Genomic DNA, 72,089 nt, shown 5'->3' with positions numbered 1-72,089 from the left:
CAGTCACGCCTTATCACATAGACATGAATGGAGTTGGCGTTGTGTGACGTCACAAACATGGAAGCCAGTTATGTAGTAGCTGTCACTCCCCATCACATAGACATGAATGAAGGTGGTGTGATGTGACGTCCCGAACATGGAAGCCAGTTATGTAGTGGCCGTCACGCCCTATCACATAGACATGAATGGAGTTGGTGTGGTGTGACGTCATGAACATGGAAGCCAGTTATGTAGTAGCTGTCACGCTCCATCACATAGACATGAAGCCTAGGGATTCCATTTTCGTGACGTCACACCAAGCTATCTCCATTCATGTCCATGTGATGGGGCGTGACGACTACTAGATAACTGTCACGCCTTCACCCATAGACATGAATGGAGAGAACAGAGCGCAGTTCGTCCCGTGCACCAGTAGACTGCACCAGAGAATGTGGGGGTCCCAGCGGTGACCCCCCCTACAATCAGACATCTTATTCCTTATCCTTTGGATAGGGGATAAGATGTCTTGGGGCAGAGTACCCCTTTAATGTCAATTTTAAATCTCGGACGATATGTTTGATATAGATTTATTAGATTGTAGCTAAAAGTTTTGTCTCTAATTCAAATATCACATTTCTAATATTCTGTCATTATGTCCCATGGGAATGAATGGACCGATAAGAATAATATAGGCGGTGTGGGCATGCTGGAAGTTTTCCAACATCTGGAGGTCCACAGTTTGGAGGCCGTTCTCAAAGTCAATTAACGAGGTGAAATATTCAGATGTAAAGGTCCAGAATTTATACTGATCACCAGATTTGTGTCTCTCTCCATACACAGGATTATACCATAGTGAGGAAGACATCGGGGGAGTCCGGAGGATGGAGCAGGGGCCCAAACCCCATCACAGACCCTCCACCTCACTCCATGATACATGAGAGGAACAAGAAGAAGATCCTAGAACTCATCAACAAGATGATGGAGCTGCTGACTGGAGAGGTGACCCTGCTGGGACATTATACAGTAATGGAGGGGTCTGGTGATGATTAGAGAGGTGACACTGCTGGGACATTATACAGTAATGGAGGGGTCTGGTGATGACTGGAGAGGTGACACTGCTGGGACATTATACAGTAATGGAGGGGTCTGGTGATGACTGGCAAGGTGACACTGCTGGGACATTATACAGTAATGGAGGGGTCTGGTGATGACTGGAGAGGTGACACTGCTGGACATTATACAGTAATGGAGAGGTCTGGTGATGACTGGAGAGGTGACACTGCTGGGACATTATACAGTAGTCATCACCAGACCCCTCCATTACTGTATAATGTCCCAGCAGTGTCACCTCTCTAGTCATCACCAGACCCCTCCATTACTGTATAATGTCCAGCAGTGTCACCTCTCTAGTCATCACCAGATCCCTCCATTACTGTATAATGTCACAGCAGTGTTACCTCTCTAGTCATCGCAAGACCCCTCCATTAGAGAGGTGACAGTGCTGGGACATTATACAGTAATGGAGGGGTCTGGTGATGATTAGAGAGGTGACCCTGCTGGACATTATACAGTAATGGAGGGGTCTGGTGACGATTAGAGAGGTGACACTGCTGGGACATTATACAGTAATGGAGGGGTCTGGTGATGATTAGAGAGGTGACCCTGCTGGGACATTATACAGTAATGGAGGGGTCTGGAGATGACACATATAAAGGTTTCCATCATGTCTCCTCCTATAACATATATAAAGGTTCTTCCAGTATTCCAGATGTGCTCACTAGAGCTCTATACAGGGGGCACAATCTCCTCTTTTTAGTCAGGGAGGAATACTGCGGTCAGTCCCCTCATTGTCTCTCTCCATACACAGGATTACACGATGGTGAAGAAGACATCAGGGGAGTCTGGAAGATGGATCATGGGACCGAACCCCATCACAGAGCCTTCTCTTTACTCCATCATTCATGAGAAGAACAATAAGAAAATAATCCTAGAACTTGCCAACAAGACGATTGAGCTGCTGACTGGAGAGGTGACACTGCTGGGACATTATACAGTAATGGAGGGGTCTGGTGATCACTGGAGAGGTGACACTGCTGGGACATTATACAGTAATGGAGGGGTCTGGTGATGATTAGAGAGATGACACTGCTGGGACATTATACAGTAATGGAGGGGTCTGGTGATGACTGGAGAGGTGACACTGCTGGGACATTATACAGTAATGGAGGGGTCTGGTGATGACTGGAGAGGTGACACTGCTGGGACATTATACAGTAATGGAGGGGTCTGGTGATGACTGGAGAGGTGACACTGCTGGGACATTATACAGTAATGGAGGGGTCTGGTGATGACTGGAGAGGTGACCCTGCTGGGACATTATACAGTAATGGAGGGGTCTGGTAATGATTAGAGAGGTGACACTGCTGGGACATTATACAGTAATGGAGGGGTCTGGTGATGACTGGAGAGGTGACACTGCTGGGACATTATACAGTAATGGAGGGGTCTGGTGATGACTGGAGAGGTGACAGTGCTGGGACATTATACAGTAATGGAGGGGTCTGGTGATGATTAGAGAGGTGACCCTGCTGGACATTATACAGTAATGGAGGGGTCTGGTGATGATTAGAGAGGTGACACTGCTGGACATTGTACAGTAATGGAGGGGTCTGGTGATGACTGGAGAGGTGACACTGCTGGACATTATACAGTAATGGAGGGGTCTGGTGATGATTAGAGAGGTGACACTGCTGGGCATTATACAGTAATGGAGGAGTCTGGTGATGATTAGAGAGGTGACACTGCTGGGACATTATACAGTAATGGAGGGGTCTGGTGATGACTGGAGAGGTGACAGTGCTGGGACATTATACAGTAATGGAGGGGTCTGGTGATGATTAGAGAGGTGACCCTGCTGGACATTATACAGTAATGGAGGGGTCTGGTGATGATTAGAGAGGTGACACTGCTGGGACATTATACAGTAATGGAGGGGTCTGGTGATGACTGTATCATTGTGTGTCAGGTTCCTATAAGGTGTCAGGATGTGGCGGTCTATTTCCCCATGGAGGAGTGGGAGTATGTAGAAGGACACAAGGATCTGTACCAGGACATTATGGAGGATCACCGGCCTCTCACATCACAAGGTAAGAGGAGACCTCCACCTAACATGTCCCAACCCACAAGTCACCGCTCCTCAGCACAGATGGGCTACAACAGCTGCCAACCAGCTCCCTGCTCATTGTGTCTAAAGGGAACAGAAAGGAAAGAAATACGGTATCGGAGGAATGTCACCTGATCAGATGGATCCAGATCTCTGTGGCCCCGTGCTGATTGGGGGTGGGGGTATAATTTGGCTCTAGCAGCATGAATGGATGAGCCCCTCCTGTCAGGTGTGAACAGGTCTGTAGTGTAGGGGGTGTAATGGTTTGGGGGGCTCAGACATCTACATTAGATATAACTTTCTCTCTCAGTGATAAGAATTTGGGGCCAATGTTCCCTCCTCCTCCCTGTACAATGACCTCTGCACAGGTCACAGAGCATGCTCAGATAGGACCTCCTATGATCATGGGGGGGCACACATATTTCTAAATTCTGTTATAAGGAGAATAATCTGGGATGAACATTCCCTTGAGTCAGTGCCCGGAGTGACCCCCAAAAAGAGTGAAACTATAAAGGGGGGGATCATCTCCTCTCTTCTGGGGTCAGGTGACCATATAAACTATAAAGGGGGGGGGGATCATCTCCTCTCTTCTGGGGTCAGGTGACCATATAAACTATATAAAGGGGGGGGGCGTCATCTCCTCTCTTCTGGGGTCAGGTGACCATATAAACTATAAAGGGGGGGGGTCATCTCCTCTCCTCTGGGGTCAGGTGACCATATAAACTATAAAGGGGGCGTCATCTCCTCTCCTCTGGGGTCAGGTGACCATCTCCAGCCAATAACATTTGATACATTTCTCTACTTTGTGGTTTGCAACAAAAGTCTCATCATCCGTTTTATCCCAACAGGAAATCCCAGTAATGAGGGAAACGTCATGTTATATGTGAGTGATAAAGGAGAAGATGGAGAGATCATGGAGCGCTCCTCAGGAGAAGATGGAGAGATCATGGAGCGCTCCTCAGGAGAAGATGGAGAGATCATGGAGCGCTCCTCAGGAGAAGATGGAGGGATCATGGAGCGCTCCTCAGGAGAAGATGGAGAGATCATGGAGCGCTCCTCAGGAGAAGATGGAGAGATCATGGAGCGCTCCTCAGGAGAAGATGGAGAGATCATGGAGCGCTCCTCAGTAGAAGATGGTGGGATCATGGAGCGCTCCTCAGTAGAAGATGGTGGGATCATGGAGCGCTCCTTAGGAGAAGTTGGAGGGATCATGGAGCGCTCCACAGAGGATGGAGAGATCATGAAGCGCTCCTTAGGAGAAGATGTAGAGATCATTGAGCGCTCCTCAGTAGAAGATGGTGGGATCATGGAGCGCTCCTCAGTAGAAGATGGAGGGATCATGGAGCGCTCCTCAGGAGAAGATGGAGGTATCATGGAGCGCTCCTCAGGAGAAGATGGAGGGATCATTGAGCGCTCCTCAGGAGAAGATGGAGGGATCATTGAGCGCTCCTCAGGAGAAGATGGAGGGATCATGGAGCGCTCCTCAGGAGAAGACCTCCTTACCCCAAATGTCCATCCAGATCTATCACATAATAATCCCCCTGATCATGGGGAATTCTCTGAAAGAATTCACACAGGAGAGAAGCCATATTCTTGTTCAGAATGTGGAAAATGTTTTACAAAAAATTCAAATCTTGTTAAACATAAGAAAGGTCACAGAGTACAGAAGCTACATTCATGTTCAGAATGTGGGAAATGTTTTGCATATAAATCAGATTTTGTTAGACATGAGAGAATTCACACAGGAGAAAAGCCGTATTCATGTTCAGAATGTGAGAAATGTTTTGCATATAAATCACATCTTGTTAGACATGGGAAAAGTCACACAGGAGAGAAGCCACATTCATGTTCAGAAAATCCCAGTAAGAATTCTGAGGGAAACGTCATGTTATCTGTGAGTGATAAAGAAGATGGAGGGATCATGGAGCGCTCCTCAGGAGAAGATGGAGGGATCATGGAGCGCTCCTCAGGAGAATATGGAGGGATCATGGAGCGCTCCTCAGGAGAATATGGAGGGATCATGGAGCGCTCCTCAGGAGAATATGGAGAGATTATGGAGCGCTCCTCAGGAGAAGATGGAGGGATCATGGAGCGCTCCTCAAGAGAAGATGGTGGGATCATGGAGCGCTCCTCAGGAGAAGACCTCCTTACCTCCAGTGTCCATCCAGATCTATCATATAATAATCCTCCCGATCATGGGGAACCTTCTCCTGACCGACCACACATTGGCAGCACAAGGAAGGGTCAGAAAGGGGAGAAAAGGATTACATTTTATGAATGTGGGAAAGAATTAAAAAAAAAAACAGCTCTTCTTGCACACCAAAAAAGTCACACAAGAATGAAGCTGCATGAGTGTTCAGAATGTGGGAAACATTTTTCATATAAATCCGAACTCATTACACATGAGAGAATTCACACAAGAGTGAAGCTGCTTTCATGTTCAGAATGCGGCAAATGTTTTTCACGTAAAGCATATCTTGTTACACATGAGAGAAGTCACACAGGAGAGAAGCCGTATTCATGTTCAGAATGTGGGAAATTTTTTACAACTAAATCATATCTTGCCTTACACGAGAGAATTCACACAGGAGAGAAGCCAAATTCATGTTCAGAATGTGGGAAATGTTTTATAAATAAATCCTATCTTGTTATACATCAGAGAAGTCACACAGGAGTGAAGCCATACTCATGCTCAGAATGTGGAAAATGCTTTAAACAAAAATCAGAGCTTGTTATACATGAGGGAAGTCACACTGGAGTGAAGCCCTTTTCATGTTTAGAATGTGGGAAGTGTTTTAGAAGTAAACAAAATCTTGTTCTACATAAGAGAATTCACACAGGAGAAAGGCCCTACGCATGTTCAGAATGTGGGAAATGTTTTAGAAGTAAATTTTGTCTTGTTGGACATAAGAGAATTCACACCGGAGAGAAGCCATTTTCATGTTCAGGATGTGGGAAATGTTTTGCAAGTAAAACAGATCTCATTATACATGAGAGAATTCACACAGGAGAGAAGCCATTTTCATGTTCAGAATGTGGGAAATGCTTTACAACTAAATCATATCTTGTTATACATAAGAGACGTCACACATGTCGTCACATAGACGTCAAAATAACAAATAACAATATACACACATAAAGAAATATTAGAACTGGGGTAACGTAGCAAAACTTGATGTTTCTAAGTTCTATTTTGATGAGGAACCATACAAAAAAATGTCATAATGAAACAAACAGAAGGGTCATGTGACCATTATAGGTAATAAAAGTAATCAGTATGTCAGGGTTTCCCAAACAGGGTGCCTCTAGCTATGGCAAAACTACAATTCCCAGCATACCCGGACAGCCTTCTGCTGAGCGGGTATGCTGGGAGTTGTAGTTTTGCAACAGCTGGAGGCACCCTGGTTGGGAAACACTGTAATATGTAATGCTATTATGTATAATTTAGTAGGGACCTTACACTACAATATGATTGGTTGAGTTATATGTATTATCACAAGAATGATTGGTGGATACTATGTATGACCTCCTTGTAATTAACATTATGAATATTAGTGATTTTATGGCAGGACAGGAGACTTCCATTATGCTATTCTTCTTTACTGTCAAAACATAGCAGCAAAGTACAATAAATCTTTTTTTTGAAGAAAAAACAGGTAATATGCTAATAAGTATGTACTGACAACCAATCAGCAACCAGCACAGGTGATATAAGGTGCATACAGGTAATTAACTTCCTCTTCTTTGCTGCTCTGCATCAAGGATAAGTACCATTTTGTTCTCTGCTATTTTCACATACTGCTATATACCGTATTTATCGGCGTATAACACGCACTTTTTAGGCTAAAATTTTTAGCCTAAAGTCTATGTGCGTGTTATACGCCGATACACCCCCAGGAAAGGCAGGGGAGAGAGGCCGTCGCTGCCCGCTTCTCTCCCCCTGCCTTTCCTGGGGTCTAGAGCGCTGCTGCCGGCCCTTCTCTGCCCCTGGCTATCGGCGCCGCTGCCCGTTCTGTCCCCCTGACTATCGGTACCGGCGCCCCATTGCCGGGACCGATAGCCAGGGGGAGAGAAGCGGCGCCGACAGCCAGGGGGAGAGAAGGGGCAGCGGCCCAGTTGCCTCCCCCCATCCCCGGTGGCATAATGACCTGGGTCGGATCCGCGCTGCTGCAGGCCTCCGGCGTGCGTCCCCTGCGTCGTTGCTATGCACGGTGCGGCGCACTGACGTCATGCGCCGCGCCGTGCAGCGCATAGCAACGACGCCGGGGACGCACGCCGGAGGCCTGCAGCAGCGCGGATCCGAACCAGGTAATTATGCCACCGGGGATGGGGGGGGGAGGCAACGGGGCAGCGGCGCCGGCAATCGGTGCCGCTGCCCCTTCTCTCCCCCTGGCTATCGGCGCCAGCAATGGGGCGCCGGCACCAATAGTCAGGGGGACAGAACGGGCAGCGGCGCCGATAGCTAGGGGGAGAGAAGGGCCGGCAGCAGCGCTCTAGACCCTAGGTAAGGCAGGGGGAGAGAAGCGGGCAGCGACGGCCTCTCTCCCCCTGCCTTTCCTGGGGGTATATCGGGGTATACACACGCACCCTCATTTTACCATGGATATTTGGGTAAAAAACTTTTATTACCAAAATATCCTTGGTAAAATGAGGGTGCGTGTTATAGTCCGGTGCGTGGTATACCCCGATTAAATACGGTGTGTGTGTGTATATATATATATATATATATATATATATATATATATATATATATATATATATATATATATTTTGGTTCTATGTATACTGTTATACACACACACATATAAATATATATATATATATATAATCTCTATCTTCCACTTATTTTTCCAACCTAGTATGACTATTTAGTCTCTCTCATATATTCTTATTCCTTCCCCTTTTCAACCAGTACCCCCTTTCATTCACTTTTGCGCTATATATTTTGCATGTTTTCTTAGTTTCATGGTGCCACGGACCTCTATACTCACTGCGACATCACCGGCAGTTTTTTCTTTTCCCTCGCGCTCCTTCACCTGACCGCTGCTTGTTCTCGCGTTATCCCGCGCTTGGCTGGCAATCAGCCGTTCAGCGCACTTTTTCAATCTCCTCACAGTCACGGGATTCCTGTCAGGCAGTCCGGACGTCTCGCTGTGAACTGCGCGTTAGAGTCATATACTCGACTGTATTACGCGTTTCTAGGTGAAGTTTCATTTCTTATCCTAAAGCGCCATCTAGTGGTCTGTAGTAGTATTTATCTAACATGTTTTTTTAAAAAAAATCTTTTTACAGTGATTTTCCTTTCCTATTACTCTTACCCTATACCAGCACCTGAACACTAAAGTCTGTTCTATTATCCATTCTATTTTTTTAATAAATAAAACATTTCCTATATATATATATTTACAATAATTCATCTATTTACATATATATACTCTAGAACCGTCTCGGGGATTAACTCTCGGATCGTCCTGGTCACTTGCCACGGGACACGTTTCCTCGCAATAACTCAGCAGACCACAGTTCAGCATACTAGTCTGGCACCTCACCAACTTTATTTCCACAGGTTGCAGGTAAAACAAAACATAACTCAGGAACTAAACAAAGTCCTAGACCATCTGGTCACTGACTACACATGTAAGCATGCCCTGACTACTGGTGAGCTACACTCAGCCAGCATAACATGTGCCACCTGTAACCTGATTTAACCACAGTTCCCACTGTCACTTGGGCCACTCACAGCTCCGGCTGTGTGCTTCCAACAAGGCCCGCTGTCTCCCCATACAGCGGTGTGCTGTTTCAGAGGGAGAACCCAGATTAGACTGAGTCTCCATCTTATATACACACCTACCTTCCCTGCTGCCTCATTAATTAAGCAGCAGGTGGAGGTTTCTCCAGGGTGAGCTAAGGAAATACACCCTTTCCATGCCACCTTATCACATATCCCCCCCCCCCCCTTTGCTCAGACCGCATGGGTTTGAAAGGCAGAAACCATCTGCCTTTCCTTTCTCTTGGACAACTTTTGTCCCACAGTCTCTGAAGTCCTTGACTTCTTTCTTCCGAACTTTTACCAGCCACCAATTGCAAGTCTCTCAATCACACCTCTCCAGTACCAGGTTCTTCACCCTGGTGGGCGCAGGGTTCTAGAGATTAAGGGCCGAGAGGACAGATGCTTCAAACCTTTGTCTTCTGGCTTGCCGGACCTCTGCCTCTGCTTCAGAGAATCTTTCGGCCTCAGTGGCTTCATCAACCACCATCTTGTTCTCTGTAGCTTCAGAGGTTCAGACAGGGGTCCATCTCAGTCTTAACTTCATAGGATTTCCCACCTGGTTTCACCTCAGTCTTGACTTCAGAGGACTTTACACCTGGTTTCACCTCAGTCTTGACTTCACCTCAGGATTGGCCCCAGAGTCTTTGGCTCTTTCAGGCTCTTATGTAGAACCAGCTTCTACTTATGTTTTACTCTTCTCTGCAGCTTCTTCAGGCTTACTCTTCTCTTCACCTGCAGCTTCAGTTGTGCCATTTTCTTTACTCATAGCTTCTGAGGTTGACACTGGTTTAGCTTCTGCTTCAGTGGATCTCTCTGCCTCAGCATTACCTTCAGAATTTTTGGTCTGCTCAGGTTCAGAGGATTTCCCACCAAGTTTCAGCTCAGTCCTAGCTTCAGGGGACTTCTTACAGGGCTTCACCTTAACCTGAGCTTTAGAAGACTTTTTACCGGGCTTCACCTCAATCTTAGCTTCAGAGGACTTTTTTACATTCAGAGAAAGCATCCCTGTATCCTGTAACTTCTGCCCCAGAAGTCTTTCTTGAGTAAATTCCACCATAATTTGGTCTCTGCTCTCTTTTACGACTTTCTGGTCCTCTTCCATTTTTTCATATTTTCGCCACTTACACTGGAGCTTAACTGACTTCATACTCTCACTGTCAAGTAACTCTGCCAAGTCCCTGACAGTATCTTCCGAAGACACCAATTATTTCCTTAACTGTTCATTGTCCGCCCGCATAGCCTCCTGCTCGTAGAGTTGCGCTCCCAGCAAAACCAAGGCAGCTACGTGGGACCTTCTGCGCGTTTCGTTCTGCGCTTCCAGGCTCTGCACTTTGTGTGCTAACAGCACTCTTTCTTGCTCCAGATCCTCTATGGCAACCAGCCTAGCCTTGTAGCCACACCGTAGAGCATGATATGCACTATGCAGAAGACCCCCTTCTTCCGCCAGGAAGGTAACCTGCTTGGCCAGACTCTCCACTTTATTCTTTTGGCGGGTCACCAGATTCTGGGAGCGGGCCAATTCATCTTGGAGAGCTACCACATCACTTTTGTACTGCTCCGTGACTTTCTCCAGTTGACGCTTCTCTTTTTGCTCATTCTGGAAGTCCGCCAGCACTTTGTCCCTCTCTGTCAAGCGCTGTACCACTTCTTCTTTTTCCATCAAGATCACAGAAACCATCTGCAGGGTTTCTTCCAGATTCTGGATCTGCTCCAGTTTCTTCTCAAGGCCAGCTCATTGTTTCCGAGCCTTTTTTCTCACTGTGGTCTCCTCACTCTTGCTGTTAGACCTTGAGACATCATCTCATCCTCTGTCAGACACTCGACTCAGCTCTTCTCCATCTCTAGATGAAGTCTCCTCCTTTTTTGGGGTTGCGGCCACTTGTGCCTCGACATTATCATCAATAACAGGTGCCACAGATACCTGGCACTCTTCCTCTCCCACCAAGTTGGTGACTCTGAAGACTCTCGCTAAACACTCTTGTCAGACCGGCAATCCCTTGACGGTAAGTTCGTTGCCCCTAGCATCAACTTCAATGGTTCTTGGCACCAGCGAATCAGGGTGATTCCCGAACAGTTCCTCTAACTGTCTCTTGGCTCCTTGGCAGACTTTTGTTTTGTCACAGTCTCTCCACGGCCTGGCAAAAACGACTAGGGCTCCTGGGTCTGCAACAATATATGGTTCAGTGGTTCGACCTTCCTGGTTACGACCTCTCTCTGGTCCAGAGGCCCTATCTCCTTCACTTAGGACTCTGTCTGTGACCGTAAGTGCAGCCCCCAGCTCCACCGGTACTCTCTTCCGGAGTTTTGGTTTTTCCACAACCATCTCTGTAGCTTCTTTTCCAGTCACCTCTTTAACTTGACTCGCAGACTGTTCTTCAGCTCCCTTAGTGGTCTGGCACACTTCCACCTGACATATACCTAGGGTCTGCTGACACTCCCACCTGACATATACCTAGGGTCTGCTTACACTCCCTATCCTCAGCCTCTGCTGAGTTACTGTCCCCTGCTAATGTGGTGCAAATCAAGTGTTGTGAGCCTATCAGGTGTTTCTGCTCTAGTCACCTGACTATCTTCCCACAAGTGCTGAAAAAAACCAAAAATCCTTCCCCAGCACTACTTCATACTCTAAGGTAGGCTTTATTGTAACCTTGTGACTTATGGTACCATAGGGCATAGAAATACACACATGAACTGTTTTATAACCCCCAAATAGTGGCTTGTATAGACATTACAGCAGGGTCTGGCTTTCTGCAGCTGGTCTTTACTAGACTTATTACATATTTTGAATCTAACAAAACCATCATCTATTTACCTTCTATTGCCAGCTCACACGGGTTTTCTTTTGTCCTGCGAGAGGTGACAACAGTACTCGAAGTCAGAACACATTAACATAAGTTTTTCAAGAAAAACATTATCAGCCTGCATGGGTTCAGCACATATGAGACCATTCACACAGTCCCGCAAAAACACCTCAGTCTTGACTACTTCCGGAACCCTTGGGTGCAAAATTTCTGGCGCGCTCTCGGCCTCCCACAACTCCCAAAAGTATGTAAGGTCTGCCCAGAACAATTTTCCCCATAAGTCCCACACAGACCTCCAACACATAGTTCACTGTCCCAAAAGAGGCTTCAAAAGTAACTTGAACAGTCTTACCGGTCTCCGGTAGGGACTTCACACACTGAAGTATCTCCGGCCTTATCCGAGACAGTCTTTCGACCATCCAAGACCACCCACAGTGGGATTCCGCCCACCAACAACTCACGGGACCACGGCTTCATCCTGGCGACCACCGGTTGTGGCCCACGTTGGTTGCCCCCAGCAACGGCCTGCCGATGTCCCTTTTCCAGAAAAAATGCTCCTCCACAGGCTCCGTCTCGTGCTCGTATACCTCTGCTGGGATCATCTGACTTGCAATCTTGAAGGGGGTTGCTCCTAGCATCAGCTCCTCTGCAACTCGCCCGTTGGTTGCCCACCCGCATCCTCCACCAAATGTGACCAACCGTCTTGGGGATTAGCTCTCAGATCGTCCTGGTCACTTGCCACAAGACATGTTCCTCACAATATCTCAGCAGACCACAGTTCAGCATACAAGTCTAGCTCCTCGCCAGCTTTATTTCCACAGGTTGTAGGTAAAACATAACTCAGGAACAAAACAAAGTCCTAGACCATCTGGTCACAGACTACACATGTAAGCATGCCCTGACTACTTACTGGTGAGCTACCCTCACGTGCCCCTGCAACCTGATTTAACCACAGTTCCCACTGTTACTTGGGCCACTCAAAGCTCTGGCTGTGTTCCTCCAACAAGGCCCGCTGTCTCCCCCCTACAGCGGTGTGCTGTTTCCAAGGGAGAGCCAAGATTAGACTGACTCTCCATCTTATATACACACCTACCTTCCCTACTGCCTCATTAATTAAGCAGCAGGTGGAGGTTTCTCCAGGGTGAGCCAAGGAAATACACCCTTTCCTTGCCACCTTATCACAATACATATTTAACATGGCCAATGAGGAGAACAATGTTCTAACTGACTCTCAACATTTTGGGATCTTTGAAGCTACCATACAAAATATGGTGGATCAATCTGTCACCAAATCCGTACAATCTGTGGTACGCTCTGCTATGTCTGCTAAATCAGATGCCTTAGCCATGAAAAAATCTAATCCTCCTATTTCACCAAAAAATAGACCCTCTACACCATCTGACCAATTCTGGTCCCCTGAGGAGTCTGTTTTTAATTTAGCTGTTGGGTGGAAATCTAGGAAGGCCTCCCACAAAAGGCATCAGATTACCGTTCCTTCACATTCACAAAAGAAACCTAAAAAGGTGATTGATCAGGATGTTTCTGTGGCTTTAACAAAAAGTAAAATTACAGATGCCTCTCAAGTGCATCCTTTACCCTCCACCCGTGAGGAGATTAAAAAGAAACAGGCTTCTAGAGTCTCAAACAGGTCTAAGCCGGACTCATCTGTTGAATCTCCCAACCAATCCTCTTCTGAGGAGTTGGACTATACTACGCCAGATGATAGTTCGGAATATGAGGACATCTCAGATGAGGACTTTATTGATCCTGAGGATCAGAAATCTATTATCCTGGACAGTGCTGGAAACCCGTTTTTTGACACGGGCAGCATCAAACACCCCAGGGCAGGAGAATGGGTGCCACACCCACAGGTCTCCAAATATCTAAGTCTATGGCTTAAAAAGCCTCTAGATAAGACAACTAGAAGCAAGCTTCATGCAGAATGTCCCAGACCAACTCTGCCTCACAAACTTGCTAATACACCAGAAGTGGACCGAACTCTGGTGAAATTCTTAAATAAATCGGGGAAGAACCCCAAAAAGGGTGTTGATAGGTCTTTTAAGACCATCCAGGATAGATTTTTAGATCTATTAGGTCCACTGACCAGAATTTTGGACCTTTCCAAGAGAAGCCATGGCTTCAAATACCCCTATTGACCTCTCCATTTTAAGAAGTTGGGCTCAAAGAGCCATTTGTATGTTTGGTAACATCAACTCCACCATTTGTACCGAAAGAAAGAGATCAGTTCTCTTAAAATTGGATCCACAATTGATCCACCTGGCCAATACTGAATCTGACACTAACACTAAATGACTCATATTTGGAGATTCCTTCATCAAGGAAATAAATAGGTCAGTTTATTCTCTTCCTTAGATAAGGCGCAAACCTCTCTGAGTAAAGTGTTTCAGCCTCGTGTTTTTGGCAAGGCTAGGAAGAGACTGGGCAGACTTCTCAGCCGCCCAACCCAAGAGGGACATTGCTCCCATGTCCCCCCCTCCCCGAACCAACAGATTTTCCATACCTTCCAACCCCAACCCTTCTTCCCTACAAGAGGAAGACCTTAGAGGGCAAGAGGACATCGCGGATTACCAAGATCCAGACCTCCAACAGGTAAGCTCATTTCTTCCATCTTCTTCCCATATACCACTAGGAGGAAGAATATCTAATTTTTTCCCCACTTGGGCTATGATTACTTCAGATGCCTGGGTTCATCCACCAATTCAACATCAGCTACCCCATCCAATAATTTTTCAATATCAGATCAGGATCTCATAGACAAAGAAGTCAAAGATCTACATTCCAAGGGAGTGACTGCCCAAGTTCCTCTAAATACTCCAGGTTATGTGAGCAATCTGTTTTTTGTAAAAAAGAAAGACAGAGGTTTCTGTCCTGTCATAAATGTGAAGATTTTGAACAATATTGTATATTGCCACATTTCAAAATGGAAGGCATTCATCTCCTAAGAGATCTTCTCCTTCACAACGACTGGTTGGCCAAAGTAGACCTCAAGGATGCTTACCTCACGGTTCCTATGCATCAAGATTCTCATCCTTACCTCCAATTCATTTGGAAGGAACAAAAATGGCACCCCACTGACACAGAGGATCCACCACCAGTATCCTCACTGCATACCTATTCGGATCCTGACAGTAGATCTGACCATGGATCCCGCTGAGGTCCCGCTGCCTGTTGTCGCTGACCTTACCATGGTGGTCGCCCAGCAATCTCAACAGATCGTGCAACAAGGACAGCAGCTGACCCAACTGACGGTCATGCTGCAACAACTTCTGCCACAGCTTCAGCAACCATCTCCTCCGCCAGCTCCTGCACCTCCTCTGCAGCGAGTGGCTGCTCCTAGCCTCCGCCTGTCCCTGCCGGACAAATTTGATGGGGACTCTAAACAGTGCCGTGGTTTCCTGTCTGAATGTTCCCTACACTTGGAGATGATGTCGGACCAATTCCCCACAGAACGGTCTAAGGTGGCTTTCGTGGTTAGTCTCCTGTCTGGAAAGGCCTTGTCATGGGCCACACCGCTCTGGGACCGCAATGATCCTGTCACTGCCACTGTCCAGTCCTTCTTCGCTGAAGTTCGTAGTGTCTTCGAGGAGCCAGCCCGGGCCTCCTCTGCCGAGACTGCTTTGCTGAACCTAGTCCAATGAAGTTCTTCCGTAGGCGAATACGCCATCCAGTTTCGTACCCTCGCCTCAGAATTATCCTGGAACAATGAGGCTCTCTGCGCGACCTTCAAGAAAGGCTTATCCAGCAACATCAAGGATGTGCCGGCCGCACAAGAAATTCCTGCTAACCTGTCTGAACTTATCCATTTGGCCACCCGCATCAACATGCGTTTGTCTCAAAGACGCCAGGAGCTCCGACAGGAAAAGGATCTTGTTCGCACCAGGCGATTTCTCTCCCCGGCTCCTCTCTTCTCTAGTCCACTGCAATCTGTTCCAGTGCCTTCTGCCGATGAGGCTATGCAAGTGAATCGGTCCCGCCTGACCCTACAAGAGAGGACTCGCCGCCGTAACAGGAATCTATGCCTGTACTGTGCTAGTACCGAACACTTCCTAAAAGACTGTCCTATCCGCCCTCCGCGTCAGGAGAGACGCACTCCGATTCCTCACAAAGGTGAGACAGCTCTAGGTGCGAATTCTGCTTCTCCACGTCTTACTGTGCCCGTGCGGATTTCTCCTTCTGCTAACTCCTCCTTCTCAGCTGTGGCCTTCTAGGACTCCGGTTCTGCAGGAAATTTTATTTTGGCCTCTTTTGTTAATAGGTTCAACATCCCAGTGACCAGTCTCGTCAAACCGCTCTACATTTCTTCAGTCAACGGAGAAAAATTGGACTGCACTGTGCATTACCGCACAGAACCCCTGATTATGTGCATTGGACTGCATCACGAAAAAATTTAATTTCTTGTCCTACCCAACTGCACCTCTGAAATCCTCCTCGGTCTGCCATGGCTCCAACATCATTCTCCTACCCTTGACTGGACCACCGGGGAGATCAACAGTTGGGGTTCATCTTGTCTCAAACATTGCCTCACGTCTTCTCCCACTTGTCAAACCCCTGTGGCTCCACCTATACCAGGTCTTCCCAAGGCCTACCAGGACTTTGCCGATGTTTTCTGCAAAAAACAAGCAGAGATTTTACCACCTCATAGGCCTTATGACTGCCCCATTGACCTCCTTCCTGGTACTACTCCACCCCGGGGCAGGATCTACCCTCTGTCCGCCCCAGAGACTCAAGCCATGTCCGACTATATCCAGGAGAATCTAAAGAGAGGATTAATTCGAAAGTCCTCATACCATGCTGGAGCGGGGTTCTTCTGTGTTTCTAAAAAAGACGGTTCCTTACGGCCATGCATTGACTAACACGGTTTAAATAAAATCACCATCAAAAACCGCTATCCCATGCCTTTGATCTCTGAACTCTTTGACCGTCTTCGTGGCACCAATGTTTTCACTAAATTGGACTTAAGAGGCGCATATAATCTTATTCGCATCAGGAAAGGGGATGAGTGGAAAACCGCATTCAATACCAGAGACGGACATTTCAAATATCTAGTTATGCCCTTTGGGCACTGCAACGCTCCTGCAGTCTTCCAGGACTTTGTTAATGAAATATTTCGGGACTTGTTATATACCTGTGTTGTGGTTTACCCGGACAACATCTTGATTTTCTCCTCTAGTCTGGAGGAACACCGTCGTCATGTCCGCCTAGTGCTCCAGAGACTCCGCGAAAATCACCTGTATGCCAAAATGGAAAAATGTCTCTTTGAATGCAAATATCTTCCTTTCCTAGGTTACCTAGTCTCTGGCCAAGGGCTTCAAATGGACCCAGACAAACTGTCAGCGGTTTTAGATTGGCCACGCCCTTCTGGACTCCGTGCTATCCAACGCTTCCTGGGATTTGCCAACTACTACCGACAGTTTATTCCCCATTTTTCCACCATTGTGGCCCCTATTGTGGCCCTGACCAGGAAGAATGCCAACCCTAAATTATGGCCTCCTCAAGCGGATGAAGCCTTCAATCGCCTCAAAACTGCCTTTGCTTCTACTCCAGTGCTGTCCAGACCTGATCCATCGAACCCTTTCTTGCTGGAAGTGGACGCCTCCTCAGTCGGAGCCGGAGCCATACTTCTCCAAAAAAAAACTCTACCGGACGTAACATTACTTGTGGTTTCTTTTCTAAAACCTTCTCTCCGGCAGAGAAAAATTGCTCCATTGGAGATCGTGAACTTCTAGCCATCAAGTTAGCACTCGAAGAATGGAGGCATCTATTGGAGGGTTCCAAACACCCCATTGTCATTTACACTGACCACAAGAATCTCTCGTACCTCCAGTCCGCCCAGCGTCTGAATCCTCGCCAGGCTAGATGGTCGTTGTTTTTTGCCCGCTTTAACTTCAAGATTCACTTTCGTCCTGCAGACAAAAACATCAGGGCTGACGCCCTTTCACGTTCCTCTGATGCCACCGAATCTGAAGTCCCTCTGCAGCATATTGTACCTCCTGAGTGCCTGGTCTCCTCTGCTCCAGCTTCTATTGGACACACTCCTCCTGGAAAGACCTTTGTCCCTCCACGCCAGCACCTCAAGATCCTCAAATGGGGACATTCCTCTCACCTTGCTGGCCATGCTGGCATCAAGAAGTCCATCCAGCTTATTTCTCGTTTGTATTGGTGGCCTACGCTGGAGGGTGACGTCACTGATTTCATTCGGGCCTGTACAGTTTGCGCCCGGGATAAAATCCCTCGCCAGAAGCCTGCTGGACTCCTCCTTCCTTTACCCATTCCCGAGCAGCCATGGTCCCAAATTGCCATGGATTTTATTACGGATCTGCCTGTATCCCATGGCAACACCGTCATCTGGGTGGTCGTTGATCGTTTCTCCAAAATGGCACACTTCATTCCGCTTCCAGGTCTTCCTTCTGCACCACAATTGGCAAAGCAATTTTTTCTGCATATTTTTCGCCTTCACCGGCTTCCCACGCATATCGTCTCGGATAGAGGCGTTCAATTTGTGTCGAAATTTTGGAGAGCTCTCTGTAACCAATTAAAAATCAAATTAAATTTCTCGTCCTCCTACCACCCCCAATCCAATGGACAAGTAGAGACAGTAAACCAGATTCTTGGTGACTATTTCCGACATTTTGTCTCCTCCCGCCAAGACGATTGGGTCGACCTTCTACCCTGGGCTGAATTCTCGTACAATTTCAAAAATTCGGAATCCTCTGCCAAATCCCCGTTCTTTGTGGTGTACGGCCGTCACCCTCTGCCCCCCCTCCCCATTCCCACTTCTTCTGGATAGACCGGGAGCGCTGCATTAGTGTCACCGGCGGGGATGTGACCCGCGTAGCGGGACGCGCCCGCCCGCGGCTCGCATCCCAATCCCCTCACCTGTCCTGTCCTCCGTCTGCTCAGTTCCGGCGCGCGCGGCCCAGCTCTCTAGGGCGCGCGCCGGCTCTCTGAGATTTAAAGGGCCAGTGCGCCATTGATTGGTGCCTGGCCCAATCAGTACATTCACCTGTGTCCTCATTATAAAAACCCACTTCCCCTTCCTGGTATCGCTGGATCTTGTTGCCTCAGTGCCAGTGAAAGCGTTCTTGTGTATGCTCCAAGCCAGTGTTCCAGACCCTCTTCTGTTGCCCCTGACTACGATCCTTGCTGCCTGCCCTGACCTTCTGCTACGTCCAACCTTGCTCTTGCCTTGTCCCTTGTACCGCGCCTGTCTCAGCCGTCAGTTGGGGTTGAGTCGCTATCGGATGGAACGACCTGGGGGTTACCTGCCGCTGCAAGTCCATCCCGCTTTGCGGCGGGCTCTGGTGAAAACCAGTAACCCTTTAGACTCTGTTCCCCTGGTACATCCCACGTCATCACCCCACTGACACAGAGGATCCACCACCAGTATCCTCACTGTATACCTATCCGGATCCTGACAATGATCAACACTCAGAATGCAATTCTAAGTCTATTTCCTCCAGGAGATTGAAGACAATTCACAGGGAGATCTGAATTGTATTGAACAAACATTTGATATCCCTTTGAGCTATAGCTTGGGTTGTAAAACTTCTTTCTTCATCCATTCAGGCCATCTTCCCGGCCCCGCTTCATTACAGGGCCTTACAATGTCTAAAAATCTGACATCTGAGAGATGGGTTGGGTTACGCGGAGGAAGTAACCCTAACAGCAGAAACCAAAGAAGAACTCTTATGGTGGCTAGAACATATCCAATCTTGGAACAGAAAAACTATTTTCAATTCCGCTCCGGATTTGGTAATAGAATCCGACGCCAGCTGCAGCGGTTGGGGAGCAATATGTGGTTCCTCCTCTACAGGAGGCAAATTGCCAACAGAAGAATCTCTTCTTCATATAAATTGTTTAGAACTCCTAGCTGGATTTTTTGCCATCAAGAGTTTTGCGAGTCACAGATCTCACTGTTTTATTCTATTACAAATGGACAACATACCAGCGGTACAATACATCAACCACTTGGGTGGGACCAAATCGGAAACTTTGGCCAATATTGCCAAAGAATTTTGGCATTTTTGTCTTCACAAGAATATTATTTTGTAAGCAGAAAATTTGCCCGGTCTCTCCAATACGGTTGCAGACTGGTACTCTCGTTTCTTAGTAGATTCCAGCGACTGGAAACTAGATTCCAATCTCTTCCAATCTATCAACTCCCTTTGGGGTCCATTACATCTGGATCTCTTTGCCTCAAGACTTAACCATCAAACTCCATGATTTTCCAGTTGGCGTCCAGACCCTTTATGTGTTTCCTCCTTTCACTCTGATTCCAAGAGTACTCCACTTAGTTTGATCTCAGAAATCGACTTTAGTACTCATAACCCCGTGGTGGCCAACTCAATCTTGGTTTCCCCAAATATTGGGAATGATTATAGATTACCCCAGGATAATTCCATCTCATCCTTTTATTCTACAAGACCCTTCAGGGAACCCTCATCCCTTGGTCATATCAGACCTCCTAACTCTAGTAGCCTGGTTCATCTCAGGTTGTCAGAACCAAATTCAGACGTTTCACAATTAACTTCTTGCAGATGCTTGGGCCCCAGGTACCTGGAAGGTTTGGTCTAATTGGTGCTCACAACGGAAGTTGGATCCCGTTCATGCACCTGTAACCCAGGTTCTAAATTTCTTATCACATTCTTTTGAAACTGTGAAAGCATATCGGATCATTAATTTTTATCGTTCTGCGATTTCTTTTTATCATGCACCCATTCATTATATGTCTATCGGTAAACATCCTTTAATTAGCAAATTATTAAAGGGCATTACATTTAGATGTCCTCCACTACCTAAATACCATTCTACTTAGGATGTTTCTAAGATTCTTAATCTTCTTGATTCTTGGGGTGATAATGATCTCCTTTCACTCAAATCTTTTAAGCTTACTGTTTTACTATTCTATTTATATAATTTAGTACATGATTTACTCTACAATATTCAGTTTATCTTCTTATTTTATACCATTTTCTTATATTGTATTTTGTTATCTATTTTGTTATCGCTACTCTTCACACCAAAGAGGAAGTTCATTACCTGTATGCACCTTATATCACCTGTACTTGTTGCTGATTGGTTGTCAGTACATACCTATTTTCATATTACCTGTTTTTCCTTTTAAAAAAGCTTTATTGCACTTTGCTGCTATGTTTTGACAGTAAAGAAGAATAGCATAATGGAAGTCTCCTGTCAATAAAATCTATATTTTCTGTCATCTAGACTAGGAAAATCTCCAATTGTATCTCGTGTCACCAATAAACCTAAGGCAAAGTGAGTTATATGTAAAATCTTTAGGGGTCTCTCTTACAGAATCTTATGCACGGTCTTTACTTAATGCTCAGTTTCTGTTCGGTTTTTAGAGAAGAAAATGAAGGAACAGGACCTCAGTTAGGGAGGAAGACTGATGGCTGAGGGACAACAGAGGGTTTTAGTCAATGGAGAATATTCACGGCAAGGACTTGTTGCCAGTGGGGACCTCAGGGATCTGGTCCTCGGGTCTGGTCCTAAGGAGGAATCTGGTCTTCAGGGGTCTGGTTCTCAGGGATCTGGACCTCGGATCTGGACTTTGGGGGTCTGGTCCTCAGGAGGAATCTGGTCCTCAGGGGTCTAGTCCTCAGGAGGAATCTGGTCCTCAGGGGTCTGGTCCTCAGGAGGAATCTGGTCCTCAGGGGTCTGGTCCTCAGGGGATCTGGACCTCTGTGGTCATTTCCTCAGAAGGAATCTGGTCCTCGGGAATCTGGTTCTAAGGAGGGATCTGGTCCTCGGGGGTCTGGTCCTCAAAAGGGATCTGGTCCTCAGGGGTCTGGTCCTCAGAGGTCTGGTCCTCAGGAGGGATCTGGTCCTCAGGGATCTGGACTGGGATGCATTCTGTGTAATATTCTTATTAGTGATAATACAGAAGGTGTTGTTGTCTTTTTCTTGATTAAGATTTGCACCAGAATCGATATTGCTGGGATTCATTATATAGGAAAAGAGAAACAGTCAGAACTCCGGACAGATAAAGCATCTGGGGGTAATAACCCTCAGGCAGAATATAGAATATATGATATAGTCCTGACCTCAGTATGTGAGGAATGGATTTAAAGGGGTACTCCGGTGAAAAACTATTTATTTTTTTAAATCAACTGTTGCCACAAAGTTAAACAGATTTGTAAATTACTTCTATTTTAAAAAAAACTTAATCCTTCCAGTACTTTTCAGCTGCTGTATGCTCCACAGGATGTTGTGTAGTCCTTTCCAGTCTGAACACAGTGCTCTCTGCTGACACCTCTGTCTATGTGAGTAACTGTCCAGAGCAGGAGAGGTTTGCTATGGCGATTTGCTCCTACTCTGGACAGTTCCTAAAATGAATAACAGAGAGGCAGTGCAGCTCAATCAACTATCTACTCCGAGGTTAACTGGTAGGTCTGAAACACCCCAAAAGACCCAGAAATGAACAGGAGAAAATTATATAATCAGAGATAATTATATGACCAGTCCTCAAAAAGTAGTGAAAAGAGAAAAAAGAAAAAGGAAAGAACGAGGGATAATGGTGATAGTGATTTGGGATAAATATACGATAATATGTGAGTGAATGAAAAAATCTGAGTGGAAAAATAAGGGTGATAAGAATGAGCTATTAAAAGGTGAGTATAAAGGGTTTATACGATATCAAAAAGAGGGAATGGGTGCAGAGTAATAATCGGAAAAATTGGGGGTAATGAAAATATTAATAATTACTAGACATCAAAGATAATGTATATAGATAATTAAAATGCCTGCAAAAGATAATGGGGGAGATTTATCAAAACCTGTGCAGAGAAAGAGTGGTGCAGTTGCCCATAGCAACCAATCAGATTGCTTCTTTCATTTTCCACAGGCCTCTAAAGAGCTCATGGGTGTATGGGGAGAGGTATTAGCAGAAGAGGGAGGTGCTCATGGGTGTATAGGGAGAAGTATTAACAGTAGAGGGAGGTGCTCATGGGTGTATAGGGAGAAGTATTAGCAGTAGAGGGATACGTGCTCATGGGTGTATAGGGAGAGGTATTAACAGTAGAGTAAGGTGCTCATAGGTGTATAGGGAGAGGTATTAGCAGTAGAGAGGGAAGTGCTCATGGGTATATAGCGGCCAATACCTTGAGGAATATAAGCATGCATGGGATAGACATAAGGCTATCCTTCATATAAGACAGAGATAGGCATAAGGCTCCTTCATATAAGACAGAGATAGGCATAAGGCTATCCTTCATATAAGGTAGGGATAGGTATAAGGCTATCCTTTATATAAGATAGAGATAGGTATAAGGCTATCCTTCATATAAGGTAGGGATAGGTATAAGGCTATCCTTCATATAAGATAGGGATAGGTATAAGGCTATCCTTCATATAAGATAGGGATAGGTATAAGGCTATCCTTCATATAAGATAGAGATAGGTATAAGGATATCCTTCATATAAGATAGAGATAGGTATAAGGCTATCCTTCATATAAGGTAGGGATAGGTATAAGGCTATCCTTCATAGAAGATAGGGATAGGTATAAGGCTATCCTTCATAGAAGATAGGGATAGGTATAAGGCTGCACACACTGATCTCTTATACTGATCATTGTTATCCCATAGGAGACTATAACACTGCACACACTGATCTCTTATACTGATCATTGTTATCCCATAGGAGACTATAACACTGCACACACTGATCTCTTATACTGGTCATTGTTATTCCATAGGAGACTATAACACTGCACACACTGATCTCTTATACTGATCATTGTTATCCCATAGGAGACTAGAACACTGCACACACTGATCTCTTATACTGATCATTGTTATCCCATAGGAGACTAGAACACTGCACACACTGATCTCTTATACTGGTCATTGTTATCCCATAGGGACCTATAACACTGTACACACTGATCTCTTATAATGATCATTGTTATCCCATAGACTATAACACTGATCTCTCACACTGATTAATGCTATTCCATAGCATTGCATTGATCAGTGTTATCGGCAGTCAATTGCTCAAGCCTGGATCTCAGGTTTGGAGCAATCAATGGCTGATCGGACGCAGAGAAGGCAGGTAAGGGACCCTCCTCGTGCGTCCTAGCTGATCGGGACACTGCGGTTTCACCGTGGTGGTTCCGATCAGCCCAACTGAGCAGCCGGGAATGTTTTTTTTTTTTTACTTTAAAGGGTTAATACCAGACATTAAAGGGACTGAGCAGCCGGGAATGTTATATATTTTTTTACTTTAAAGGGTTAATACCGGACATCACTGCGATCGGTGATGGACGGTATTAGCCCCAGCTACTGTTAGCCGCAGGGACCGACCCAATATAACGCGTGACCCCGCGTTATAATGTGGGAGCGGGCGCAGGGCGTACAGGTAAGCCCTGCATCCTTAAAAGGTTAAAGAGGTACTCCGGTGGGGGGGGGGGGGGGGGGAAATTCAACTCAACTACTGCCATAAAGTTGAACAGATTTGTAAATTACTTCTATATAGAAACCTTAATCCTTCCAGTGCTTATCAGCTGCTGTATGCTCCACAGGAAGTTGTGTAGTTCTTTTCAGTCTGACCACAGTGCTCTCTGCTGACACCTCTGTCCATGTCAGGAACTGTCCAGAGCATGAAAGGTTTGCTATAGGGATTTGCTCCTGCTCTGGACAGTTCCTGACACGGACAGAGGTGGCAGCAGAGAGCACTGTGGTCAGACTGGGAAGGACCGCACAACTTCCTATGGAGCATACAGCAGCTGATAAGTCCTGGAAGGATTAAAGGATATTGGGAGAGATAAAAATAAAAAATAGGGGGAGCTCCCTTGTAGCGTATATCAACGAGGTGTGCACCCTCCACCACACCTGATATACCAACCTGTGAGGTAGTTACACCGTGGTGTATGGCTCCTAGGAGTCGTAGCACCTGGGTGTGTTGCTCCGGTGGTAGGGGGTGAAGAAGAAGATTATGGCTGCTGCACTCGGACCGGTATCGGTCATATAATAGTAGGAACACAAGTAGAAAAAAACGATTAAAATGATTCCCTATTTATGTAGGTTTGATTTTGTCTTAGGAAACCATTGATCAATGATTCTGCCGCTTGACTGCTCATGCCTGGAGCAGTCATTCGCCGATCGGAAAGCGAGGAGGAAGGTAGGGACCCTCCTCGTGTCTGACAGCTGTTCGATGAAATCGCAACGGTCCCGATGATGATGCGTCCTGACGATGTGTCACATGACGTGAAACTAGCGCTCGTTGGAGTGAGCCCAAACCTCGCTTATGTAACCTGTGTGTCGCAATAAATAGTTTTTACGTGCATCAGTTACCTTTGAGTGCCGTGGCCTCTTCTATCTACATCACCCACAGAGCACCGATTCTCCAGCACGAACTGTGAGGTAAGGGTGGAGTATATAAGTGTTGTAAATGGTGTGTAACACCGTGAATACGGTACAAAATTTCAACTACGATAAATTCCATCGTATTGTGCAGTAAGGAACACAAATATTACTGTAAGGGTAACGGCAGGTGGTGGATCCTCTGAGCCTGTGTGGATGATGACGTGAGCCGTGCCAGGGAGCGGAGTCTAAGGTGCTGATGGTCTTGCTGCGGCAGGCGGCACACAGGTCGCTACCCCTGGCATGACTCGTCCACACAGGTAGCTGGGATGAAGCGTGGTACAGAGGATAAAGACAAGACGTGGTCAGGATAGCTGAAGGTCAGGGCAGGCGGCACACAAGCAGGGTCAGGTCACAGAACAAGGATCAGGTACATGGGTAACAGGAACACCGTAGCTTTCTCTCAGTCACTAGGGCAACAAAGATCCGGGAAACAGGGCAGGGGGAGGTGCAGATACTTATAGAAAGGGTGCAGGTCATGACACTAATTAGGGCGTACTGGCTCTTTAAATAACAGAGCTCCGGCACGCGCACCCTAGTGGGTGGGGGAAAGCGCGCCGGGACTGAGAACATGGAAGACCAGGGAGGTGAGTGACGGGCTGGGACTCACATGTGGGCGCGTCCCACAATGCGAATCCCAGCCGGCAGTGGGGACATAAGAGGAGAGCATTCACGGCCAGTGAATCTCTCCGGAGCGCTGATGTTACACTTACACATAGGTAAGTTGTTGGATCCATGTAAAAGACTGTGTAAAATGAGAGAGAGACTTACCGCCCAGCAGATTTAGTTAGGGATGGGAGTACTAGGAGAGAAAGAAGGTGAAACTAATATGTAGTCACTTTATGGGAGCTGCGGGACCGCGATAGCTAGACCGGAGTTCAGCAAGTAGAAAGGGAGAAGATTAGAGTCAGCGCAAATATCTGGTATGATCCTGTGAGCTGGATGTGCTGGCGTGGCGTGGGAGCACGCGTATAAGGCAATGAATTTACCGATACCTCACTTATGGCTTGCGCTGCGATGCCAAGTTACCATAGACACTATGTGCAGTAAGGGACCGGCAAATGCCTGTCTCTCATGGGGCAAAAAGGAGCGTTCTCCCGGTGTTTGGGATGGCATATGAGCCCACAATAACTGGGATCTGCTTATGTGCATAAACAGAGGGAGGTGATAGAGGTTATTGTTGTGATTGTGATGTGTGGGATAAGTGAACGTGTAAGCACAACCCCCCCCCCCCCCATCTGTGGATGTTGGGCCCTCATACCCCCCTCATGGAGTCTGTTTCTGACCGATTGAGTGGACACATGCACATTTGTGGCCTGCTGGAGGTCATTTTGCAGGGCTCCGGCAGTGCTCCTCCTTGTACAAAGGCGGAGGTAGCGGTCCTGCTGCTACGTTGTTGCCCTCCTACGGCCTCCTCCACGTCTCCTGATGTACTGGTCTGTCTCCTGGTAGCGCCTCCATGCTCTGGACACTACGCTAACAGACACAGCAAACCTTCTTGCCAGAGCTCACATTGATGTGCCATCCTGGATGAGTTGCACTACCTGAGCCATTTGTGTGGGTTGTAGACTCCGTCTCATGCCACCACTAGAGTGAAAGCACCGCCAGCATTCAAAAGTGATCAAAACATCAGCCAGGAAGCATAGGAACTGAGAAGTGGTCTGTGGTCACCACCTGTAGAACCACTCCTTTATTGGGGGTGTCTTAGTAATTGCCTATAATTTCCACGTGTTGTCTGTTCCATGTGAAATTGATTGTCAGTGTTCTTCCTGAGTGGACAGTGGGATTTCACACAAGTGTCAGTGACTTGGAGTTACATTGTGTCGGTTAAGTGTTCCCATTATTTTATTGAGCAGTGTATGATCCTGATGTGAGGGGAGCCAAAGTTTGCTGACTCCCTGTTTCCCTGTTTTCCTCAGCTGACTCGGTGCCAAAATGTTTCTCAATGTGTTTGCTCTGCGAAACGTAAACCCCGGTTTTGAAGGAATAAGTTTGTTTAGAATTAGATCTTGTGCCAGTTCTTTATTTTTATGTGGTTATGAAATTAGTGGCGTATTCAGAGGTTTTGTTGGAAGATTTGTTGACAGTATGGGTAGGAGAAGGCATCTCCCGGTTGGTATTATTGGTAGAAGGAGGTAGTAAAGAGTTTTGGCTACTTGATAAGTTCCGGATGAAGGCGGCTTTTAGGATAGAGGGTCATTTATCTGTTTAAAACGTTTCTGTAGGACTCTGGATTGTGTCTTGTAGTCTCCCACCTGTGTACAATTCCTTCTAATCCTACGGTACTGGCTAAACGGTATGTTTTTTTAGCAATTTTTTGTTGTGTTTTTTAGCCATTTTTTGTTGTGTGCACTGTTAAAGTCTAAAAAAAACTGCTGGTATCTACTTCTTTGAAGTGCGTACAGGTGATTATTTTCTTTTCTTGATGGCTGACCTGAAGGTCCAGAAAGATTATCATCTTGTGGCTGACATTCGGGGTGAACTCTAATCCCCATTCATTGTTGTTCATATGACTTATGAAGCTTTCTGCCCACTCCGGTTCTCCTTTCCAGATGATGAACAAGCCATCGATATATCTCTTGTAATATATAATATGTGTGTTGAATTCGGATGCTCCATGGATGTTGGCCGACTCAAAGCCCCCCATAAAGAGGTTAGCATAACTTGGGGCCACACTGGTCCCCATTGCGGTCCCCGCTTCTGGTGGTAGAGACAGCCCTCGTGACTAAACACGTTATGGGTCAAGATGAATTCCAGACTTGAGTATGAAATATAAAAGCAACAAAAAGGCGCTCCCTGTGGAGGATCACACGTGCTGTATGGTAATTATACAGAGGGGGGAACAATGGCCACTTACCCGCTCCGGTTGTGCACCGGCATACACAACAATGGACAGCACGTAATGAATGACAAAATATTCATGAACCTATCTGCAGCCTTCCCGTGAAGATTAAGGAGACCATAGAACTTCGGAGAGACCGTGAGTTTTCATGGCGCTGATCGGGGAGAAGTCAATCAAGGTGCGTACATCAAGATAAAATTCCTTTAATGGTTAAGGTGCAATGCGTTTCACTGCGCAGGCGCAGTGAAACATGTTGCACCTTAACCAATGAAGGAATTTTATCTTGATGTACGCACCTTGATTGAGTAGGAAGTCGATTTGTTTGGATTCCAGGCTGTCAGTTTTGTATAGAAAATCTGCTATGGTTTTCAGGCCAAGATCCTGTTGGATATTTGAATACAGAGAGGCTACGTTAAGTGTCATGTAATCTGGTTCCCAATTGATTTCCATCATGTCTCTAATGAGACTTGCTGAGTCTTTCAGGTATGATGGTAAGGTCGTCACAATTACCTGTAGGTAGAGATCAAGAAAGTGTGATAACTGGCTTGCGAGTGATCCAATCCCAGATATTATAGGCCTGCCCCGTGGGCTTTTAAGATCCTTGTGGTTCTTTGGCAGGTGGTAGAAGAATGCGGTTGGCTTCCTCGAGGTAGTCGGCTCTATTTTGGATCGCTACTCCTCCCCCTTTATCCGCACTGCGGATGACTATGTCCAGGTTTTCTTTTAGGGTTTTTAGTGCCCGACTCTCTTCTTTTGTCAAGTTATTGTTTTTTGTGGTTCTGTGGATGGGGGCCCTGTGAGTTCTTCCAGAACAATACTGTAGAAGGTGTGAAGATGGTGACCTTTGTGATGATGGGGGAAGAAATCTGATTAACCCTTCACCATTTGATGTACAAAGGGATTGTAAGAGGGTTCTGAAGATTGAGGTGTGAAGTTGTTTTTGGATTTTTCCAGTTCAAAGTGTCTTTTCAACATCAGTTTTCGGATAAATGAGTTTAAATCAACAAATAAATCGAAGTAATTAGTTGATTGTGTGGGGGGAAAAGATAGACCTTTAGCCAGAAGTGAATGTTCTGCTGTAGAGAGGTGATCATTTCACTTGTTCTTCTTGGGGGGTTGAGTCTGATATTTTGGGATGTTTGTTGAAACACGTCATCTTTACTGTCAAATTAAAAAGATACTTTGTCCTGTGCTGGCCTGTGTCCCTCTTTTATGTCCTGGAACTTGAGCAGCGCCTCCAAAGACCATTTTTTTCTACTTGTTTTCTTTCTTGGAAGGATTAAGGTTTTTATATAGAAGTCATTTACAATCTGTATAACTTTCTGGTACCAGTTGTTTTCCACCGGAGTACCCCTTTAACCTGTTGAGGATGGAGGGTGTACCTGTACGCCCTCCGCCCACTCCCTGTCTGTAATGCGGGGCCACACCGTCATAGCGGGTCTGGCCCGGCCCGGCCCCTGGAAAGAGCCGGAACCCGTGGTTAATAGCGCACGGCACTGAACACTGTGCCGCACGCTATTAAGTGTTTAGACGCGGCGTTCAAAGTTGAATGCCGCATGTAAAGTGAAAGTTCACTCATGCGGGTTAGCTCAGGGGGCTGTTCGGGATCGCCGCAGCAAAATCGTGGCATCCTGAACAGCTGGAGGACAGCAGGAGTCCAAAGTAGTGAATTTTTGGTCACTTTTTCTATCATGAAAAAAATCTATAAAAAGCGATCAAAAAGTCCTATCAATGCAAAAATGGTACTGCTAAAAACTTCAGATCACGGCGCCAAAAATGAGTCCTCATACCGCCCCATACGCGGAAAAATAAAGTTATAGTGGTCAGAAGATGACAATTTTAAACGTATAAATTTTCCTGCATGTAGTTATGATTTTTCCAGAAGTGCGACAAAATCACCTATATAAGTAGGGGGTCATTTTAATGGTATGGACCTACAGAATAATGATAAGGGGTCATTTTTACCGAAAAATTTACTGCATAGAAACGGAAGCCCCAAAAATTTACAAAATGGTGTTTTTTCTTCAACTTTGTCCCACAATGATTTTTTATTTCCATTTCGCCGTAGATTTCTGGGTAAAATGACTGATGTCATTACAAAGTAGAATTGGTGGCACAAAAAATAAGCAATCATATGGATTTTTAGGTGAAAAATTGAAAGGGTTATGATTTTTAAAAGGTAAGGAGGAAAAAACGAAAGTGCAAAAACGGAAAAACCCTCCGTCCCCAAGGTGTTAAGGAATCCATATGCCTTCTGCAGAAACGGAACAATTTTCTGAGGTAGAAATTTCTGCCACATATCTACCATGGGTATCTATCTCTCTATATTATACCATGTCTGGAGAATTTGTCCCATTGAATTGAATGGGAGAGGTTTCTAGGCATTCTCTCTGACCTGTGCAGAGGTCATTCTCTCTCTCTATCTATATATTATACCATGTGCGGAGAATTTGTCCCATTGACTTGAATGGGAGAGGTTTCAAGGAATTCTCTGTGACCTGTGCTGAGGTCATTCTACAAGGAGGGGGAGGCCGAGTTCTGAGCATCTTCTGATGTCACTTTTCACTGTACTTCTGCCTGTGATGATAACGTGGACAATGCTGATAAGTAACCTATACAGAACGGGAAGTGTCCGGTTAATATTAGGCCGAGGCAAGATACCAGGGTTATTTTATTTAGAATGTGAAACAAAACACCAAAACTGAAACATCACCAAAAATTATTTAAAAAACACATTCAATATAAAAACTTGATTTAGGGTAGGGTCACACTTAACACATCCGCAGTGTATTTCACCCAGTGGATGCGCTGACACCAGTAACTAGAGCTAGCTCCCTGCTGCGGCCGCCGGATGCGTTAAGTCACTGACCGCTGGGACCTTGGCCGGACAAGAGAATAAGAACCGCTCCATTCACTGTCTATGTGGCTGTCAAAGATTTCCCACATTCAGAACCTTAATATGGCTCCTCAGATTTACGAGCGGTGAACTTGAAAATGTTCAGTGAACTCATAGAGAATGAGTAGAGCGGTGGCCGCGCAGGCGCAGTCCATGCTATTTATTCAGTGGACAATTATGTCCTCATCCCTGGGGTGGTCGGACCCCTACAGATCTGCTTGTTGGACCCCTACCGATCTGCTTGTTATGCCCTATCCTGTGTACAGGGGATAACTTGCCACTCACAGCAGTGTGGGAGGGGGGGCATCATGGCTCTGCAAATACACAATACGCTTTTTTTTAACTGTTTAATAACCGGATGGGTTTCGTTTTTTGTTTAGCTCCTCGCACATTCAAATCAATATGATGGTCTCTCCTCTGATGAGTTTCCAAATGTGATCTTCTGGGAAAACATTGTCCACATATAGAACACGAGAATGGCTTTTTCTCCGAGTGGCTTCCCAGATGAATTCTAAGTTTGGATTTAGTAATGAAACATTTCCCACATTCTGAACATGAATACGGCTTCTCTCCCGTGTGAATTCTCTGATGCTTAACGTGATCCGAGGGGTTCGTAAAACATTTGCCACACAGCGAACACGAATAGGGTTTCTCGCCTGTGTGAATTCTCTCGTGTCTAACAAGGGTCGATTTATCTGTAAAGCTTCTGCCGCAATGTGAACATGAAAATGGCTTCTCTCCTGTGTGAATTCTCAGATGTCTACCAAGCTTTGATTTATCGCCAAAGCATTTCCCACATTCTGAACAGGAGTAAGGTTTCTCCCCTAAGTGACTTGTCAAGTGTCTACTAAGCCTTGATGCGTCACCAAAGCATTTCCCACATTCTGAACAGGAGTACGGCTTCTCCCCTGTGTGAATTTTTATATGTCGAATAAGCCTTGATTTATCCCTAAAGCTCTTCCCACATTCGGAACAAGGGTAAGGCTCCTCCCCGGTGTGAAGTCTTTCATGTATAACAAGACTTCCTTTAATGCTAAAGGACTTCCCACATTCTGCGCAGGAATACGGCTTCTCCCCTGTGTGACTTCTCTCGTGCATAAGAAGACTGAATTTACTCTTTAAGCATTTCCCACATTCTGAACATGAAAATGGCTCCTCCCCAGAGTGACTTCTCTCATGTGTAACAAGACTTGATTTAAGTTTAAAGCTACTTCCACATAATGAACAGGAGTATGGTTTCTCCCCTGTATGAATTCTTCTGTGGGTAAAAAGACTGGAGTTTCTTGTAAACCATTTTCCACATTCACCACATTCAAAACTTTTACACTGTTTCTGGTCTGTCTTTGTGGTAACAATGTTTGGTTGGCCAGGAGAAGGGGGATTATTATAGGATAGATCTGGATGGACATTAGGGGTAAGGAGGTCTTCTTCTGAGGAGCACTTTATTATATCTTCATCTTTAACGTCATAATTTAGCGGCAACATAAAGTTTTCGCCAGAATTGTTAATCGGATATTCTGTGAGGAAAAAAAAAAAATATATAAGATTTTATAATCTTTCATAACCAACCACCAACTTATTTAAAGGGGTATTCCAGGCCAAAACTTTTTTTTATATATCAACTGGCTCCGGAAAATTAAACAGATTTGTAAATTACTTCTATTAAAAAATCTTAATCCTTCCAATAGTTATTAGCTTCTGAAGTTTTCTGTCTAACTGCACAATGATGATGTCACGTCCCGGGAGCCGTGCATGATGGGAGAATATCCCCATAGGAACTGCACAGCTCCTGGGACGTGACTCACGTGAGTCATCAGAGAGCAGTTAGACAGAAATAACAACTCAACTTCAAAAGCTAATAAGTATTGGAAGGATTAAGATTTTTTAATAGAACTAATTTACAAATCTGTTTAACTTTCCGGAGCCAGTTGATATATAAAAAAAAAAGTTTTGGCCTGGAATACCCCTTTAAGTTAAAGGGGTACTCCGCCCCTAGAAATCTTATCAAGATGTCTGATCACTGGGGTCCCGCCGCTGGGGACCCCCGTGATCTCTCTACTACACCCGGCATTCGTTTAGCGCGTCGAATGCAGCGCCGGCCGTGCCCTGCTCATGATGTCACAGCCACGCCCCCTCAATGCAAGTCTATGGGAGGGTGTGTTGAGGGGGCGTGGCCATTACATAACGAGCAGGGCGTGACTGCGATGAGCCTCCACCCCACATCGCCAGCCGAGATCCCCAGCGGCAGGACCCCCGTGATCAGACATCCTTTGGATAGGGGATAAGATGTCTAGGGAAGGAGTACCCCTTTAAAGGTAATATCAGTTTGGGTTCCGGATTTAGATTGTGTCCCTCTATTCTTGTCCGGCAGCTAAGATCCGATTGGATGGCATCCTCTCCACCGATTCTTATTCTCATGTTGGTACCATTGGCGGGATGTTGTCCCGGAGCGGGAGACCATGTGCCAGGTGGCGGCTCTGCTGGGGATTTATTTTTCGACTTTACTACTCAATGGGAACAGTACAGAGCCTTATGTGCATACGGTTCCATCCGGTTTGCACCATATACGTTTTTTGACTTTTGCACAGTTTTCTTCTTGGAATTTCAAACGAACAAGTGAAACTTTATTCATAATAGAGTGAAACGTTAAAAACTTATATGTTTTTTCTCTTTAAAAAAACGATGCAACCGGACATCATTTTTCAAATTTAAATTTTAAGTTAAAATTTGTACACACGTTTTGATATAGTTTAGTCCGGTTTTAAGGAATCTGATTTTCATCCAAAAACCTGATACAGGAACTGTACTACAAAAACGTGGTGTGACTGCGCCCTTAGAACAGTTCATTCGTCTCAGCAACTTTAAAGTAAATTTTGTAAAGTCGGAGGCCTCAAACACATCCCTGTCATGGTCTCCTCTTGTTGTGGACCGCTCTCCACCCCGCAGCTTCTCGTTTCCCTGGAAACCACCTAATAGCCCCTCCCCTAAACAGCAACATTTCGGTCTGCCTTGCGGGGTCTCTAATCTCCTGTTGGTTATTGTGTGTGACCCTGGTCCGGTTCCAGATCTTTTTTATTATTTACATATCATTAACATGTCTATGGTTCCGGTGATTTCCATAATTCTACGGCTTTTCCTTCTTGGTATAAAAATCCACAGAGGAAAATCCAAACCAGATCACAATGGCTTTGGTCGGGATTTTCCTGTAGACGTTCTATGAAATAAAAAATGATTATTAATGGTGCACTGCAACGTAGAGAAGTATATATATATATATATATGTATCGAGAAAGTCTCCGATGGCTGACGGATCCAAAGGACAACAGAATAGCGCAATCTCATGTCTATAGGTGTAACTTCTCGTAACAGTACAGAGGTCAACATCACTGTCAGTGCCTAAAGAAATGGTTGCTACAACAATATTATATATTTATACCTCTACTTACCTGATGTGAGGGGCCGGGGGACCTCCATAATGTCCTGGTACAGATCCTTGTGTCCTTCTACATACTCCGCCTCCTCCATGGAGAAATAGACCGCCACATCCTGACACCTTATAGGAACCTGACACACAATGATACAGTCATCACCAGACCCCTCCATTACTGTATAATGTCCCAGCAGTGTCACCTCTCTAATCATCACCAGACCCCTCCATTACTGTATAATGTCCCAGCAGTGTCACCTCTCTAATCATCACCAGACCCCTCCATTACTGTATAATGTCCCAGCAGTGTCACCTCTCTAATCATCACCAGACCCCTCCATTACTGTATAATGTCCCAGCAGTGTCACCTCTCTAATCATCACCAGACCCCTCCATTACTGTATAATGTCCCAGCAGTGTCACCTCTCTAATCATCACCAGACCCCTCCATTACTGTATAATGTCCCAGCAGTGTCACCTCTCTAATCATCACCAGACCCCTCCATTACTGTATAATGTCCCAACAGTGTCACCTCTCCAGTCATCACCAGACCCCTCCATTACTGTATAATGTCCCAGCAGTGTCACCTCTCCAGTCATCACCAGACCCCTCCATTACTGTATAATGTCCCAGCAGTGTCACCTCTCTAATCATCACCAGACCCCTCCATTACTGTATAATGTCCCAGCAGGGTCACCTCTCCAGTCATCACCAGACCCCTCCATTACTGTATAATGTACCAACATTCCCAGCAGTGTCACCTCTCCAGTCATCACCAGACCCAGAAGTCACCTCTCTAGTCATCACCAGACCCCTCCATTACTGTATAATCTTCCAGCAGTGTCACCTCTCTAATCAAATCACCAGACCCCTCCATTACTGTTTAATGTCCCAGCAGGGTCAATTCTCCAGTCATCACCAGACGCCTCCATTACTGTATAATGTCCAGCAGGGTCACCTCTCTAGTCATCACCAGACCCCTCCATTAGTGTATAATGTCCCAGCAGTGTCACCTCTCTAATCATCACCAGACCCCTCCATTACTGTATAATGTCCAGCAGTGTCACCTCTCCAGTCATCACCAGACCCCTCCATTACTGTATAATGTCCCAGCAGTGTCACCTCTCTAATCATCACCAGACCCCTCCATTACTGTATAATGTCCCAGCAGTGTCACCTCTCTAATCATCACCAGACCCCTCCATTACTGTATAATGTCCCAGCAGTGTCACCTCTCCAGTCATCACCAGACCCCTCCATTACTGTATAATGTCCCAGCAGTGTCACCTCTCTAATCATCACCAGACCCCTCCATTACTGTATAATGTCCCAGCAGTGTCACCTCTCCAGTCATCACCAGACCCCTCCATTACTGTATAATGTCCCAGCAGTGTCACCTCTCTAGTCATCACCAGACCCCTCCATTACTGTATAATCTTCCAGCAGTGTCACCTCTCTAATCAAATCACCAGACCCCTCCATTACTGTTTAATGTCCCAGCAGGGTCAATTCTCCAGTCATCACCAGACGCCTCCATTACTGTAAAATGTCCAGCAGGGTCACCTCTCTAGTCATCACTAGACCCCTCCATTAGTGTATAATGTCCCAGCAGTGTCACCTCTCTAATCATCACCAGACCCCTCCATTACTGTATAATGTCCAGCAGTGTCACCTCTCCAGTCATCACCAGACCCCTCCATTACTGTATAATGTCCCAGCAGTGTCACCTCTCTAATCATCACCAGACCCCTCCATTACTGTATAATGTCCCAGCAGTGTCACCTCTCTAATCATCACCAGACCCCTCCATTACTGTATAATGTCCCAGCAGTGTCACCTCTCCAGTCATCACCAGACCCCTCCATTACTGTATAATGTCCCAGCAGTGTCACCTCTCTAATCATCACCAGACCCCTCCATTACTGTATAATGTCCCAGCAGTGTCACCTCTCCAGTCATCACCAGACCCCTCCATTACTGTATAATGTCCCAGCAGTGTCACCTCTCTAATCATCACTAGACCCCTCCATTACTGTATAATGTCCCAGCAGTGTCACCTCTCTAATCATCACCAGACCCCTCCATTACTGTATAATGTCCCAGCAGTGTCACCTCTCTAATCATCACCAGACCCCTCCATTACTGTATAATGTCCCAGCAGTGTCACCTCTCTAATCATCACCAGACCCCTCCATTACTGTATAATGTCCCAACAGTGTCACCTCTCCAGTCATCACCAGACCCCTCCATTACTGTATAATGTCCCAGCAGTGTCACCTCTCCAGTCATCACCAGACCCCTCCATTACTGTATAATGTCCCAGCAGTGTCACCTCTCCAGTCATCACCAGCCCCCTCCATTACTGTATAATGTCCCAGCAGTGTCACCTCTCCAGTCATCACCAGACCCCTCCATTACTGTATAATGTCCCAGCATTCCCAGCAGTGTCACCTCTCCAGTCATCACCAGACCCAGAAGTCACCTCGATAATCATCACCAGACCCCTCCATTACTGTATAATGTCCCAGCAGTGTCACTTCTCCAGTCATCACCAGACCCCTCCATTACTGTATAATGTCCCAGCAGTGTCACCTCTCTAATCATCACCAGACCCCTCCATTACTGTATAATGTCCCAGCAGTGTCACCTCTCTAATCATCACCAGACCCCTCCATTACTGTATAATGTCCCAGCAGTGTCACTTCTCCAGTCATCACCAGACCCCTCCATTACTGTATAATCTTCCAGCAGTGTCACCTCTCTAATCAAATCACCAGACCCCTCCATTACTGTTTAATGTCCCAGCAGGGTCAATTCTCCAGTCATCACCAGACGCCTCCATTACTGTATAATGTCCAGCAGGGTCACCTCTCTAGTCATCACCAGACCCCTCCATTAGTGTATAATGTCCCAGCAGTGTCACCTCTCTAATCATCACCAGACCCCTCCATTACTGTATAATGTCCAGCAGTGTCACCTCTCCAGTCATCACCAGACCCCTCCATTACTGTATAATGTCCCAGCAGTGTCACCTCTCTAATCATCACCAGACCCCTCCATTACTGTATAATGTCCCAGCAGTGTCACCTCTCTAATCATCACCAGACCCCTCCATTACTGTATAATGTCCCAGCAGTGTCACCTATCCAGTCATCACCAGACCCCTCCATTACTGTATAATGTCCCAGCAGTGTCACCTCTCTAATCACCAGACCCCTCCATTACTGTATAATGTCCCAGCAGTGTCACCTCTCCAGTCATCACCAGACCCCTCCATTACTGTATAATGTCCCAGCAGTGTCACCTTTCTAATCATCACCAGACCCCTCCATTACTGTATAATGTCCAGCAGTGTCACCTCTCTAATCATCACCAGACCCCTCCATTACTGTATAATGTCCCAGCAGTGTCACCTCTCCAGTCATCACCAGACCCCTCCATTACTGTATAATGTCCCAGCAGTGTCACCTCTCTAATCATCACCAGACCCCTCCATTACTGTATAATGTCCCAGCAGTGTCACCTCTCTAATCATCACCAGACCCCTCCATTACTGTATAATGTCCCAGCAGTGTCACCTCTCCAGTCATCACCAGACCCCTCCATTACTGTATAATGTCCCAGCAGTGTCACCTCTCCAGTCATCACCAGACCCCTCCATTACTGTATAATGTCCCAGCAGTGTCACCTCTCCAGTCCTCACCAGACCCCTCCATTACTGTATAATGTTCCAGCAGTGTCACCTCTCTAATCATCACCAGACCCCTCCATTACTGTATAATGTCCCAGCAGTGTCACCTCTAATTATCACCAGACCCCTCCATTACTGTATAATGTCCCAGCAGTGTCACCTCTCCAGTCATCACCAGACCCCTCCATTACTGTATAATGTCCCAGCAGTGTCTCCTCTCCAATCATCACCAGACCCCTCCGTTACTGTATAATGTCCCAGCAGTGTCACCTCTCCAGTCATCACCAGACCCCTCCATTACTGTATAATGTCCCAGCAGTGTCACCTCTCTAATCATCACCAGACCCCTCCATTACTGTATAATGTCCCAGCAGTGTCACCTCTCCAGTCATCACCAGACCCCTCCATTACTGTATAATGTCCCAGCAGTGTCACCTCTCTAATCATCACCAGACCCCTCCATTACTGTATAATGTCCCAGCAGTGTCACCTCTCTAATCATCACCAGACCCCTCCATTACTGTATAATGTCCCAGCAGTGTCACCTCTCCAGTCATCACCAGACCCCTCCATTACTATATAATGTCCCAGCAGTGTCACCTCTCTAATCATCACCAGACCCCTCCATTACTGTATAATGTCCCAGCAGTGTCACCTCTCTAATCATCACCAGACCCCTCCATTACTATATAATGTCCCAGCAGTGTCACCTCTCTAATCATCACCAGACCCCTCCATTACTATATAATGTCCCAGCAGTGTCACCTCTCTAATCATCACCAGACCCCTCCATTACTGTATAATGTCCCAGCAGTGTCACCTCTCCAGTCATCACCAGACCCCTCCATTACTGTATAATGTCCCAGCAGTGTCACCTCTCTAAACATCACCAGACCCCTCCATTACTGTATAATGTCCCAGCAGTGTCACCTCTCTAATCATCACCAGACCCCTCCATTACTGTATAATGTCCCAGCAGTGTCACCTCTCCAGTCATCACCAGACCCCTCCATTACTATATAATGTCCCAGCAGTGTCACCTCTCTAATCATCACCAGACCCCTCCATTACTGTATAATGTCCCAGCAGTGTCACCTCTCTAATCATCACCAGACCCCTCCATTACTATATAATGTCCCAGCAGTGTCACCTCTCTAATCATCACCAGACCCCTCCATTACTATATAATGTCCCAGCAGTGTCACCTCTCTAATCATCACCAGACCCCTCCATTACTGTATAATGTCCCAGCAGTGTCACCTCTCTAATCAGCAGCTCCATAATCTTGTTGATGAGTTCTAGGATCTTCTTGTTGTTCCTCTCATGTATCATGGAGTGAGGTGGAGGGTCTGTGATGGGGTTCGGGCCCCTGCTCCATCCTCCGGACTCCCCCGATGTCTTCCTCACTATGGTATAATCCTGTGTATGGAGAGAGACACAAATCTGGTGATCAGTATAAATCCCTGACCCTTACAGCTGAATATGTCCGCTCTTTTATGGTCTATAAGAACGGCCTCCAAACTGTGGACCTCCAGATCATCCAAAACTACAACTTCCAGCATGCCCACACTGCCTCTAACCTTCCTATTGGTTCACATGGGGACATAATGACAGAATATAATGCTCAGAGAATTATAGAAATGTGATATTTGAATTAGAGACAAAACTATACAACTATGTATCATTGGTTCATAGAGTATAATGGAAACAAGATGGGACTCTCAGTCTGAACAGTCACATAAGCCTCCCCACCCCCAACTATGGGCCCAGGACTAGGAACAGGATCTGATTTTGGGGTAAAGCAGTGGTCTCCAACCTGCGGACCTCCAGATGTTGCATAACTACAACTCCCAGTATGCCCGGACAGCCAACGGCTGTCCGGGCATGCTGGGAGTTGTAGTTTTGCAACACCTGGAGGTCCGCAGGTTGGAGACCACTGGGTCCCTGGATCCTTCCTATAACATTCCTATTGGCCCATTGGTTCCCATGGTAACTGCCCATATTGGGGATGATCCTTCCTATTGGCCCATTGGTTCCCATGGTAACTGCCCATATTAGGGCTGCTCCTTCCTATAACATTCCTATTGGCCCATTGGTTGCCATGGTAACTGCCCATATTGGGGCTGATCCTTCCTATTGGCCCATTGGTTCCCATGGTAACTGCCCATATTGGGGCTGATCCTTCCTATAACATTCCTATTGGCCCATTGGTTCCCATGGTAACTGCCCATATTGGGGCTGATCCTTCCTATAACATTCCTATTGGCCCATTGGTTCCCATGGTAACTGCCCATATTGGGGCTAATCCTTCCTATAACATTCCTATTGGCCCATTGGTTGCCATGGTAACTGCCCATATTGGGGCTGATCCTTCCTATTGGCCCATTGGTTCCCATGGTAACTACCCATATTGGGGCTGATCCTTCCTATAACATTCCTATTGGCCCATTGGTTCCCATGGTAACTGCCCATATTGGGGCCAATCCTTCCTATAACATTCCTATTGGCCCATTGGTTCCCATGGTAACTGCCCATATTGGGGCTGATCCTTCCTATAACATTCCTATTGGCCCATTGGTTGCCATGGTAACTGCCCATATTGGGGCTGATCCTTCCTATCATGTCTTCTCTTCCCTATAATCCAATAAAGATGATAGAAATCTAGAGGAGTCACCTCTCCGGTCAGCAGGCGGATGATCTCCAGGGTGATGTGTAATAGTCCTGTAGTCACATCAGTCCTGTCCGGGGACATCCTGGGGGCAGCGGGAGAGAGGACGGGGGTGGATGAAGGACCTGTGGTGACGTCACGTGAGGGGGCGGGGATCAGCGGTGGAGAGGAAGTGGTGGATGAAGGACCTGTGAGGATGTCACGTGAGTGGGCGGGGATCAGCGGTGGATGGGATAGAGGAGGAAGAAGGACCTGTAGTTATGTCATGTAGGGGCGAGAAACAGCAGTGGATGAAGGACCTGTGATCGTGGTCAGGTGATCTAAGGGGGCGGGGCTAATAGTAAAGCTCAGTTTCACCATTTCTGTAATATTCTCTGATATCACATAATAACAGTCTGGACATGCTGGGAGTTGTAGTTCTCTGATATCACATAATAACAGTCTGGACATGCTGGGAGTTGTAGTTCTCTGATATCACATAATAACAGTCTGGACATGCTGGGAGTTGTAGTTCTCTGATATCACATAATAACAGTCTGGACATGCTGGGAGTTGTAGTTCTCTCCTCTGATATCACATAATAACAGCCTGGACATGCTGGGAGTTGTAGTTCTCTCCTCTGATATCACATAATAACAGTCTGGACATGCTGGGAGTTGTAGTTCTCTCCTCTGATATCACATAATAACAGTCTGGACATGCTGGGAGTTGTAGTTCTCTCCTCTGATATCACATAATAACAGTCTGGACATGCTGGGAGTTGTAGTTCTCTCCTCTGATATCACATTATAACAGTCTGGACATGCTGGGAGTTGTAGTTCTCTCCTCTGATATCACATAATAACAGTCTGGACATGCTGGGAGTTGTAGTTCTCTCCTCTGATATCACATTATAACAGTCTGGACATGCTGGGAGTTGTAGTTCTCTCCTCTGATATCACATAATAACAGTCTGGACATGCTGGGAGTTGTAGTTCTCTCCTGATATCACATAATAACAGTCTGGACATGCTGGGAGTTGTAGTTCTCTCCTCTGATATCACATAATAACAGTCTGGACATGCTGGGAGTTGTAGTTCTCTCCTCTGATATCACATTATAACAGTCTGGACATGCTGGGAGTTGTAGTTCTCTCCTCTGATATCACATAATAACAGTCTGGACATGCTGGGAGTTGTAGTTCTCTCCTCTGATATCACATAATAACAGTCTGGATATTCTGGGAGTTGTAGTTCTCTCCTCTGATATCACATAACAGTCTGGACATGCTGGGAGTTGTAGTTCTCTCCTCTGGTATCACATAATAACAGTCTGGACATGCTGGGAGTTGTAGTTCTCTCCTCTGATATCACATAATAACAGTCTGGACATGCTGGGAGTTGTAGTTCTCTCCTCTGATATCACATAATAACAGTCTGTACATGCTGGGAGTTGTAGTTCTCTCCTCTGATATCACATAACAGTCTGGACATGCTGGGAGTTGTAGTTCTCTCCTCTGATATCACATAATAACAGTCTGGACATGCTGGGAGTTGTAGTTCTCTCCTCTGATATCACATAATAACAGTCTGGACATGCTGGGAGTTGTAGTTCTCTCCTCTGATATCACATAATAACAGTCTGGACATGCTGGGAGTTGTAGTTCTCTCCTCTGATATCACATAATAACAGTCTGGACATTCTGGGAGTTGTAGTTCTCTCCTCTGATATCACATAATAACAGTCTGGACATGCTGGGAGTTGTAGTTCTCTCCTCTGATATCACATAATAACAGTCTGGACATGCTGGGAGTTGTAGTTCTCTCCTCTGATATCACATAATAACAGTCTGGACATGCTGGGAGTTGTAGTTCTCTTCTCTGATATCACATAACAGTCTGGACATGCTGGGAGTTGTAGTTCTCTCCTCTGATATCACATAATAACAGTCTGGACATGCTGGGAGTTGTAGTTCTCTCCTCTGATATCACATAATAACAGTCTGGACATACTGGGAGTTGTAGTTCTCTCCTGTGATATCACATAATAACAGTCTGGACATGCTGGGAGTTGTAGTTCTCTCCTCTGATATCACATAATAACAGTCTGGACATGCTGGGAGTTGTAGTTCTCTCCTCTGATATCACATAATAACAGTCTGGACATGCTGGGAGTTGTAGTTCTCTCCTCTGATATCACATAATAACAGTCTGGACATGCTGGGAGTTGTAGTTCTCTCCTCTGATATCACATAATAACAGTCTGGACATGCTGGGAGTTGTAGTTCTCTCCTCTGATATGACATAATAACAGTCTGGACATGCTGGGAGTTGTAGTTCTCTCCTCTGATATCACATAATAACAGTCTGGACATGCTGGGAGTTGTAGTTCTCTGATATGACATAATAACAGTCTGGACATGCTGGGAGTTGTAGTTCTCTCCTCTGATATCACATAATAACAGTCTGGACATGCTGGGAGTTGTAGTTCTCTCCTCTGATATCACATTATAACAGTCTGGACATGCTGAGCGTTGTAGTTCTCTCCTCTGATATCACATAACAGTCTGGACATGCTGGGAGTTGTAGTTCTCTCCTCTGATATCACATAATAACAGTCTGGACATACTGGGAGTTGTAGTTCTCTCCTCTGATATCACATAACAGTCTGGACATGCTGGGAGTTGTAGTTCTCTCCTCTGATATCACGTAATAACAGTCTGGACATGCTGGGAGTTGTAGTTCTCTTCTCTGATATCACATAATAACAGTCTGGACATGCTGGGAGTTGTAGTTCTCTCCTCTGATATCACATAATAACAGTCTGGACATGCTGGGAGTTGTAGTTCTCTCCTGTGATATCACATAATAACAGTCTGGACATGCTGGGAGTTGTAGTTCTCTGATATCACATAATAACAGTCTGGACATGCTGGGAGTTGTAGTTCTCTCCTCTGATATCACATAATTACAGTCTGGACATGCTGGGAATTGTAGTTCTCCTCTGATATCACATAATAACAGTCTGGACATGCTGGGAGTTGTAGTTCTCTCCTCTGATATCATATAATAACAGTCTGGACATGATGGGAGTTGTAGTTCTCTCCTCTGATATCACATAATAACAGTCTGGACATGCTGGGAGTTGTAGTTCTCTCCTCTGATATCACATAATAACAGTCTGGACATGCTGGGAGTTGTAGTTCTCTTCTCTGATATCACATAATAACAGTCTGGACATGCTGGAAGTTGTAGTTCTCTCCTTTGATATCACATAATAACAGTCTGGACATGCTGGGAGTTGTAGTTCTCCTCTAATATTACATAATAACAGTCTGGACATGCTGGGAGTTGTAGTTCTCTCCTCTGATATCACATAATAACAGTCTGGACATGCTGGGAGTTGTAGTTCTCATCTGATATTACATAATAACAGTCTGGACATGCTGGGAGTTGTAGTTCTCTGATATCACATAATAACAGTCTGGACATGCTGGGAGTTGTAGTTCGCTCCTCTGATATCACATAACAGTCTGGACATGCTGGGAGTTGTAGTTCTTTCCTCTGATATTACATAATAACAGTCTGGACATGCTGGGAGTTGTAGTTCTCTCCTCTGATATCACATAATAACAGTCTGGACATGCTGGGAGTTGTAGTTCTCTCCTCTGATATCACATAATAACAATCTGGATATGCTGGGAGTTGTAGTTCTCCTCTGATATTACATAATAACAGTCTGGACATGCTGGGACTTGTAGTACTCTGATATCGCATAATAACAGTCTGGACATGCTGGGAGTTGTAGTTCTTTCCTCTGATATTACATAATAACAGTCTGGACATGCTGGGAGTTGTAGTTCTCCTCTTATACGTCCTCCTGTAATGTTCTCTGATGTCACGTAAAGAGTACAGAACATGTAATACCTCCCTGTACTGTAGGGGGCGCTACCAGACACCAGTCAGTGTATACACTTCAGTAATACAGATAAATAATACAGAACATGTAATACCTCCCTGTACTGTAGGGGGCACTACCAGACACCAGTCAGTGCATACACTTCAGTAATACAGATAAAGAGTACAGAACATGTAATACCTCCCTGTACTGTAGGGGGCGCTACCAGACACCAGTCAGTGCATACACTTCAGTAATACAGGTAAAGAGTACAGAACATGTAATACCTCCCTGTACTGTAGGGGGCACTACCAGACTCCAGTCAGTGCATACACTTCAGTAATACAGGTAAAGAGTACAGAACATGTAATACCTCCCTGTACTGTAGGGGGCACTACCAGACACCAGTCAGTACATACACTTCAGTAATACAGGTAAAGAGTACAGAACATGTAATACCTCCCTGTACTGTAGGCGGTGCTACCAGACACCAGTCAGTGCATACACTTCAGTAATACAGGTAAAGAGTACAGAACATGTAATACCTCCCTGTACTGTAGGGGGCGCTACCAGACACCAGTCAGTGCATACACTTCAGTAATACAGGTAAAGAGTACAGAACATGTAATACCTCCCTGTACTGTAGGGGGCACTACCAGACACCAGTCAGTGCATACACTTCAGTAATACAGGTAAAGAGTAGTACAGAACATGTAATACCTCCCTGTACTGTAGGAGGCGCTACCAGACACCAGTAAGTGTATACACTTCAGTAATACAGGTAAAGAGTAGTACAGAACATGTAATACCTCCCTGTACTGTAGGGGGCGCTACCAGACACCAGTCAGTGCAGACACTTCAGTAATACAGGTAAAGAGTACAGAACATGTAATACCTCCCTGTACTGTAGGGGGCGCTACCAGACACCAGTCAGTGCATACACTTCAGTAATACAGGTAAGGAGTACAGAACATGTAATACCTCCCTGTACTGTAGGGGGAGCTACCAGACACCAGTCAGTGCATACACTTCAGTAATACAGGTAAGGAGTACAGAACATGTAATACCTCCCTGTACTGTAGGGGGCACTACCAGACACCAGTCAGTGCATACACTTCAGTAATACAGGTAAGGAGTACAGAACATGTAATACCTCCCTGTACTGTAGGGGGCACTACCAGACACCAGTCAGTGCATACACTTCAGTAATACAGGTAAAGAGTACAGAACATGTAATACCTCCCTGTACTGTAGGGGGAGCTACCAGACACCAGTCAGTGTATACACTTCAGTAATACAGGTAAAGAGTACAGAACATGTAATACCTCCCTGTACTGTAGGGGGCGCTACCAGACACCAGTCAGTACATTGTATGTTGAGGCCATAGTAAGTTGAGGGATCATTGTATTCTATGTTACTATAGCTGATATTTGGTAATTTATGTTGCTTTAGTTCATATTTGATGCTTTGTGTTACTATAGGTTATATTCAGTCTCTTATGTTACTATTCAGTGCATTACGATACAATAGCCAATATTCAGGGCATTACATTATTTTAGCTGCCATCGGGTGCTTCATCGATGAGATTTGGGGCGTTAATATAATGGACAGTCTGCATTTACATTACGATAATTCATACTCTGTGTTTCATGTTTCTATTATAGCCGATATTTGGCATTGTTACATGTTGTTACAGTTTGTATACTGTCCTTGAAAGGTATTGTAGCTGATAGTGTCCTTTATGCTACTAGAGCTCATATACTGTGCTTTTACATACATACGGTGCATCATGTTATCTGACATTCCTTATTTCAGTGTTGTTAAGGTCGCTACCTGTCACGTTATTCAGGTTGGCGAGGATAGTGTTTGTTGCGTATAGTTATTTGGATCAGATGGTTATACTTTTGGATATGTTGTTTGGATAGACCTGTCACATCTACAGGTTATTTATGGTTATAGCCTGTCACGTTATTCAGGTTGGCGAGGATAGTGTTTGTTGCGTATAGTTATTTGGATCAGATGGTTATACTTTTGGATATGTTGTTTGGATAGACCTGTCACATCTACAGGTTATTTATGGTTATAGCCTGTCACGTTATTCAGGTTGGCAAGGATAGTGTTTGTTGCGTATAGTTATTTGGATCAGATGGTTATACTTTTGGATATGTTGTTTGGATAGACCTGTCACATCTACAGGTTATTTATGGTTATAGCCTGTCACGTTATTCAGGTTGGCGAGGATAGTGTTTGTTGCGTATAGTTATTTGGATCAGATGGTTATACTTTTGGATATGTTGTTTGGATAGACCTGTCACGTCTACAGGTTATTTATGGTTATAGCCTGTCACATTATTCAGGTTGGCGAGGATAGTGTTTGTTGCGTATAGTTATTTGGATCAGATGGTTATACTTTTGGATATGTTGTTTGGATAGACCTGTCACGCCTACAGGTTATTTATGGTTATAGCCTGTCACGTTATTCAGGTTGGCGAGGATAGTGTTTGTTGCGTAGTTATTTGGATCAGATGGTTATACTTTTGGTATATGTTGCTTGGATAGACCTGTCACGTCTACAGGTTATTTATGGTTATAGCCTGTCACGTTATTCAGGTTGGCGAGGATAGTGTTTGTTGCGTATAGTTATTTGGATCAGATGGTTATACTTTTGGATATGTTGTTTGGATAGACCTGTCACGTCTACAGGTTATTTATGGTTATAGCCTGTCACGTTATTCAGGTTGGCGAGGATAGTGTTTGTTGCGTATAGTTATTTGGATCAGATGGTTATACTTTTGGATATGTTGTTTGGATAGACCTGTCACGTCTACAGGTTATTTATGGTTATAGCCTGTCACGTTATTCAGGTTGGCGAGGATAGTGTTTGTTGCGTATAGTTATTTGGATCAGATGGTTATACTTTTGGATATGTTGTTTGGATAGACCTGTCACGTCTACAGGTTATTTATGGTTATAGCCTGTCACGTTATTCAGGTTGGCGAGGATAGTGTTTGTTGTGTATAGTTATTTGGATCAGATGGTTATACTTTTGCATATTGTTGTTTGGATAGACCTGTCATGCCTACAGGTTATTTACAGTTATGGCCTGTCATCTTATTCAGGTTGGTGACAATATTATTAGTTATGTATAATTGTTGGATCATACTGTCATGTTACTGGATACTTGCTTTGTTTCGGTCATGGCCTATCACGCCCATAGGTCAAGTACGGTTACTAACAGTCACATTTTTTGGTTGGGGACAGGACTATTAGTCATGCTTACTTGTTGGCTCATATAATGGAAGACATGGCTTGGCTTTTGTCTATGATCTGTCACGTCTACAGGTCATGCATCATTACAACCTGTCATGTTTTCAGGTTGACGATAACACTATTAGTCATGAATACTTATTGGCTCAGATAGTTATATTATGGGATACATGGCTTGGTTTTGGTTTATGATCTGTCACGTCTATAGTTCAATCATGGTTACAACCTGTTACGTTGTAAGGATGGCGATAATATTATTAGTCATGCATATTTACTGGCTCAGATAATCATATTATGGGATATATATGGCTTGGCTTTGGGTTATGAACTGTCACGTGTACAGATCACTCATGGTTGCACCCTGTCACGTTTTCAAGTTGGCGCAATATTATTAGTTATGTATACTTGTTGGCCCAGACAGTTGCATCATTGGGTAACTTGCTTGGCTTGTGGTTATGTTCTGTCACGTCTAAAGCGTGCAAAGATATTCCTAGTAATGCAGTCTTGTTAGTACAAACAGCAGAATTATTGGGTATGTTGAAAGGTTTCTGTTAAGTCCAGGCACGACTACAGGCTTCGATAGCGGTTAAACTAGTCGTAAATTCAAGTTCGCAACGATACTGGTCTTGCAGCTACTGTCGGTTTTGGTTGTGCATAATGGGATAGGATAGCATAATTGAGTTTGCTTTTTTGTGTTACTGTCCTGTCAATTTGGGATTTGGCCCCCCAGTTAACAGGTTGCAGCCAAAGTATATTTAAGCCACTTTACTCTAGTTACATTTAATACTTATGCAATTTGCTACACCTGGCCGCCAGGATTAGTTTAGGGCTTACGTAAGGCTGGATTCACACCACGGTTGCCGGATCCGGCTGGGGGAGGGGAAAACCGCGCGCTTCTGTACCCCAGCCGGACCGGCGCCATACTCCATTGACTTTAATGACCCGACCAGAGTCAGACATTGACTCCGGTCGGCTCATCTCTGCCCCCTATCCGGTTTTGTGACCGGACCTAAAACCGTAGTGTATGGGAATTTTTGGCTAAGCTCTCACCCATCAGCAACATGGCGTCTCAATAGGCATGACACAATGTTACATTTCTCTGGGGTTTTGCCCTCTTTAATAGGTGCAGTTGGTGTTTAGGACTACGAACATGTTGATGTAGCCCCGACCACAAATTGCCTTTAAAGGTGTACTCCACCCCTAGACATCTTATGATAAAATGTCTGATCGCGGGGGTCCCGCTGCTGAAGACCCCCACAATCTCGGCTGCGGCACCCCAGACATCCGATGCACAGAGCGAACTTTGCTCCATGCTCCAATTTTCAAAAATGTCATGAAAATTGCAAAATCTGAAGGGACAGATGTTACAGAACTACAACTCCCAGCATGCCTGGGCAGTCTAGGCATGCTGAGAGTTGTAGTTTGGAAACATCTGGAGGGCTACCGTTTGGGCACCACTGTAACAGTGGTCTCCAAACTGTGACCCTCCAGATGTTGCAAAACTACAACTTCCAGCATGCCCAGACAGCCTTTGGAGGTACCGGCCTCCATCTTCTCCCCACGACATCCTGGGGTGGGCAGAACGGGGGGTTGCCATGGCAACCCACTGTCCTGCGCTGCCATTGGTCAGAATCAGTTCTGACCAATGTCAGGGGATAGAAGGAGATCACAGCACTGCGACCTCGCTCCTAACCCTCAGGATGATCGGGGCTGTCACTGACAGCTCCGATCATCCCTATTTTCTCTCACCAGAGACCCGATCAGCCCGCAATAGCAGAAAATCGCATGTCTGAATTGACATGCGATTTTCTGCGATCGCCGACATAGGGGGGTCTCAGGACCCCCCTGGGCGATGTGCCGGGATGCCTGCTGAATGATTTCAGCAGGCATCCCGGTCCGGTCCCCAACCGGCTAGCGGCGGGGACCGGAATTCCCACAGGATAGGTGCTGGAAGTGCCTGGGACTTCCAGCAAATCCGTCTCCAGATCTCAATGAGCAGCAAGTCACAGGATCAGAAGCAGTCGCGAAATTCGAGCACATATCCCACCGCCAGGACCACAGATTACAGTTATCTCTTTAAATATACTAATGAAATTTTCTTCTGTGGAAAAATCGGATATTTTTGAAAATAAATTCTTTCAATTCGTTTTTTTTTTTTGTTCAGCTCCATCAATTTTATGAAGATAGGAATAAGCAGTAAAGCTGGCAGTGACTCATTTCTTATCATAGTATTTATTACCCACAATCCATTTCCCCCATGATTATTGGTCACAGATGATCTCCGGTAAATAGACCTCGGGATCATTCTCCATAATATTGTCAGTTTAAGGTCTTATAAAACTTCGTCTTTATTTTTTATATTTTTATAACGTTTTTCACATTCCAAACAATATAAATCACAGGATAATTCTATGTAAATTCTTAGAGGAGTTTCCTAATTTATTTCCTTATAAAACATTTCCCATATATCTCTCATTAAAACAGGCTCTCCTCTGTGTGTCTTCTCTGATGATCCTTTAGTTTGGCATTCGTAGTGTAACATTTCCCACATTCTGAACATGAATATGGCTTCTCTCCCATGTGAGTTCTCTGATGTTTAACAAGGGCTGACTTGTCCACAAAACACTTCTCACATTCTGAACATGAGAATGGCTTCTCCCAAGTGTGGATTCTCTTGTGAATTAGTTGTAAAACAGTTCCCACACTAAGAACACGGAAAGGGCATTTTTGTGTGACTTATCTAATGACTCAATTTGTTTGGTTTTAGTAATAAAGCATTCCCCATATTCTGAACACTACTATGGCTTCTCTCCTGTGTGACTTCTCTCATGTACAGTAAAAACTGATTTACTTGCAAAACATTTCCCACATTCTGAACATATATATGGCTTATCTCCTGTGTGAGTTCTCTCATGACAATCAAGATGCAATTGATCTGTAAAGCTTTCCGCGCATTCTGGACACGAATACAGTCCCTTTCTAGTGTGAATTCTCTTATGAACAGCCAGATTTGACCTACGTCTAAAATCTTTCCCACACTCTGAACATGAATACGGCCGCTCTTCTGTGTGAATTCTCACATGTCTTACAAGACTCGCTTTGCCTGTAAAGCCCTTCCCACATTCTGGACAAGAATATGGCGTCTCTCCAGTGTGACTTCTCGCATGAATAACAAGAGAGGATTTATCTGAAAAACATTTCCCACATTCCGAACACGAATAAATCTTCTCACCTGTGTGACTTCTCTCGTGTTTAACCAGCTGCGATCTTCGCGCAAAGCTCTTCCCGCATCGCGAACACGAAAATGGTTTTTCACCTGTGTGAGTTCTCTCATGTAAAACAAGATTTGATTTATGTGTAAAGCATTTCCCGCATTCTGAACAAGGATACGGCTTCTCCCCTGTGTGAGTTCTCTCATGTATAACAAAAGCTGATTTATGTGTGAAACATTTCCCACAGGTTGGGCACGAATACGGCTTCTCTCTTGTGTGACTTCTCATGTGACTAAGAAGACTTGATTTATCTATAAAACATTTCTCACACTCTGAACATGAATACGGCCGCTCTTCTGTGTGACTTCTTACATGTCTGACAAGACCTGCTTTCCCTGAAAAGCCCCTCCCACATTCCGGACAAGAATATGGCGTCTCTCCCGTGTGACTTCTCGCATGAACAACAAGATATGATTTATCTGAAAAACATTTCCCACATTCTGAACATGAATAAATCTTCTCACCTGTGTGACTTCTCTTGTGTATAACCAGCTGCAATCTTCGTGCGAAGCTCTTCCCACATTGCGAACACGAAAATGGTTTCTCACCTGTGTGAGTTCTCTCATGTAAAACAAGATTTGATCTATGTGTAAAGCATTTACCGCATTCTGAACAAGGATACGGCTTCTCCCCTGTGTGAATTCTCTCATGTATAACAAGAGCCGATTTATGTCCGAAACATTTCCCACAGGTTGGGCACGAATACAGCTTCTCTCTTGTGTGAATTCTCACGTGTCTAAAAAGACTTGATTTATCTATAAAACATTTCTCACACTCTGAACATGAATATGGCTTCTCCCGTATAATAGGGCCAGGACTTATTGCAAACTGATGAGACCCTTCCCCTTGACTTTGACTTGTACTGGCGGTAACAATCTGTGACTGATCGGGAGAAGGTTCCTCATGGTTAGGATTATTATAGGCTAGATCTGTGCTGGGATGTCCTGGATGGACATTAAGGGAAATGAGGTTTTGCCGCGTGATATCTTCATCTTCTTCTTTATAATCCAGTGAGAACAAGACGTTTTGCTCAAAGGGATTTTCTGTAAGATTAAAATGGATTTGGTGATTTTAAACATTGTTATCAGGCTAGAAACACACATGCAGTTTATTAAAGGGGTACTCTGGGGAACTAAACCCATAGCCCATCCTTTCCCTCTCACCAACCTATTTAATTGTCTAAATATAATTTATTATCTATATAGAGCAGTCTCCCCTCTTTTAGTTGTCGCTTATATGCATGAAGTAAGGAAATGACATCATCTAGCCATCCACTCTGTCCAAATCCCTCTCTGAAAGCAGCCCCCACCCTCCTAAGAGACACAGACCACATGGTTTCTGCCCAGCACTGATGACTCATTCTCCCTTTACTGCTGAGAACTGGGAGGGGTGTGTGCAGCCTCAGCCAATCAGTCACACAGCAATTGATCATAAAGACTGAGTATTAATGTCAACTTTTTTATCCCTCACTATAAATAATTAAAACTTAACATGAATTTCTAAATTATAATAGTGAGCAACAGAAAGTGAAAGTTAAAAACCCAGCACTATTAGGCACCTATCATATTATGCTCATGGTAGCTCAGAGGCGACCCTAGAGGATGGTACTTGTGCTGAACTTAAAATGCAATCACAATGCCCCCCCCCCCCCCCCCCTCCCAACATGTTTCGGCACAGACGTGACGTCCTCAGAGGTGATTGATAATAAGAACTGGGACTTATCTCTACTGGATCCATCTGAGCGCGACATAACACACAGTGATGTAATACACGACCTATTATATATCATACACACAGTGACATAATACACAACCTATTATATATCATACACACAGTGATGTAATATACAACCTATTATATATCATACACAGTGATGTAATACACAACCTATTATATATCATATACACAGTGATGTAATACACAACCTATTATATATCATACACACAGTAATGTAATACACAACCTATTATATATCATACACTTAGTGATGTAATACACAACCTATTATATATCATATACACAGTGATGTAATACACAACCTATTATATATCATACACACAGTGATGTAATACACAACCTATTATATATCATACACACAGTGATGTAATACACAACCTATTATATATCATATACACATATTACCTATATCATACACACAGTGATGTACATACACGACCTATTATATATTCATATACACAGTGATGTAATACACAACCCTATTATATATCCATACACACAGTGATGTAATACAACAACCTATTATATATCATACACACAGTGATGTAACTACACAACCTATTATATATCCATATAACACAGTGATGTAATACACAACACTATTATATATCATATACACAGTGATGTAATACACAACCTATTATATATCATACACACAGTGATGTAATACACAACCTATTATATATCCAATACACACAGTGATGTAATACACAACCTATTATATATCATACACACAGTGATGTAATACACGACCTATTATATATCATACACACAGTGATGTAATACACAACCTATTATATATCATAACACAGTGATGTAATACACAAACCTATTATATATCATACACACAGTGATGTAATACACGACCTATTATATATCATACTAACACAGTGATGTAATACACAACCTATTATATATCATACACACAGTGATGTAATACACAACCTATTATATATCATACACACAGTGATGTAATACACAACCTATTATATATCATACACACAGTGATGTAATACACAACCTATTATATATCAATACACAGTGATGTAATACACAACCTATTATATATCATACACACAGTGATGTAATACACAACCTATTATATATCATACACACAGTGATGTAATACACAACCTATTATATATCATATACACAGTGATGTAATACACAACCTATTATATATCATACACACAGTGATGTAATACACAACCTATTATATATCATACACACAGTGATAATACACAACCTATTATATATCATACACACAGTGATGTAATACACGAACCTATTATATATCATACACAGTGATGTAATACACAACCTATTATATATCATACACACAGTGATGTAATACACGACCTATTATATCATACACACAGTGATGTAATACACAACCTATTATATATCATACACAAGTGATGTAATACACAACCTATTATATATCATACACACAGTGATGTAATACACAACCTATTATATATCATACACACAGTGATGTAATACACAACCTATTATATATCATACACACAGTGATGTAATACACAACCTATTATATATCATATACACAGTGATGTAATACACAACCTATTATATATCATACACACAGTGATGTAATACACGACCTATTATATATCATACACAGTGACTGTAATACACAACCTATTATATATCATACACACAGTGATGTAATACACGACCTATTATATATCATACACACAGTGATGTAATACACAACCTATTATATATCATACACACAGTGATGTAATACACAACCTATTATATATCATACACACAGTGATGTAATACACGACCTATTATATATCATACACACAGTGACGTAATACACGACCTATTATATATCATACACACAGTGATGTAATACACAGACCTATTATATATCATACACAGTGATGTAATACACACCTATTATATATCATACACACAGTGATGTAATACACAACCTATTATATATCATACACACAGTGATGTAATACACAACCTATTATATATCATACACAGTGATGTAATACACGACCTATTATATATCATACACACAGTGATGTAATACACAACCTATTATATATCATACACACAGTGATGTAATACACAACCTATTATATATCATACACACAGTGATGTAATACACAACCTATTATATATCATACACACAGTGACATAATACACGACCTATTATATATCATACACACAGTGACGTAATACACAACCTATTATATTATCATACAGTGATGTAATACACAACCTATTATATATCATACACACAGTGATGTAATACACAACCTATTATATATCATACACACAGTGATGTAATACACAACCTATTATATATCATACACAGTGATGTAATACACGACCTATTATATATCATACACAGTGACGTAATACACGACCTATTATATATCATACACACAGTGATGTAATACACAACCTATTATATATCATACACAGTGATGTAATACACAACCTATTATATATCATACACACAGTGATGTAATACACAACCTATTATATATCATACACAGTGACGTAATGACACGACCTATTATATATCATACACAGTGATGTAATACACAACCTATTATATATCATACACACAGTGATGTAATACACAACCTATTATATATCATACACACAGTGATGTAATACACAACCTATTATATATCATACACACAGTGATGTAATACACAACCTATTATATATCATACACAGTGATGTAATACACAACCTATTATATATCATACACAGTGATGTAATACACAACCTATTATATATCATACACATAGTGATGTAATACATAACCTATTATATATCATACACACAGTGATGTAATACACAACCTATTATATATCATACACACAGTGACGTAATACACAACCTATTATATATCATACACAGTGATGTAATACACAACCTATTATATATCATATACACAGTGATGTAATACACAACCTATTATATATCATACACACAGTGACGTAATACACAACCTATTATATATCATACACACAGTGATGTAATACACGACCTATTATATATCATACACAGTGATGTAATACACAACCTATTATATATCATATACACAGTGATGTAATACACAACTATTATATATCATACACACAGTGATGTAATACACAACCTATTATATATCATACACACAGTGATGTAATACACAACCTATTATATATCATACACACAGTGATGTAATACACAACCTATTATATATCATACACACAGTGATGTAATACACAACCTATTATATATCATACACACAGTGATGTAATACACAACCTATTATATATCATACACACAGTGATGTAATACACAACCTATTATATATCATACACACAGTGATGTAATACACAACCTATTATATATCATACACACAGTGATGTAATACACGACCTATTATATATCATACACACAGTGATGTAATACACGACCTATTATATATCATACACACAGTGATGTAATACACGACCTATTATATATCATACACAGTGATGTAATACACAACCTATTATATATCATACACACAGTGACATAATACACGACCTATTATATATCATACACACAGTGATGTAATACACGACCTATTATATATCATACACAGTGATGTAATACACAACCTATATATATCATACACAACAGTGATGTAATACACAACCTATTATATATCATACACAGTGACGTAATACACAACCTATTATATATCATACACACAGTGATGTAATACACGACCTATTATATATCATACACACAGTAATGTAATACACAACCTATTATATATCATACACAGTGATGTAATACACAACCTATTATATATCATACACACAGTGATGTAATACACAACCTATTATATATCATACACAGTGACGTAATACACAACCTATTATATATCATACACACAGTGATGTAATACACAACCTATTATATATCATACACACAGTGATGTAATACACGACCTATTATATATCATACAAACAGTGATGTAATACACAACCTATTATATATCATACACAGTGACGTAATACACGACCTATTATATATCATACAAACAGTGATGTAATACACAACCTATTATATATCATACACACAGTGATGTAATACACAACCTATTATATATCATACACACAGTGATGTAATACACAACCTATTATATATCATACACACAGTGATGTAATACACAACCAATTATATATCATACACACAGTGATGTAATACACAACCTATTATATATCATACACACAGTGATGTAATACACAACCTATTATATATCATACACACAGTGATGTAATACACGACCTATTATATATCATACACACAGTGATGTAATACACGACCTATTATATATCATACACACAGTGATGTAATACACGACCTATTATATATCATACACACAGTGATGTAATACACAACCAATTATATATCATACACACAGTGATGTAATACACAACCTATTATATATCATACACACAGTGATGTAATACACGACCTATTATATATCATACACACAGTGATGTAATACACAACCTATTATATATCATACACACAGTGATGTAATACACAACCTATTATATATCATACACACAGTGATGTAATACACAACCTATTATATATCATATCTTTGCCTCCCCTAATGACAGCTGGAGGCTCCCTGCACCACCACAGTAGTCAACTGTAACATAACATTTTATTACTATATTAATGAGGGCGTCTGTGCACTGGGGTTTTACTTTACCCCCAGGTGCACTGATCCCTGAGCTGCTATAACAGCGCCCCCTGGTGAATATTTTACATTGTTTATCAGTGTTCCCTTGCCTACTGCCATTTTCTCTAAGGCTTAAACATGACTCCTCTTACCTGGTGATGTGAGGGGCCGGGGGTCCTCCATAATGTCCTGGTACAGATCCTTGTGTCCTTCTACATACTCCCACTCCTCCATGGAGAAATAGACCGCCACATCCTGACACCTTATAGGAACCTGACACACAATGATACCGTCATCACCAGACCCCTCCATTACTGTATAATGTCCCAGCAGTGTCACCTCTCAAGTCATCACCAGACCCCTCCATTACTATATAATGTCCCCGCAGTGTCACCTCTCTAATCATCACCAGACCCCTCCATTACTGTATAATGTCCCAGCAGTGTCACCTCTCTAATCATCACCAGACCCCTCCATTACTGTATAATGTCCCAGCAGTGTCACCTCTCCAGTCATCACCAGACCCCTCCATTACTGTATAATGTCCCAGCAGTCACCTCTCCAGTCATCACCAGACCCCTCCATTACTGTATAATGTCCCAGCAGTGTCACCTCTCTAATCATCACCAGACCTCTCCATTACTGTATAATGTCCCAGTAGTGTCACCTCTCTAATCATCACCAGACCCCTCCATTACTGTATAATGTCCCAGCAGTGTCACCTCTCCAATCATCACCAGACCCCTCCATTACTGTATAATGTCCCAGCAGTGTCACCTCTCTAATCATCACCAGACCCCTCCATTACTGTATAATGTCCCAGCAGTGTCACCTCTCCAGTCATCACCAGACCCCTCCATTACTGTATAAAGTCCCAGCAGTGTCACCTCTCCAGTCATCACCAGACCCCTCCATTACTGTATAATGTCCCAGCAGTGTCACCTCTCTAATCATCACCAGACCCCTCCATTACTGTATAATGTCCCAGCAGTGTCACCTCTCTAATCATCACCAGACCCCTCCATTACTGTATAATGTCCCAGCAGTGTCACCTCTCTAATCACCAGACCCCTCCATTACTGTATAATGTCCCAGCAGTGTCACCTCTCTAATCATCACCAGACCCCTCCATTACTGTATAATGTCCCTGCAGTGTCACCTCTCTAATCATCACCAGACCCCTCCATTACTGTATAATGTCCCTGCAGTGTCACCTCTCTAATCATCACCAGACCCCTCCATTACTGTATAATGTCCCAGCAGTGTCACCTCTCTAATCATAACCAGACCCCTCCATTACTGTAGAATGTCCCAGCAGTGTCACCTCTCCAGTCATCACCAGACCCCTCCATTACTGTATAATGTCCCAGCATTCCCAGCAGTGTCACCTCTCTAATCATCACCAGACCCCTCCATTACTGTATAATGTCCCAGCAGTGTCACCTCTCCAGTCATCACCAGACCCCATCCATTACTATATAATATCCCAGCAGTGTCACCTCTCTAATCATCACCAGACCCCTCCATTACTGTACAATGTCCCAGCAGTGTCACCTCTCTATTCATCACCAGACCCCTCCATTACTGTATAATGTCCCAGCAGTGTCACCTCTCCAGTCATCACCAGACCCCTCCATTACTGTATAATGTCCCAGCAGTGTCACCTCTCCAGTCATCACCAGACCCCTCCATTACTGTATAATGTCCCAGTAGTGCCACCTCTCCAGTCATCACCAGACCCCTCCATTACTGTATAATGTCCCAGCAGTGTCACCTCTCCAGTCATCACCAGACCCCTCCATTACTGTATAATGTCCCAGCAGTGTCACCTCTCTAGTCATCACCAGACCCCTCCATTACTGTATAATGTCCCAGCAGTGTCACCTCTCCAGTCATCACCAGACCCCTCCATTACTGTATAATGTCCCAGCAGTGTCACCTCTCTAATCATCACCAGACCCCTCCATTACTGTATAATGTCCCAGCAGTGTCACCTCTCCTGTAATCACCAGACCCCTCCATTACTGTATAATGTCCCAGCAGGGTCACCTCTCTAATCATCACCAGACCCCTCCATTACTGTATAATGTCCCAGCAGGGTCACCTCTCTAATCATCACCAGACCCCTCCATTACTGTATAATGTCCCAGCAGTGTCACCTCTCCAGTCATCACCAGACCCCTCCATTACTGTATAATGTCCCAGCAGTGTCACCTCTCCAGTCATCACCAGACCCCTCCATTACTGTATAATGTCCCATCAGTGTCACCTCTCCAGTCATCACCAGACCCCTCCATTATTGTATAATGTCCCAGCAGTGTCACCTCTCTAATCATCACCAGACCCCTCCATTACTGTATAATGTCCCAGCAGTGTCACCTCTCTAATCATCACCAGACCCCTGCATTACTGTATAATGTCCCAGCAGTGTCACCTCTCCAGTCATCACCAGACCCCTCCATTATTGTATAATGTCCCAGCAGTGTCACCTCTCTAATCATCACCAGACCCCTCCATTACTGTATAATGTCCCAGCAGTGTCACCTCTCTAATCATCACCAGACCCCTCCATTACTGTATAATGTCCAGCAGTGTCACCCCTCCAGTCATCACCAGACCCATCCATTACTGTATAATGTCCCAGCAGTGTCACCTCTCCAGTCTTCACCAGACCCCTTCATTACTATATAATGTCCCAGCAGTGTCACCTCTCCAGTCATCACCAGACCCCTCCATTACTGTATAATGTCCCAGCAGTGTCACCTCTCTAATCATCACCAGACCCCTCCATTACTGTATAATGTCCCAGCAGTGTCACCTCTCTAATCATCACCAGACCCTTCCATTACTGTATAATGTCCCAGCAGGGTCACCTCTCTAATCATCACCAGACCCCTCCATTACTGTATAATGTCCCAGCAGTGTCACCTCTCTAATCATCACCAGACCCCTCCATTACTGTATAATGTCCAGCAGTGTCACCTCTCTAATCATCACCAGACCCCTCCATTACTGTATAATGTCCCAGCAGGGTCACCTCTCTAATCAGCAGCTCCATCATCTTGTTGATGAGTTCTAGGATCTTCTTGTTGTTCCTCTCATGTATCATGGAGTGAGGTGGAGGGTCTGCGATGGGGTTCGGGCCCCTGCTCCATCCTCCGGACTCCCCCGATGTCTTCCTCACTATGGTATAATCCTGTGTATGGAGAGAGACACAAATCTGGTGATCAGTATAAATCCCAGGATCACCGACCATCTCCAGAATCTATGACTATAACCTGCGATATTATTACACTGAAGAAAGTCATCGGGCCCCTCCTGATCTCTTGTATTTCCCAATGACACCTTCTTCTGGAGGAGAACCCCATAGTCTCACTGCTCTTACAGTAAAGAATCCTCCTCTATGCTGTGTAGAGACTTTCCTTCCTCTACATATAGATTTCCCCTTACCTGGAGACCCCATTGGAAACCTTTACATCTGTTTCAGGAGAGAAGTAAGTGAACCCACCCATCTGCTCCTCTCCTCCTCAGTATAACCCGCCCATCTGCTCCTCTCCTCCTCAGTATAACCCGCCCATCTGCTCCTCTCCTCCTCAGTATAACCCGCCCATCTGCTCCTCTCCTCCTCGGTATAACCCGCCCATCTGCTCCTCTCTTCCTCGGTATAACCCGCCCATCTGCTCGTCTCCTCCTCGGTATAACCCGCCCATCTGCTCCTCTCCTCCTCAGTATAACCCGCCCATCTGCTCCTCTCCTCCTCGGTATAACCCGTCCATCTGCTCCTCTCCTCCTCGGTATAACCCGCCCATCTGCTCCTCCTCCTCGGTATAACCCGCCCATCTGCTCCTCTCCTCCTCGGTATAACCCGCCCATCTGCTCCTCTCCTCCTCCTCGGTATAACCCGCCCATCTGCTCCTCTCCTCCTCGGTATAACCCGCCCATCTGCTCCTCTCCTCCTTGGTATAACCCGCCCATCTGCTCCTTTCCTCCTCGGTATAACCCGCCCATCTGCTCCTCTCCTCCTCGGTATAACCCGCCCATCTGCTCCTCTCCTCCTCGGTATAACCCGCCCATCTGCTCCTCTCCTCCTCGGTATAACCCGCCCATCTGCTCCTCGGTATAACCCACCCATCTGCTCCTCTCCTCCTCGGTATAACCCGCCCATCTGCTCCTCTCCTCCTCGGTATAACCCGCCCATCTGCTCCTCTCCTCCTCAGTATAACCCGCCCATCTGCTCCTCTCCTTCTCGGTATAACCCGCCCATCTGCTCCTCGGTATAACCCACCCATCTGCTCCTCTCCTCCTCGGTATAACCCGCCCATCTGCTCCTCTCCTCCTCAGTATAACCCGCCCATCTGCTCCTCGGTATAACCCACCCATCTGCTCCTCTCCTCCTCAGTTTAACCTACCCATCTGCTCCTCTCCTCCTCGGTATAACCCGCCCATCTGCTCCTCTTTTCCTCGGTATAACCCACCCATCTGCTCCTCTCCTCCTCAGTATAACCCGCCCATCTGCTCCTCGGTATAACCCGCCCATCTGCTCCTCTCCTCCTCGGTATAACCCGCCCATCTGCTCCTCTCCTCCTCGGTATAACCCGCCCATCTTCTCCTCTCCTCCTCAGTATAACTCGCCCATCTGCTCCTCTCCTCCTCGGTATAACCCACCCATCTGCTCCTCTCCTCCTCGGTATAACCTGCCCATCTGCTCCTCTCCTCCTCGGTATAACCCGCCCATCTGCTCCTCTCCTCCTCGGTATAACCCGCCCATCTGCTCCTCTCCTCCTCAGTATAACCTGCCCATCTGCTCCTCTCCTCCTCGGTATAACCTGCCCATCTGCTCCTCTCCTCCTCGGTATAACCTGCCCATCTGCTCCTCTCCTCCTCGGTATAACCTGCCCATCTGCTCCTCTCCTCCTCGGTATAACCCACCCATCTGCTCCTCCTCGGTATAACCCGCCCATCTGCTCCTCTCCTCCTCAGTATAACCCGCCCATCTGCTCCTCTGTATAACCTGCCCATCTGCTCCTCTCCTCCTCGGTATAACCTGCCCATCTGCTCCTCCTCAGTATAACCCGCCCATCTGCTCCTCTCCTCCTCAGTATAACCCGCCCATCTGCTCCTCTCCTCCTCGGTATAACCCGCCCATCTGCTCCTCTCCTCCTCGGTATAACCCGCCCACATTCCTATTGGCCCATTGGTTCCCATGGTAACTGCCCATATTGGGGCTGATCCTTCCTATAACATTCCTATTGGCCCATTGGTTCCCATGGTAACTGCCCATATTGGGGCTGATCCTTCCTATAACATTCCTATTGGCCCATTGGTTCCCATGGTAACTGCCCATATTGGGGCTGTTCCTATAACATTCCTATTGGCCCATTGGTTCCCATGGTAACTGCCCATATTGGGGCTGATCCTATAACATTCCTATTGGCCCATTGGTTGCCATGGTAACTGCCCATATTGGGGCTGATCCTTCCTATAACATTCCTATTGGCCCATTGGTTGCCATGGTAACTGCCCATATTGGGGCTGATCCTTCCTATAACATTCATATTGGTCCATTGGTTCCCATGGTAACTGCCCATATTGGGGCTGATCCTTTAACATTCCTATTGGCCCATTGGTTCCCATGGAAACTGCCCATATTGGGGCTGATCCTTCCTATAACATTCCTATTGGCCCATTGGTTCCCATGGAAACTGACCATATTGGGGCTGATCCTTCCTATAACATTCCTATTGGCCCATTGGTTGCCATGGTAACTGCCCATATTGGGGCTGATCCTTCCTATCATGTCTTCTCTTCCCTATAATCCAATAAAGATGATAGAAATCTAGAGGAGTCACCTCTCCGGTCAGCAGGCGGATGATCTCCAGGGTGATGTGTAATAGTCCTGTAGTCACATCAGTCCTGTCCGGGGACATCCTGGGGGCAGCGGGAGAGAGGACGGGATCAGCTGGAGGGATCTTGTCCTGTTGAGACCTATGAGAGAAAGAGGGGCCCTAAATCATACAGGGGCCCCATCATGTCACACATACAACCTCACAGATAAATTCTTCCCATTGTTTACAAATAGTGATAATTCAGGACGATCAGACATCAAGAAGGAACCAGGGGTCACAGCCAAAGACCTCCAGACCGCAAGAGCCCCCTCTAGTGTCCACTATTAGGAAGACATGGAGGGACATTTATCATTGTTGCTTCGGTGATCTAGTTCTGTAATCATCTTTATTTTTTCTTTGGTTTTGATTATATGTGACATATTTATTATACTATCACAGGGGGTTGATAACTTTTGGTCACATAAGCAAAAAAAAACACTTTGGAAAACCATTTTTTGTGTGTTTTTTTTCTTCTCATTTCAGATCCCTGTATGCAGCGGACTTCTTCGGATTCGGTGGACAATGGTGACCGGCGTTATTTTTGGATTAATGTTAATAAAATGGTTAACGAGGGCTTGTGGGGGAGTGTTTTATGGAATAAAAGTTTCTTAAACATTTTTTTTTTATTTACTTTACAGTCTAAGTAGTGGAAGATGGGGCTTAGCTTTGGCCCCAAAAACAGCTACCGTTAACCCTCAATTATTACCCCGGTACCTACCGTCACAGGGGTGCCAAGAAGAGCTGATACCAATAGGCCCGGTCAAAAATGGCACTTCTAGGCGGTAACAGGCTGGCGTTATTTAGGCTGGGGAGGGCCAGTAACAATGGTCCTCGCCCACTCTAGTAACATCAGGCTGTTGCTGCTTGTTGGTATCTGGCTGACAATGGAAAGACAAGGAACTATGCCTTTTTATTATCATTGTTATTATTTATGGAAAAAAAAAAAACGCATAGGGTTCCCCGAAAAAAAAATTTCTCAGCCAAATACCAACAAGCAGCAACAGCCTGACGTTACAAGGACCATTGTTACTGGCCATCCCCAGCCTATAAAAAACGCCAGACTGTTATCGCCAAGGCCCAAGAGCGCCATGTTTGACGCTGTGGGCCTGTTGGTATCAGGTCTTCCCGAAACCCCTGTGGCGGTGTGTACCGGGGTAATAATCGGGGGTTAGCGCTAGCTGTAATTGGGGCTAACGCTAAGCCCAGCTTAGTAATGGACTCGGTCTGTAAGACGGCTTCCTTTACTAAGCATGTAAAGTAAATCAGAAAAAAATAAAAAATAAAAACACAACACGTTTTAAAAACTTTTATTCCAAAAAACAAAACTCTCCCCCACCAGCCCTCGTTAAAGGAGTAGACTAGTGCAGAGTATACCTGATCCGTCCTGCCCGGGCTGCAAAATAAATGAAAATGAACCATCACTCACCTCCCTGGGTTCCCGTGGAGCGTCACTACAGCTGATCGGTCCTCCGGTCCATCCTCTTCATACTTCCGGGTGTAACGAAGCGTCACATAGCACTCAGCCTATCGCCGGCCGAGGCGGAACATCGCAGCGGCCGGCGATAGGCTGAGTGCCATGTGACGCTTCGTTTCACCCGGAAGTATGAAGGAGATGGACCGGAGGACCGATCAGCTGTAGTGACGCTCCGCGGGAACCCAGGGAAGCGAGTGATGGTTCATTTTCATTTATTTTGCAGCCCGGGCTGGACGGAGCAGGAATACTCTGCACTAGAGTACTCCTTTAACCATTTTATTAACAGTAAACAAAAACAACCCAAAAAAAAAAGTGTTTCATCGTTGTAGTCCACAGGATACACAGATCTAAAATGAAAAGAAAAACACAAATAAATGGTTAGTACATTTATGGCGCTCTCCGCTAGATAGAAAGAACGTCAATAAAGCAGGGTGACCCAAACAGGGAGCCTCCAGCTGTTGTTAAACTATACCCCCATCATTTCCAGACAGCCTTTGGCTGGCTGGGAATGATGGGAGTTGTAATTTAAGAACAGCGAGCCTCCAGTTAGGCATCAGATGGAGTCTCGCTGTTCCTAAACTACAACTCCCGTGATGGAAGCTGTAGTTTAGCAACAGCTGGAGGCACCATGGTGTTAAAATGTCTCCCCAGCCACCCGCCCGCATCTCCCACCTGCCCGCTAGCAGTTGCGAATACAACTGCCAGCACGTCCTCACTGTTAGGGCAAGCTTGGAGTTGTAGTCCCACAACAGCTAGGGGGCTAGCTGTTGCAAGTATACAACTCCCAGCATGCCCTTACAGCAAGGACATGCTGGAATTTGTAGTTAAACCAGCTAGAGGGCAGGTGGCAGATGGGTGGCCGGGGACTACAACTCACAGCATGCCCTTCCAGTGAGGACATGCTGGGAGTTGTAGTTGCAACAACTTTTTGTGTGGCTAAAAATTGCTTACACTTGCAACTTTTTGAATATCTGTTGGGGGGGGGTGTCATTTTCACAGGATGAAGATGTATCCGTGCCTCGAATGCCTAAATCCAGTAGAGAAGACATCCTACAAATCTGCAGCTCATCTGGGGACGCCCGTCGCAGCAGCTCGTCTGGGGACGCCTGTCGCCTGCGGGAGCAGCTCGTCTGGGGTCGCCTGTCGGAGCAGCTCGTCTGGGGAGGCCTGTCGCCTGCCGGAGCAGCTCGTCTGGGGTCGCCTGTCGCCTGCCGGAGCAGCTCATCTGGGGACGCCTGTCGGAGCAGCTCGTCTGGGGACGCCTGTCGGAGCAGCTCGTCTGGGGACGCCTGTCGGAGCAGCTCGTCTGGGGACGCCTGTCGGAGCAGCTCGTCTGGGGACGCCTGTCGCCTGCCGGAGCAGCTCATCTGGGGACGCCTGTCGCCTGCCGGAGCAGCTCATCTGGGGTCGCCTGCCGGAGCAGCTCGTCTGGGGTCGCCTGCCGGAGCAGCTCGTCTGGGGAGGCCTGTCGCTTGCCGGACCAGCTCGTCTGGGGAGGCCTGTCGCCTGCCGGAGCAGCTCGTCTGGGGTCGCCTGTCGGAGCAGCTCGTCTGGGGACGCCTGTCGGAGCAGCTCGTCTGGGGTCGCCTGTCGGAGCACCTCGTCTGGGGACGCCTGTCGGAGCAGTTCGTCTGGGGACGCCTGTCGCCTGCCGGAGCAGCTCATCTGGGGATGCCTGTCGCCTGCCGGAGCAGCTCATCTGGGGATGCCTGTCGCCTGCCGGAGCAGCTCATCTGGGGATGCCTGTCGCCTGCCGGAGCAGCTCATCTGGGGACGCCTGTCGCCTGCCGGAGCAGCTCATCTGGGGATGCCTGTCGCCTGCCGGAGCAGCTCATCTGGGGACGCCTGTAGGAGCAGCTCTACTGGGGACGCCTGTCGCCTGCCGGAGCAGCTCATCTGGGGACGCCTGTCGCCTGCCGGAGCAGCTCATCTGGGGACGCCTGTCGCCTGCCGGAGCAGCTCATCTGGGGACGCCTGTCGCCTGCCGGAGCAGCTCATCTGGGGACGCCTGTCGCCTGCCGGAGCAGCTCATCTGGGGACGCCTGTCGCCTGCCGGAGCAGCTCATCTGGGGACGCCTGTCGCCTGCCGGAGCAGCTCATCTGGGGACGCCTGTCGCCTGCCGGAGCAGCTCATCTGGGGACGCCTGTCGCCTGCCGGAGCAGCTCATCTGGGGACGCCTGTCGCCTGCCGGAGCAGCTCATCTGGGGACGCCTGTCGCCTGCCGGAGCAGCTCATCTGGGGACGCCTGTCGCCTGCCGGAGCAGCTCATCTGGGGACGCCTGTCGCCTGCCGGAGCAGCTCATCTGGGGACGCCTGTCGCCTGCCGGAGCAGCTCATCTGGGGACGCCTGTCGCCTGCCGGAGCAGCTCATCTGGGGATGCCTGTCGCCTGCCGGAGCAGCTCATCTGGGGACGCCTGTAGGAGCAGCTCTACTGGGGACGCCTGTCGCCTGCCGGAGCAGCTCATCTTGGGACGCCTGTCGCCTGCCGGAGCAGCTCATCTGGGGACGCCTGTCGCCTGCCGGAGCAGCTCATCTGGGGACGCCTGTCGCCTGCCGGAGCAGCTCATCTGGGGACACCTGCCGCTCCAGCTCATCTGGTGACGCCTTTCGCCTGCCGGAGCAGCTCATCTGGGGACGCCTGTCGGAGCAGCTCATCTGGGGACGCCTGTCGCCTGCCGGAGCAGCTCATCTGGGGACGCCTGTCGCCTGCCGGAGCAGCTCATCTGCGGACGCCTGTCGCCTGCCGGAGCAGCTCATCTGGGGACGCCTGTCGCCTGCCGGAGCAGCTCATCTGGGGACGCCTGCCGCTCCAGCTCATCTGGTGACGCCTTTCGCCTGCCGGAGCAGCTCGTCTGGGGTCGCCTGTCGGAGCAGCTCGTCTGGGGACGCCTGTCGGAGCAGCTCGTCTGGGGTCGCCTGTCGGAGCACCTCGTCTGGGGACGCCTGTCGGAGCAGTTCATCTGGGGACGCCTGTCGCCTGCCGGAGCAGCTCATCTGGGGACGCCTGTCGCCTGCCGGAGCAGCTCATCTGGGGATGCCTGTCGCCTGCCGGAGCAGCTCATCTGGGGATGCCTGTCGCCTGCCGGAGCAGCTCATCTGGGGACGCCTGTCGCCTGCCGGAGCAGCTCATCTGGGGATGCCTGTCGCCTGCCGGAGCAGCTCATCTGGGGACGCCTGTAGGAGCAGCTCTACTGGGGACGCCTGTCGCCTGCCGGAGCAGCTCATCTGGGGACGCCTGTCGCCTGCCGGAGCAGCTCATCTGGGGACGCCTGTCGCCTGCCGGAGCAGCTCATCTGGGGACGCCTGTCGCCTGCCGGAGCAGCTCATCTGGGGACGCCTGTCGCCTGCCGGAGCAGCTCATCTGGGGACGCCTGTCGCCTGCCGGAGCAGCTCATCTGGGGACGCCTGTCGCCTGCCGGAGCAGCTCATCTGGGGACGCCTGTCGCCTGCCGGAGCAGCTCATCTGGGGACGCCTGTCGCCTGCCGGAGCAGCTCATCTGGGGACGCCTGTCGCCTGCCGGAGCAGCTCATCTGGGGACGCCTGTCGCCTGCCGGAGCAGCTCATCTGGGGACGCCTGTCGCCTGCCGGAGCAGCTCATCTGGGGACGCCTGTCGCCTGCCGGAGCAGCTCATCTGGGGACGCCTGTCGCCTGCCGGAGCAGCTCATCTGGGGACGCCTGTCGCCTGCCGGAGCAGCTCATCTGGGGACGCCTGTCGCCTGCCGGAGCAGCTCATCTGGGGACGCCTGTCGCCTGCCGGAGCAGCTCATCTGGGGACGCCTGTCGCCTGCCGGAGCAGCTCATCTGGGGATGCCTGTCGCCTGCCGGAGCAGCTCATCTGGGGACGCCTGTAGGAGCAGCTCTACTGGGGACGCCTGTCGCCTGCCGGAGCAGCTCATCTTGGGACGCCTGTCGCCTGCCGGAGCAGCTCATCTGGGGACGCCTGTCGCCTGCCGGAGCAGCTCATCTGGGGACGCCTGTCGCCTGCTGGAGCAGCTCATCTGGGGACGCCTGCCGCTCCAGCTCATCTGGTGACGCCTTTCGCCTGCCGGAGCAGCTCATCTGGGGACGCCTGTCGGAGCAGCTCATCTGGGGACGCCTGTCGCCTGCCGGAGCAGCTCATCTGGGGACGCCTGTCGCCTGCCGGAGCAGCTCATCTGGGGACGCCTGTCGCCTGCCGGAGCAGCTCATCTGCGGACGCCTGTCGCCTGCCGGAGCAGCTCATCTGGGGACGCCTGTCGCCTGCCGGAGCAGCTCATCTGGGGACGCCTGCCGCTCCAGCTCATCTGGTGACGCCTTTCGCCTGCCGGAGCAGCTCATCTGGGGAAGCCTTTCGCCTGTCGGAGCAGCTCATCTGGGGACGCCTGTCGGAGCAGCTCATCTGGGGACGCCTGTCGGAGCAGCTCATCTGGGGACGCCTGTCGGAGCAGCTCATCTGGGGACGCCTGTCGGAGCAGCTCATCTGGGGACGCCTGTCGGAGCAGCTCATCTGGGGACGCCTGTCGGAGCAGCTCATCTGGGGACGCCTGTCGGAGCAGCTCATCTGGTGACGCCTTTCGCCTGTCGGAGCAGCTCATCTGGGGACGCCTTTCGCCTGTCGGAGCAGCTCATCTGGGGACGCCTGTCGGAGCAGCTCATCTGGGGACGCCTGTCGGAGCAGCTCATCTGGGGACGCCTGTCGGAGCAGCTCATCTGGGGACGCCTGTCGGAGCAGCTCATCTGGGGATGCCTGTCGCCTGCCGGAGCAGCTCATCTGGGGACGCCTGTCGGAGCAGCTCATCTGGGGACGCCTGTCGGAGCAGCTCATCTGGGGACGCCTGTCGGAGCAGCTCATCTGGGGACGCCTGTCGCCTGCTGGAGCATCTCATCGGGGACACCTGTCGCCTAATGAAGCAACACATCGGGGACAATTTTCGCCTACTGGAGCGCTTCAACAATGTCACCCCCATAATATTTATAATGGGAGGACTGAACACACTGAGGACATGAGCAGAAGAAAGTGTGAAAACGAGAAGGCAAAAATGTCAGGGTCAATGTGATCAGAGGGAGCGGGACGTCTCCATGGTAACCACAGACCACACCGGCGCCATTATATAATATACATGTAAACCTATGTCTCTCAACCAGGGGACCTGCTGCCAAACTACAACTCCCAGCATGCCCGGACAGCTGGAGGCGCACTGGGTGGGAAACACTGGTGTATATACATCTCCTGGGGCCCTCAGGAGCCATAGAGACAACGTCATCACCGGAGACTATAATATATATATATAAACCGGCACAGATCTATATCATCAGCTTACCGGAGAACCGGAACCACAACAGCGGGGACACCAGAGAGAGCGGGAGGAAATAGCGGGGACACCAGAGAGAGCGGGAGGAAATAACGGGGACACCAGAGAGAGCGGGAGGAAATAGCGGGGACACCGAGCACAACACCGGCCAGAGGATGAAGGACCTGGGATGACGTCACATGGGGGCGGGGCTCAGAAGTAAGGAACATAGAGGGAGATGAAGGACCTGTGATGACGGTCATGTGACATGAAGGGGCGGAGCTTTGGAGATGAAGAGATGGATTCCAAGTGTTCTCTATAAATTGTCAGCAGCTGTGAGAGAGCTGGAGCCAGAGATGCTGGGAGTTGTAGTTCTCTCCTTTGATATCACATAATGACATGCTGGGAGTTGTAGTTCTCTCCTTTGATATCACATAAGTCTGGGCATGCTGGGAGTTGTAGTTCTCTCCTCTGATATCACATAATAACAGTCTGGACATGCTGGGAGTTGTAGTTCTCTCCTATGATATCACATAACAGTCTGGACATGCTGGGAGTTGTAGTTCTCTCCTCTGATATCACATAATAGTCTGGACATGCTGGGAGTTGTAGTTCTCTCCTTTGATATCACATAATGACATGCTGGGAGTTGTAGTTCTCTCCTTTGATATCACATAAGTCTGGGCATGCTGGGAGTTGTAGTTCTCTCCTCTGATATCACATAATAACAGTCTGGACATGCTGGGAGTTGTAGTTCTCTCCTATGATATCACATAACAGTCTGGACATGCTGGGAGTTGTAGTTCTCTCCTCTGATATCACATAATAGTCTGGACATGCTGGGAGTTGTAGTTCTCTCCTTTGATATCACATAATGACATGCTGGGAGTTGTAGTTCTCTCCTTTGATATCACATAAGTCTGGGCATGCTGGGAGTTGTAGTTCTCTCCTCTGATATCACATAATAACAGTCTGGACATGCTGGGAGTTGTAGTTCTCTCCTATGATATCACATAACAGTCTGGACATGCTGGGAGTTGTAGTTCTCTCCTCTGATATCACATAATAGTCTGGACATGCTGGGAGTTGTAGTTCTCTCTGATATCACATAATGACATGCTGGGAGTTGTAGTTGTCTCCTCTTATACTTCCTCATCCTTTGAAGGAGTACTCCGCTTCCCCAGCGTTTGGAACATTTTGTTCCGAATGCTTGGAGCGGGCAGCGGGGGTCGTGACGTCATGCCACTACACCCCCCCCCCCCCCCTCAATGCAGCAAGTCTTTGGGAGGGGAATCACAAGGGGCGTGACTGTGACATCATGACCCCTGCACCAAGTGTTCAAAATGAATGCCGGATGCTGCACAGAGATCACAGGGGTCCTGTCTAGGGGCGGAGTACCCCTTTAACCCCTACACACAGGATAAGGGATAAGTGTCTGGGGTGGAGGGGGGTCCAAACGCTGCACCCACCACCCCTGTGATCTCCTATCCAGTGCTCCGGCTCTCCTTGTGCATCAGACGGGAGTAAAGCGCTCTCCTATAGAGATACATGGAGGGGACATGTCGACCCCCGTTCTGTGCACCAGGAGAGCCTAAACACCATGTAGGAGACCGCAGGGAGGCAGCGTTGGTCGGACGCCCCAGTGATCAGACACTTACCCCCTATCCTGTAGGCAGGCGGTCAGGTTTTCAAAACTGGAGTACCCCTTTTCATAGGGAGGTTGGAGGATGGGTGTATTACAATTTTGTAAAACTTAATCTCTATACACAGGATAAGGGATAAGACTGGGGGGAGGTCCAAACGCAGCACCCACCACCCCTGCCATCTCCTATCCAGTGCTCCGCCTCTGATATGCACCTGTGAGGGAGAGCTGGAGATACACGAGTAAAGCGCTCATGTATCTCTGGCTCTCCCATAGAGATGAATGGAGGAGACCCGGT

At 46.2% G+C, this 72,089-nt stretch overlaps 2 protein-coding genes across 8 annotated transcripts in view; one reads left to right on the top strand and one right to left on the bottom strand.

Annotated features, from left to right (window-relative positions):
* LOC130299278 (oocyte zinc finger protein XlCOF7.1-like) overlaps nucleotides 1–6,467 on the top strand; it is a 12,472-nt gene extending 6,005 nt beyond the window's left edge. Inside the window, exons 3-6 of the mRNA XM_056551412.1 lie at nucleotides 820–978; nucleotides 1,847–2,008; nucleotides 3,005–3,125; nucleotides 3,991–6,467. Coding sequence (XP_056407387.1) covers nucleotides 820–978; nucleotides 1,847–2,008; nucleotides 3,005–3,125; nucleotides 3,991–6,281 — 2,733 coding nt within the window. The 3' untranslated portion in view covers nucleotides 6,282–6,467. The remainder of the gene's footprint in view (nucleotides 1–819; nucleotides 979–1,846; nucleotides 2,009–3,004; nucleotides 3,126–3,990) is intronic.
* A 23,412-nt stretch (nucleotides 6,468–29,879) lies between these two features.
* Nucleotides 29,880–70,393, bottom strand: LOC130299201 (gastrula zinc finger protein XlCGF26.1-like). 7 transcript variants are annotated; one of them, XM_056551409.1, is made up of 5 exons: nucleotides 70,180–70,393; nucleotides 63,366–63,501; nucleotides 60,554–60,712; nucleotides 57,669–57,789; nucleotides 29,887–32,368 (listed from the first exon to the last, which is right to left on the bottom strand). In XM_056551409.1, exons 1-5 carry the CDS (start codon nucleotides 70,377–70,379, stop codon nucleotides 31,191–31,193), a joined length of 1,794 nt encoding a protein of 597 aa, XP_056407384.1. In that variant the 5' UTR covers nucleotides 70,380–70,393; the 3' UTR covers nucleotides 29,887–31,190. The 7 variants fall into 7 exon arrangements, with proteins under 7 accessions (XP_056407386.1, XP_056407384.1, XP_056407379.1 ...); XM_056551404.1 differs by lacking the exon at nucleotides 29,887–32,368 and adding an exon at nucleotides 49,843–52,096; XM_056551405.1 differs by lacking the exons at nucleotides 29,887–32,368; nucleotides 70,180–70,393 and adding exons at nucleotides 49,843–52,096; nucleotides 63,851–64,017.
* Between the last annotated feature and the right edge of the window lie 1,696 nt (nucleotides 70,394–72,089).

The sequence above is a fragment of the Hyla sarda genome, chromosome 1 (genome assembly GCF_029499605.1).
Source record: "Hyla sarda isolate aHylSar1 chromosome 1, aHylSar1.hap1, whole genome shotgun sequence".
Taxonomy (NCBI): domain Eukaryota; kingdom Metazoa; phylum Chordata; class Amphibia; order Anura; family Hylidae; genus Hyla; species Hyla sarda.
This window is presented reverse-complemented; position numbering and strand designations above follow the sequence as displayed.

Excerpts from the sequence above, each read along its gene's own strand:
- LOC130299201 (XM_056551404.1), bottom strand. The coding sequence starts at position 70,379 with ATGTTCCTTACTTCTGAGCCCCGCCCCCATGTGACGTCATCCCAGGTC. Across the intron at positions 60,713-63,365 it reads TCCGCCTGCTGACCGGAGAG|GATTATACCATAGTGAGGAA; the intron begins GTGACTCCTCTA and ends CTCCATACACAG. Across the intron at positions 52,097-57,668 it reads CCGGCCCCTCACATCACCAG|AAAATCCCTTTGAGCAAAAC; the intron begins GTAAGAGGAGTC and ends TTAATCTTACAG.